Genomic DNA, 72,089 nt, shown 5'->3' on the forward strand with positions numbered 1-72,089 from the left:
ACTCACTGCCTTGAAGGGTGGTTAAGACAGAAACTTTCATTACATTTAAATAAACACTTGGATATGCTCTTAATAGCCACAGCACTGGAACAGGCCCTTCGGCCCACAGTGTCTGTGACGAACTTGATGCCAATACCAATTCCTATTTGCCTGCACATATCCTTCATTCCCTGCATATTCATGTGCCTAAACAAAAGTGTCTTAAATGTCACTATCACATCAGTCTCTACCACCACCCCCATGCAGCGCATTCCAGACACACATAATCCTACGTGTAAAAAAATTGCTTTAATCTTTAAGCTGTGCCTTCTGGTATTTGATATTTCCACCTTGGAAAAAGGGTTCTGTCACCTTATCTATGCCTCTCGTAATTTTATTTGCTTTATCAGGTCTCTCCACAACCTATGCCATTACGGAGAAAACAATCCAAGTCTGTCCAATCTCTCTCTATAGGTAATACCCCTTAATCCAGACATAATTCTGGTAAATCATTTCTGTACCCTTTCCAAAGCCTCTGGCATCATTCCTGTAATAGGGCGACTAGAACTGCATGTAATACTCCAAATGCAGCCTAACCAAAGCCCTATAAAGCTGATCATCACTTCTTGACTCTCATACACAATGCCCGGACCAATGAAGGCAAGCATACCATATGCCTTCTTTACAACTCTATCTACTTGTGTTGCCACTTTCAGGGAGTTATGGACTTGGACCCCAAGATACCTCTGTATATCAATGCTGTTAATGGTTTTGCCATTAAATCTATATTTTCCCCTTACATTCAACCTGTCAAAGTGCAACACCTCATACATGCTCAGATTAAACTCCATCTGCCAGTTCTGCTCCCATTTCTGTAGTTTAGTTTTAGTTTAGAGATACAGTGCGGAAACAGGCCCTTCGGCCCATCGAGTCCGCACCAACCAGCGATCCCCGCACATTAACACTATCCTACACACACGAGGGACAATTTACATTTGTACCAAACCAATTTTCCAACATACCTGTACGTCTTTGGAGTGTAGGAGGAAACCGATCTTGGTGAAAACCCATGCTGTCACAGGGAGATCGTACAGACAGCACCCATAGTCGGGATCGAACCCGGGTCTCCGGTGCTGCAAGTGCTGTAAGGCAGCAACTCTACCGCTGCACCACTGTGCTGCCCTACCCATATAGCTGATCCATATCCCACTGCATACTTTGACAGCCTTCCTCACAGACTGCGATCCCAGCAATCTCGGTGGCATCCGCAAATTTACTAACCAGCCCATTTACGTTTACGTTCACATCATTTAAAAATATCACAAACATCTGAGGTCCCAGCACAGATCCCTGCAAAACATCACAGGTCACCGACCACCAGTCAGAATATTATCCCTCCACCACAATCCTCTGACTTCATTCAGTAAGCCAGTTATGAACCCAGATGACCAAATCACTGGAAACCCATGCATCGTAATCTTCTGGATCGGCATACTATTTTCCTCCATGTCCTTCTCCTTGGTGAAAACAGATGCAAAATATTAATTTAGTACCTCACCTACATTCCCTGAATACAAGCAGAAAATTCCTTCCATTATCCTTCAGAGGTCCTACTTTTCCCCTGGTTACCCTCTTGTTTTTAATGCATAAATGTGTAAAAAAAAAGCCTAAGGGTAGAGCCACAGGGGTAGAGGCAGAATGCTTGAAAGTAGGACTAATTTGTGTAGATCTATTTCAACTGGGAAAGAGATGATGGGTTGACCAACCATCTTTGCACTGCTGATTTTCTGTTATTCTCTGATCGATATTAATGGTGCTTGCTCTCCATCCCTCCCCTAACCTAGTCTCTCCATCCCTCCCCATCTAATTCTCTGCCCAGTCTGACTGTCCTCCTGGTTAAATTTTACATTGTATACCTTGTTGTCACCTTCCACAGGCTAACAATGAACCATTCTACATTTTCCTTAACCTTCGTCCCATTTGATCTCTCGTTTTCTCCTTATCCTTCCATATCTCTTGTTTCCCTCTCCCTTGACTCAGTCTGAAGAAGGTTCTTGACCTGAAACATCACCCATTCTTTCTATCTGGGGATGCTGCCTCTCCCGCTGAGTTACTCCAGCATTTTGTGTCTATCTTCTTTGCTGAACATAAGTTGTCTGTCACGTTTCTTATTTTTTCTTTTTCCTCATCTACTTCTGAGATTCTTTGGATGGGGCTTCTACTCTGGTTTTGTGTGTTCTAAAGTAGCTGAGGGGAGCTGTGGACACTTCCATAAACTAGCTCGGGGGTGGCTAGACAGGGCAAGCAGGTGGCTTGCTTATGAAACAGTGTACTCCTGCTGCTTATGGGGAGCTTCTTTGTGCACTCAAGGTATGGTCTCACAATTCTCAGTACTATCCTGAGTGCTCCTCTCCAGTTTGCGTTGTCATGGGTTAGAGAGAGTCAAGGGTCAGTAAGGATGCCTGTTCTAAGAGAGAGGTTTTAAAGACTGGTTTAAAGGAAGAAAGGGAGGTGGTGAGCCAGAAAGGTTGCGGGAGAGAATTCCAAACCCCATACGTCTCCCAGGCACAACGGCCAAAGGAGTAGTGATGAAAATCAGGAATGTGCTAAAAGCACAAGATGAAATGCCACACGGACCTTACAACAGACAATAGACAATAGGTGCAGGAGTAGGCCATTCAGCCCTTCGAGCCAGCACCGCCATTCAATGCGATCATGGCTGATCATTCTCAATCAGTACCCCGTTCCTGCCTTCTCCCCATACCCCCTCACTCCGCTATCCTTAAGAGCTCTATCCAGCTCTCTCTTGAAAGCATCCAACGAACTGGCCACCACTGCCTTCTGAGGCAGAGAATTCCACACCTTCACCACTCTCTGACTGAAAAAGTTCTTCCTCATCTCCGTTCTAAATGGCCTACCCCTTATTCTTAAACTGTGGCCCCTTGTTCTGGACTCCCCCAACATTGGGAACATGTTTCCTGCCTCTAATGTGTCCAATCCCCTAATTATCTTATATGTTTCAATAAGATCCCCCCTCATCCTTCTAAATTCCAGTGTATACAAGCCTAATTGCTCCAGCCTTACAACATACGACAGTCCCGCCATTCCGGGAATTAACCTAGTGAACCTACGCTGCACGCCCTCCATAGCAAGAATATCCTTCCTCAAATTTGGAGACCAAAACTGCACACAGTACTCCAGGTGCGGTCTCACCAGGGCCAGGTACAACTGTAGAAGGACCTCTTTGCTCCTATACTCAACTCCTCTTGTTATGAAGGCCAACATTCCATTGGCTTTCTTCACTGCCTGCTGTACCTGCATGCTTCCTTTCATTGACTGATGCACTAGGACACCCAGATCTCGTTGAACTCCCCCTCCTCCTAACTTGACACCATTCAGATAATAATCTGCCTTTCTATTCTTACTTCCAAAGTGAATAACCTCACACTTATCTACATTAAACTGCATCTGCCATGTATCCGCCCACTCACACAACCTGTCCAAGTCACCCTGCAGCCTTATTGCATCTTCCTCACAATTCACACTACCCCCCAGCTTAGTATCATCTGCAAATTTGCTAATGGTACTTTTAATCCCTTCGTCTAAGTCATTAATGTATATCGTAAATAGCTGGGGTCCCAGCACCGAACCTTGCGGTACCCCACTGGTCACTGCCTCCCATTCCGAAAGGGACCCATTTATCCCCACTCTTTGCTTTCTGTCTGTCAACCAATTTTCTGTCTATGTCAGTACCCTACCCCCAATACCATGTGCCCTAATTTTGCCCACTAATCTCCTATGTGGGACCTTGTCGAAGGCTTTCTGAAAGTCGAGGTACACCACATCCACTGACTCTCCCCTGTCAATTTTCCTAGTTTCATCCTCAAAAAATTCCAGTAGATTTGTCAAGCATGATTTCCCCTTCGTAAATCCATGCTGACTCGGAATGATCCTGTTACTGCTATCCAAATGCTCAGCAATTTCGTCTTTTATAATTGACTCCAGCATCTTCCCCACCACTGATGTCAGACTAACTGGTCTATAATTACCCGTTTTCTCTCTCCCTCCTTTCTTAAAAAATGGGATAACATTTGCTATCCTCCAATCCACAGGAACTGATCCTGAATCTATAGAACATTGAAAAATGATCTCCAATGCTTCCACTATTTCTAGAGCCACCTCCTTAAGTACCCTGGGATGCAGACCATCAGGCCCTGGGGATTTATCAGCCTTCAGTCCCATCAGTCTACCCAAAACCATTTCCTGCCTAATGTGGATTTCCTTCAGTTCCTCCATCACCCTAGGTTCTCCGGCCCCTAGAACATTTGGGAGATTGTGTGTATCTTCTTCAGTGAAGACAGATCCAAAGTAACGGTTTAACTCGTCTGCCATTTCTTTGTTCCCCATAATAAATTCCCCTGCTTCTGTCTTCAAGGGACCCACATTTGCCTTGACTATTTTTTTCCTCTTCACGTACCTAAAAAAACTTTTGCTATCCTCCTTTATATTATTGGCTAGTTTACCCTCGTACCTCATCTTTTCTCCCCGTATTGCCTTTTTAGTTAACTTTTGTTGCTCTTTAAAAGAGTCCCAATCCTCTGTCTTCCCACTCTTTTTTGCTATGTTATACTTCCTCTCCTTAATTTTTATGCTGTCCCTGACTTCCCTTGTCAGCCACAGGTGTCTCTTACTCCCCTTAGAGTCTTTCCACCTCTTTGGAATAAATTGATCCTGCAACCTCTGCATTATTCCCAGGAATACCTGCCATTGCTGTTCTACCGTCTTCCCTGCTAGGGCCTCCTTGCAGTCAATTTTGGCCAGCTCCTGCCTCATGCCTCTGTAATCCCCTTTGCTATACTGTAATACTGACATTTCCAATTTTCCCTTCTGCCTTTCCATTTGCAGAGTAAAACTTATCATGTTGTGATCACTGCCTCCTAATGGCTCTTTTACCTCTAGTCCCCTTATCAGATCAGGATCATTACACAACACTAAATCCAGAATTGCCTTCTCCCTGGTAGGCTCCAGTACAAGCTGTTCTAAGAATCCATCTCAAAGGCACTCTACAAACTCTCTTTCCTGGGGTCCATTTCCAACCTGATTTTCCCAGTCTACCTGCATGTTGAAATCTCCCATAACCACCGTAGCATTACATTTCAGGATCCTTTACGCTTTACAGAAAAAAGTTTGGGGACTGAATCCTGTTTGTAAAGTGTCCTGTGTTTTCAGAAAATGGAGCTAAAACATAAATGGGTCAAAAACATAAAGTGTTACTTGAATTCATAGAATATGAAGAGGAACTACCTTTTTTTTTAGATTTTAGATTTAGATTCTACAGCGCAGAAACAGGCCCTTTCGGCCCACCAAGTCCGCGCCGCCCAGCGATCCCCGCACATTAACACTATCCTACACACACCAGGGACAATTTTTACATTTACCCAGTCAATTTACCTACAAACCCGCACGTCTTTGGAGTGTGGGAGGAAACCGAAGATCTCGGAGAAAACCCACGCAGGTCACGGGGAGAACGTACGAACTCCATACAGATGGCGCCCGTAGTCAGGATCGAACCTGAGTCTCCGGCGCTGCATTCGCTGTAAGGCAGCAACTCTACCGCTGCGCCACCGTGCCGACCTTCTGATTAGTATATTTGAATTGAGCATTATTATGTCTTCAGAAATATGGACCCGTTTGATTAAGCTTTCAGAAGTTAAAATTGTAATAAATGACAGGGCGGTGTTTTTAGTGCACGCTCATCAGTGTGGAAATTGCCAGCACTGTCGAGTACAAGTCCTTAGCACCTTGGTTCTGATTGTCACTCGCACGTTCGGTAAGTTCATGGAGTTTACAGCCGAATGCAAGGAACACCACTCTGCCTTTCCACTGTCCTGATCATGTGTCTTAATTCAAACCTGGCAGCAACCCAAGCTGCACCAATATGATATTTTTATTCCTTGTAGCCAGTCATCTCCGTGGCCTTGCTGACAAGCTGTGACAGCTTCGTACCAATTAGTGCCATATCATGGACAGAATCGTGCGATATGTCAACTGGGCTAAGATGTGCCCAAAATCACATCATATGGGTCCTTGGCAGTCAGAAGAGAATGGAAACTTTCATCACAACACACTCAGAGGGTTTGGAGGATTCTCATTTCAAATCAAAACTGTTCTGAAGTCATTTGAGAAATTCCTACACATTAATTGAGAACTCGGTGCTTTTACTCATGTTTTACGACCTGTCACATCAAATGAGACTGCAGTGCTATTATTCTGTCTTAGGGAAGGGGAAATCAGTCATTTTCTCTGATCCCAGTTGCTATCCCATGTTGCCTACTTAACAAGAATGAGACTGCAAATTCTCATTGCAAATTACTGCAAAAGACTGCAAATTAGTTCACTGGCTATGTTACTTCACAACTGCGAAGGGTGCAGTCTAAATACAAGTCTTCCTTTACAATAAAGGATAAATGTGCGTTGGCCTAATATTGGCATAAACACATAAGTGCAAATACAACAGTCTTTCTCTTACATCTGCTGTGAATGTAACTGGCACTGAACTTTACAATGCACCTTCCAGGTTTTTGACTTCATTAAAGTGATCTCGAGAAGCACATTTTTAAAAAAAATGTTATTATCAAAAATTATACTAAATTATTTTAAAACAATATTTACAATACAATAAGACAAAACATAACCCACCACCAGAATACTATACAAACAGATATACCAACTGAAACTATTATACAATTGTATGACAATCCCCATCCAGGATACATCCAATTCCCCGCGGTGCCCAGCGGTCCTGGAAATCCTCCAGGGTGCCTGTGGACAGCGCGTAGTCCCTCTCCAACACCACCCGGACGCAGATGTAACCCCGGAAAAGGGGTAAGCAGCTGGCTCGGGCAGAGCCCTCTTCCGCCTGGCGCCGTGAGTCGCGGATGGCCTGCTTGGCCAGGCCCTGGAGCAACCCAAACAGGACATCTTCGGCCTTGACCTGCACATGGAACATATCAGATCACCTACGGTTCTCTGTCCAGACTCCACACACCCATTGGCCAAGTACAATGGTGTGTGCCATTTGGTTCATCACGCATATCACGCGGCCAATTAGAAATGGCTACATTTATCTCCCTCCACCAGAGCCCATATGTTCTCCATTCCAAACCACCCATTGCCCCATCCCACCTGCCATCCTCCATTCTGCCCCACTCACCATCTAGAACAAAGCTAGATGCACCCTCTACATAATGCATTCTACATATCTTTAGTCAGACTGTGGTGAATCTGTGTAATTCATTGCCACAGAGGGCTGTGGAGGCCAATGGATATTTCTATGTTGGAGATTGACAGATTGTTGATTAGTAAGGGTTTCAGGGGTTATGGGGCAAAGGCAGGAGAATGCGTTTGAGAGTGAATGATAGATCAGCCATGATTGAATGGCAGAGTAGACTTGATAGGCTGAACGGCCTAATTCTGCTCCTACAACTTGTGAACTTATGCCCCATGTCCCCTGTTGATTGTATGTGTTTGTTTTTAGGTGCCCATTGTCTGGTGCTGATGTTTCAATTGACAATGCTGATGACAATGAGCATTCCTTTCCAAAGCTTGTCCATGGTGTTAAAGACAAGCATTTTCAACCTTGTTCCAGATAACCAATAAACAGTGATCCAAATTGCTCTGCTTTTCATCTGATTGTCTCAGCAACAAACAGAAATAATTTACAGTGTACATTCACTGTACATGTGAATCAGAGTACTGAGATCACCTCTCACATTGTGCTGTCTACTATACATTTGCATTCAGAAATCCCATATTAGTAATCAACTCACAACATTCAGCAGATTGTGCAGAAAACTGTCACCGGACTCATAAAGGCTGAACCTGCTTAAAGACCACAGAAAAAAAGACAATGTGGCCAAAGCCACAACAGCCTCCGAATAAAAGCAGGGTAATTTCCATGGAAAAATGCAGTGGGTGGAGGATAGTTACGTCTAAATAGTGTGTACATCAGTTTGTATCACTGCAGTCACCAGGAGAATTATTTACTTTGTCTAGGAAAAGCATTATGTGCATATGTACTGTATCCTTTTTTCATTAGCCCCATGATGTGAATGGTCAGCCAACTGGTTTACATCACTACACTTGGGTGGTTCGCTATCTGATGTAAACATAATGAGGCCAGCACATATCATATCATATCATATCATATATATACAGCCGGAAACAGGCCTTTTCGGCCCTCCAAGTCCGTGCCGCCCAGCGATCCCCGCACATTATCCTACACCCACTAGGGACAATTTTTACATTTACCCAGCCAATTAACCTACATACCTGTACATCTTTGGAGTGTGGGAGGAAACCGAAGATCTCGGAGAAAACCCACGCAGGTCACGGGGAGAACGTACAAACTCCTTACAGTGCAGCACCCGTAGTCAGGATCGAACCTGAGTCTCCGGCGCTGCATTCGCTGTAAAGCAGCAACTCTACCGCTGCGCTACCGTGCCGCCCTTTCCATCTCTCTCTAAGGTGGTGAAAATAGTCGGAAATTCAGGCTACAACAAAAAGAATCTATTGAATTATCAAAGATCAAGAAAGATCAATCTATTAAATAAAAGCTTATAGCGATATGGGGCATTCTTACTGTGATTTACTTCACGCAGCCAGATGCCTCATGGCAAGGAAGAGACAAAATGCTGGAGTAACTCAGCGGGCAGGCAGCAACCCTGGAGAGAAGGAATGGGTGACGTTTCGGGCCGAGACCCTTCTTCAGACTCATGGCAAGTTCCACTCAAAGAGTTGTTCCAACAATCCAGAAAGCGACTGGTCATATTATACAATCCTTAATGTGGTACAGTTTTAAAATAGTTACAGTGGTTGCCAGCCAATATAACACATGACACATATAACAGTGTGTGTGTGGTGCCCTCAGTGATATAGCAAAACTATCCACTAAACAGGGCTTTGTATACTTTGAATTAAAAGTTGATACTTGTATTAATTAAAAATAATAAAAAGAAATCCTCCAGGTCATAATCTGAAGATCTGTTACAATAAAATTCAATTATATGTTTAGCGATTGCAGACTACCAATGTTATTTTCCACAAAGGGATCAATTAAAGACTTTTCTTACACGAAGCAAGCTAGATTCCAAGTTCTTAGCCTGTTATCACACACCTTCAGACAGGATTGATGCACCTCCTATACTACAGATGTGTTAAGAACAATCCTTTCATTCAAGATATTAAATGTCAATCTACCTTCAGTCTTTAAAAAGCTGTTCCACACTCGTTATCACCTCCACAGTTAATCACACTACCAATGGTGCTGGGACATTATCTATTAATGTACTAACTTAATGGTCCTCAATTTCTTTCCCACGAAGGCTCAGACCTGCAATTTTTGTAACATGTTAAGTGGGATGGACCCACAAATATTACTTGTAAAAGATATTTTCTCGTTATTATCTACCAATAAAGCAAAATTTAAAAATGATATCTCTTCTGTGATATCTCTTATTTCTACTTTTTCCAAATGTCTGCCAAGAACATTTTAAATGATAAATTAAGGAAAAATGTATCAGCCATTAAAATATATTTTAATATTTATTTTACCAAGACCTAATAAATCCTAGTTTATCAAAGGAATAATTTCTTCATCCTTCTCTCTCCATATTTTTTCCATCTGGTCCTCCTTTTCCATCTACTTGCGTCCCCTTTACTCTCTCTCTCTCTCTCTCTCTCTCTCTCTCTCTCTCTCTCTCTCTCTCTCTCTCTCTCTCTCTCTCTCTCTCTCTCTCTCTCTCTCTCTCTCTCTCTCTCTCTCTCTCTCTCTCTCTCTCTCTCTCTCTCTCTCTCTCTCTCTCTCTCTCTCTCTCTCTCTCTCTCTCTCTCTCTCTCTCTCTCTCTCTCTCTCTCTCTCTCTCTCTCTCTCTCTCTCTCTCTCTCTCTCTCTCTCTCTCCCTTGCTCTCTATTGCTCTCTCTTGTTCTCTCTTGCTCTCCCTCGCTCTCTTGCTCTCTCCCCTCTCTCTTTTCTTCTTTCCCCCTTTCTCTCCCTTTCACTCTCTTTCTCACCCCCTCTCATTTTCACTTTCAAGGTCTCTCTTCCCCTCACTTTCACGCTCCCTCCCTCTTTCATTCCTCACACCAATATCTCACTCTATCTTCCTCAATGACTCATCTTTCTCTTCACGGTTGAGAGAATCAGACACATCACTTCTCATCTCTCCCTTTTCTCCCCCTCCCTCCCTGCTCCCTTTGTCCTATTTTTCTTTCACTGTTCTCCCTCGCTCTTTTTTCTCTCCCTTTCACCTTCTCCCTCTCCACCTCTTCCTTTTTTTCATATTCTCTCTTCCTCTCTCTCATTCTCTCTACCCTCTCTCCCCTCTTTTTTTTTGCATCACTTCCTTTCTCTCTTTCTCTCTTCACCTCAATCTCCTACTCATTCTCTCCATCCCTTCATTTTTTCTCCACTTCTGTCTCTCCTTTTCAAAGGATCTTGCTGCCAAGCAGATTACAACCAGAAAGAGCTGAAGCCAAGGGCAGTTGCTTACAATCATTTGACATCATCAGATCTGGATCAGATCACTGTGTCTCCATCCTGCACATTGATGTTACTTCAGGCCTTTAAGACAAGGGCAGCAGGTCATGGTTTGAGAATCCAAGCTCTGGGATTCCTTCCCAAACCTCCCAGTTTTTAAAATTCTCTTTTATCCTTTAAGAAACTCCTTTAATTTTATCTCATCCTTTAATGTACTTCACAGTTAAATTTAATTTGATGAGCTTCTGCGATGTGCCTCGGGACATTTTGCGCTGATAAAGCAGATGCTGTGGCTATTTTCTAAGATGATTCTTACTTTCTCCTTTGGTAATCCAGCCGTAAGCAACCAACTCTTCTGAAAAGTTGAAAAAGTTGAAAAAGTTGGCAGAAGGGGAAGATGGGATTGGCCCACACATTACCCCTGTGCCACAAATGACCACCTACTTTTGGAAGCTCATTTGATTTCCGCGAATGTCTCTTCCTTTGAGGTGAAACTGAACATTGAAGTATTTCAAGCACATCTAGTGAAAATGAGGAAAGTAGACAAATATTCAATTCAATTAAGACAATTAACATATAGATCTCCATTATGGAGCTTGAATTCAGCGCTAAATAGGACCACTTTGTTTTAACCCAATTGTCAATCACATTTCCAAAAGCATTTGAGGTGATGCATCCAGCTCCAAAGCAGCAAACTGGAACAGATTTGCTGCAATATCCCTTTTGCAACTACACTTTAAAATATTTGTTTCAGAGTCAGGGAATCAGCTTCATTTTAATTGTTCCTTTAACTGTTCCAGTTCCCACTTCCAGTTTTGAAAGAACACTCTGGAGAGATCTTACACAGACTGAAGATAGACACAAAAAGCTGGAGTAACTCAACGGGTAAGGCAGCATCTCTGGAGAAAAGGAATACAAACAATGAAAAAAACCAGGATGACAAAGAAACTTGGACAACGACTAGGGTGGGAGTGGGACAGAGAGAGAGGGGATAATAATACAATTAATGGAATCTTCCAAAAAGTGGTCAATATTTGTAGGAAGGAACTGCAGATGCTGGTCTAAACTGGAAATAGATACAAAAAGCTGGAGTAACTCAATGGGAGAGAAGGAATGAGTGACATTTTGCTTCGCTTCTTCAGACTGGAGAAGGGTCTCGACCCAAAATATCACCCATTCCTTCTCTCCAGAGAAGCTGCCTGTCCCGCTGAGTTTTTCCAGCTTTTTGTGTCTATCAAAAAGTCATCAATTTCAGCCTTCCTAATGTAACGAAATTACATTCCTTCTTGCTTCCACTGGCAGAAGACTATACAGCTTCTCACCAAGCCTTCGATGGTGGCACCTCTCAAACACATGACCTCCACCAGCTAGAAAGACATGGGTAGCTGGCATATGGTGACCCAGTGTCTCACCTGCTAACGTTTAGCCCATATCCCTCTAAACCTTTCCTATCTGGACACCTGTCCAAATGTCTTTTAAATATTGTTAGTGTAACTGGTTCATCTACTTCTGGCAGCTCGTTCCGTTTACCCATTACCCACTGTGTAAAATAGTTGCCCTCGAGGTCTTGTTAAATCTTTCCCCATCAAATCTTAAATCTATACCCCATAGTTCTTGATACCCCTACCATTGGAAAAAGACACCCCTCCTGATTTTATACACCTCTGTAAAATTGTCCCTCAGCCTCCTTCACTCCAAGAAATAAAGTCCTCGACACAAAATGCTGGAGTAACTCAGTGGGACAGGCAGCATCTCTTGAGAGAAAGAATGGGTGATGTTTCGGGTCAAGACTCTTCTCCAGACACGAAGTCTCAATGCAAAATATCATCCATTCCTTCTCTCCAGAGATGCTGAGTTACTCCAGCATTTTGTGTCTATCTTCAGTGTAAACCAGCATCTGGAATTCCTTCCTACAAATAAAATCCTCGCCTGGCTGTGAATCAGTGGTGAGAACAAACAAGTTATTCAAAAGGTTGTGAGTTTAACTCCGTCTCTAAAAACTTGAACATAAAATTTTGGGATAGACATTGTAATGCAGTATGACTAGAGTGTTTTGCTGATAGAGGTATTCTCTCAGATGAGCCATTAAATTAAGGTTCCTCCTTTCTTCCAGTGGAGAAACATCCTTGCGGCTTTCTGAGTGATTGGGATTTCTCATGTCACAGGAGAATGAGTACTGTATTGGTGCCAGAGTGAGCAAAAAATATACACTGATGAGCCAAAACATTATGACCACCTGCCTCATATGCTGTTGGTCCTCTGTATGTCGCCAAAACAGCGCCGACCCGCCGAGGCATGGACTCTACAAGTCCCCTGAAGGTGTCCTGTGGTATCTGTCACCAAAACATTAGCAGCAGATCCTTCAAGTCCTGTAAGTTGCGAGGTGGAGCCGCCGTGGATCGGACTTGTGGATCCAGCACATCCCACAGATGCTCAATCGGATTGAGATCTAGAGAATTTGGAGGCCAGGGCCACACTGTGAACACTTCATCATGTTCCTCAAACCATTCCCGAACAATGTGTGCAGTGTGGCAAGGCGCATTATTCTGCTGAAGGAGGCCACTGCCATCAGGGAATACCATTGCCATGAAGGGGTGTACCTGGTCTGCAATGATGTTTAGGTGGGTGACACGTGTCAAATTGACGTCCAAATGAATGGCCGGACCCAGGGTTTCCCAGCAGAACATTGCACAGAGCATCATACTCCCTCCACCGGCTTGTCATCTTCTCACAGTGCATCCTGGTGCCATCACATCCCCATGCAAACGGCACACACATACACGGCCATCCACGTGATCTAAAAGAAAACAGGACTCATTGGACCAGGTGTCCTTCTTCCACTGCTCCAAGGTCTAGTTCCAACGCTGGCGTGCTCAATTTAGGCGCCTTTGGCGGTGGACAGGGGTCATCATGGGCACTCTGACCGGTCTGCGGCTACGCAGCCCCATACGCAGCAGGGTGCGATGCACTGTGTATTGTGACACATTCCTCCCATGGCCACCATTAAAATTTTCTGTGACTTGTGCCACAGTAGACCTTCTGTTGGTTCGGACCAGACGGGATAGCCTTCGTTGCCCTCGCGCATCGATGAGCCTTGGGTGCCCAACACCCTGTCGCCGGTTTGTGGTTTGTCCCTCATCAGACCACTGTCGGTAGGTACTCACCACTGCTGACCGGGAGCACCCCACAAGCTTTGCTATTTTAGAGATGCTCTGACCCAATCATCTGTCCATAACAATTTGACCCTTGTCAAAGTCACTCAGGTCTTTACTGCTGCCCATTTCTCCTGCATCCAGCACATCAACTTCAAGAACTGACTGTTCACTTGCTGCCTAATATATCCCACCCCTTGACAGGTTTCATTGTAACAAGATAATCAATGTTATTCACTTCACCCATCAGTGGTCATAATGTTTTGGCTCATCGGTGTATATATACATAATGATATAAAACAGAGGACCATCAGTTCATCAGTATTGCATCAGCTCTCTAGTCAGACAGTCTAACTAATAATGACCATTGGAAGTTGGAAGAGTGCAGAAAAGATTCACCAAGAGGGATGTTACCTGGAATTACAGGTTTCAATTATAGGAAAAAGATTGATAGGCTGGAGATTATTTCCCTTGGAGCATAGGAGACTAAGGAATGACCTTATCGAGGTGTGCAAGAGCATGAGAGGCCTAGAAATGTGAATGGTCATAGCCTTATTTTAAAACTAAAGGGCAGAGACATAAAGTGAGAGTGGAGAGAATATGGGTGAAGAGTTGGGGTGAGTGGAACAGCAAAAGTTTCCTATTCGATCTGCATATTAAAATCATTCCATGAGGAACTAGTCAGAGGTGAGGAGCCACATTTAAAAAAATATTAAATTGGCATAAAGAACGCAATAAAATAACTTAGTCACAAGTTCATGTTGTGCACAGAATCGCAGGGTTAAATTGTAGCTTAAGACCCTGTTCCACGGCAAGATAATGAGTGCAACACAATTCAATGAAGCCACAGCAAGCTCCCAAAAACGACAATAATGGCATTTGATTTGGTTTTGGTGATAAGGAATAAATATCGAACAGAATACTGGAGTAACTCGGCGGGTCAGGCTGCATCTCTGGAGAAAAGGGATAGGTTATGTTTTGGGTTGAGACCCTTCTTCAGACTGAGAGTCAGGGGAGAGGGAAACTAGAGGTATGAGGAAGTACAAAGGACAAAAGAATAAAAGGTATAAAAAGAACAAATCAAGACCAGCAAGCATGATCAAGGAGAGGTAGAGCCCACAATGGTCCATTGTTGGCCATGGAAGAGGTGATAAAAAGGGAGTGCATTCAATGAAACGGAGCAGGATGGCAGTGAAACTAGTAGAGGAATGAGGGTAGGGGAGGGATGACCAGATAGGGAATGCAAGGGTTACTTAACATTTGAAACATCGATATTCATACCGCTGGGCTATAACCTGCCCAAGTGAGATATGAGATGCTGTTTGTTCAATTTGCATTTGGCCTCACTGACAGTGGAAGAGGCCCAGGACAGAAAGGTCAGAAAGGTCAGGACATAAAATTATTTTGTTCTTTTTCAAAATAATGCCATGGAAGAGATAGAGCAGGCTAATCCCTGAGATAAGTCAGTTGTCCTATCGACGATTAAAAAAATTGGATCTCTGCTCTTTGGTGTTTAGAAGAATGCGAGATGATCTTACTGAAAGATATAATATCCTGAGGCAGCTTGACAGGATAGTTATTGCAAAGCTTCTACTTGGATGAGGAGCCATTGTTACTAAATAAGGTAGTGTTTGCTTAAAACTCCCAGCCCAGTTACAAACAACCAACTCAGTGGAGATCAGAGCGCCCCGTCCAAGCTGACAGCAGGTCACCTGAAGTTTTTTCAACACATCTTTCCTCCTGCTGAGTAAGTTTCCATTGCAACAAAAGTAATGACTGTTCAGGAAGCTTTAGTTAGGATAGCTACACAGAGAGAACCTGTCACCTTGCTTCACAAAGGTGCAACTCACCACACGTGCTCCAGCTTTAGAGGACAAAGCTGAGCACACGATCCTCCAAGCAGAAAATGGTGAAGTGGCTGGTTTAACTAGACATAGATCTCTTGTCAGGATTCAGATTTTAACAATGGCTAGCTAATTTGATGAGAGTACTTATTTTGGTGCGCTGTCAAGGCAAGGTGTGACAGCATAGATCACTTCCCACTTCCCAGATTCATTCCTTTATTCTGTTTGAAATTAAATTCCACGTTCTTTGTCATCTGTCAAAATCATCATTACTGCCTCAGAGCGAGAGCCTAATTTCTGCTAATGCACTTTCATTTCATATTTTTAAACGGGCTTCCAAATTTAATCACAAATAACTGATTCTTCCTGCAAAGATCTGACAAAAGCAATAGAATACTGTTTAAACTGTGGCAATATTAAAGGACTGGAACATTAATTAAATACAAAGGCAATGTCTGTACCAAATGAGAAATGCAAGCTTATTTTACATTTTAATACAATTTTCAGAAAATGAATGATCACAGGGGCCACGATCTGCCAAGAAAAAAATGTCAAAATAGTCAAGAATTAATGTTACATTTTTCATGTTGATTAAACTCTCAAAGTGTTAGCCGTGGTTCAATGGGTAATGTTCCTGACTGACTCAGAAGCCTGTTGGTTGAAGTCACATCCAACAATTTGAGGCCATAATCAAGGTTGACAACCTGGTCTTAGATTGAAAGTGCATTAATTATTATGTTTTAGAAAGGGAGGATATTTACATAGCTAATTTGAAGATAGGCACAACTGCATATGTTTTAATGCTAGAAACCTCCCAGCTAAGGCAGAACTCAGAGTAAGGATTGGCACATGATGGAAATTACACAACTATGGCGAGGGAGACTCCATAGCAAGTTTGCAAAGGGAAACACTAGCAAGTTTGCAGATGACACAAAGGTGGGTGGCAGTGTGAGCTGTGAAGCGGATGTTAGGAGGTTGCAGGGTGACTTGGACAGGTTGAGTGAGTGGGCAGATTCATGGCAGATGCAGCATAATGTAAATAAATGTGAGGTTATCCACTTTGGCGGCTAAACAAAGAGGCAGATTATTATCTCAATGGTGTCAGAATAGGTAAAGGGGAAGTGGCACGAGACCTGGGTGTTCTTGTACACCAGTCACTGAAAGTAAGCATGCAGGTACAGCAGGCAGTGAAGAAAGCTAATGGCATGTTGGCCTTCATAACAAGAGGATTTGAATATAGGAGCAAAGAGGTCCTTCTGCAATTGTATAGGGCCCTGGTGAGACCACATCTGGAGTATTGTGTGCAGTTTTGGTCTCCTAATTTGAGGAAGGATGTCCTTGCTATTGAGGCAGTGCAGCGTAGGTTCACGGGGTTAATCCCTGGGATGGCGGGACTGTCATATGAGGAAAGATTGGAAAGACTAGGCTTGTATTCACTGGAGTTTAGAAGGATGAGAGGGGATCTTATAGTGGCGTATAAAATTATATATGGACTGGACAAGCTAGATGCATGAAAAATGTTCCCAATGTTGGGGGGGGGGGGGGGGGGGCAGAACCAGGGGTCACAGTCTAAGAATAAAGAAGAGGCCATTTAAAACTGAGGTGAGAAGAAACTTTTTCACCCAGAGTTGTGAATTTGTGGAATTCTCTGCCACAGAAGGCAATGGAGGCCAATTCACTGGATGAATGTAAAAGAGAGTTAGATGGAGCTCTGGGGGCTAGTGGAATCAAGGGATATGGGGAGAAGGCAAGGGCAGGTTACTGATTGTGGATGATTAGCCATGATCACAATGAATAACGCTGCTGGCTTGAAGGCCCTAATGACCTCCTCCTGTACCTATTTTCTATGTTTTCTATGTTATCTATGTTTTCTATGTTTTTCTATGAGAGGCCAGTAGGACTGGCAGCTCAATGCTCCTGGATAGCAGTGCTTCCAGTGTGACAGGAAAAGAGGGAGTTACACGATTAATGAGAAAAAAACATCAGGGCAGTAGTTAAACGTGTTGCAATAATAGGGTTGCAATGGCAGAGGACTTTAATTTTTCTAATATTGACTGGGACTATCTTGGTGCTAAGGGATTAGATGGGGCAAAATGTATTATGTGTTCACAGGAATGTTTTCTGAAGCCACGTGTAGATGACCCTACTGGTAATGAGACTGATCTGTCAATGGGGGAGCACTTTGAGACTTGGCACCATAATTCTATTAGTTTCAAGATATTCTTGGAAAAGTTCGGACTGGACCTCAAGTTAAAGACCTGAACTGGGGCAATATCAATTTCAATGGAATCAGAGAGGAATTTTAACTGTTGATTTGAAGAGGCTGTTTCCAGGTAAAGGGACGTCTAGCAGGTGAGAGGCTTTTAAAAGTGAGACACAGAGAGTTCAGGGTCAGCATGTTCCTGTTGGAGTGAAGGGCATCACTAATGATCTTTGGTTGCTCAGCAACATTGAGGCTCTGCTTTGGAAAAATGAGACAAATGTCAGGTATAAACAGCTGGAATCAAGCGAGTCCCTTGAAGAGCATAATGAATGTAAGATTATATGTAAGGAAGAAATTAGGAGGGCATTAAGGAGCCATGGTTACCTATGGTAGATAAAAAAAATGCGTATTCTAAAAGATTCTGTAAATTTATTAAGAGCAAAAGGGTAGCTAGGGAGAAAGTAAGGACCCTTATGGATTATTGTAGTAATCTATGTGTGGAATCATACAAAATGCACAAGATCTTAAATTAATACTTCTCATCTGTATTTACCATGGAGCAGGACATGGAGGCTGATGAATGCAAGGGAGGAAATAGTGATATCCTCAGTAAACCAGCATTACGAAGGAGAAAATGTTGAAGGTCTTGGAACACATAACGGTGGATAAATCTTCGGGAGCCTGACCAGGTGTATCTTAGGATATTGTGGGAAGCAAGGGAGGGGACTGCTGGGGCCCTGCAGAGATTTTTGTAACTTGTTAGCCACAAGTGAGGTACTGAAAGAGAGGTGGATAGCCAACCTTGTGCCTTCTTTCAAGAAATTTAGCAAAGGATAAGTGAGGGACCTACAAGCTGATTTATTCACAAAATGCTGGAGTAACTCAGCAGGTCAGGCAGCAGCATCTCAGGAGAGAAATGAATGGGTGATGTTTCGGGTCGAGACCGTTCTTCAGACTGATGAGCTACAAGCTGATATGCCTTATACAGTGGTGGGAAAGTTATTAGAAGGGATTTTGAGGATTCAAGAATTATTTACATTGGAAAGGCAAATAACTCATTAAGAATATGCAGCATGGCTTTGTGCATGGGAGACCAATTCTCACATAATTGAATGAATGAATGAATGAATGAATGAATGAATGAATGAATAAGTTTATTGGCCAAGTATGCAGATACAAGGAATGTGCCTTGGTGCTCCGCTCACAAATGACAACACAAACATACAGTTAACAATTAAGAATAAAGCATAACCACATCAAAACAATAAGAATACACCATTACGGTCTAAACATGTGGGTGAAAATACACCAGAGCAAAAAAAGAGACTACAGACATTGGTTATTGAGTAGAACTATCACTCGTGGGGAAAAAAGCTGTTTTTATGTCTGGCTGTGGCTGCTTTGACAATCCGGAGTCGCCTTCCAGAGGGAAGTGCTTCAAAGAGTTTGTGGCCAGGGTGAGAGGGGTCAGAGATGATCTTGCCCGCTTGCTTCCTGGCCCTTACAATATACAGTTCGTCAATGGGGGGAAGGTGTAGAGAGAGTAAAGGAGATGGGAGAGTACGCAGCCTTGCGGTGCTCCTATGCTGAGGGTCTGTGGGTCCGAGATGTGCTTTCCCAGCCTCACATGCTGCTTCCTGTCCGTCAGGAAGTTGATGATCCACTGACAGAGGGGTTCAGGCACAGTCAATCATAATTGAATGAGTTTGTTGAAGGGGTTGGTGTTAACTATATGGACCAGCAAGGCCTTTGGTCTCACATGGTAGGTATACTGGTCTGAAGGTTAAAACACATGGGATACAGTGTGGGATAGTTAATTAGGTGTAAAATTGGCTTAGTGGTATGTCAGAGGATGGTAGTGGAGGGACTGTGAAGAGTTCCTAATGAAGAACTGTGATCAGTAGTGATGGATCCCCTGTTTGTTGTCATATATATTAACAATTTGGATGAGAATGTAGATGGCATGATGAGTACATTTGGGTTACCACAGTGATGCTATCAGAACCAGGCTCATTATCTTCATTTACTGCATTGTTCCAGCGACCTTCCGATTTGTCTTATCTGGTGTTCTGTGACAAAGCCAGGGTTTGTTTACTCAGAAATACACAGTCTCATTGTGTATATCTGCACTTTGTAGATACAATCATACCTTAAAAATGATAAAATATCATTGAAAAGTGTTGGTTGATTCACCCCATAGAAAATGTGGTCACTGCTGCAATGCAGAAAAAAACAAGGTCCCAGATGCACAACCTAGTACATACTCCCTCCCCAGGTACCTTCCCCTGCAACCGTAGGAGATGCAACACCTATCCCTATACCTCCTCCCTCAACTCTGTCCAGGGACCCCAACGGTCCTTTCAGGTAAGGCAGAGGTTCACTTGCACCTCCTCATCTACTATATCCATTGTTCCAGATGTGGGCTCTTTTACAGACTGATCTATTCCCGAGGCCGGGTTAAGCACGGCTGCAATTGTCGGACGGGACAAAGCATCCGCCACGAGGTTGCATTTCCCGGTGATGTGTCGGACGTCCGTTGTATACTCCGAAATAGCCGCCAGCTGGCGCTGCTGAAGGGGCGGACGAAGGATCCGAAACCTTCGCGAAAGCAAACGTGAGGGGCTTGTGGTCCCTTGAAGGCTACGAAGGAACGGCCCTCGAGGAAGTACCGGAAGTGCCGCACTGCGAGGTGTAATGCGAACAACTCCCGGCCGAAAGAACTGTAGCGCAACGCTCAGGAGACGGCTAAAGAAGGTGAGAGGCCGCCAACGGCCGTTAACCGACTGTTCCAACACGCCGACAACCGCAGAGTCCGAGGCGTCCACGGTAAGGGCTGTGGCGGCGTCGGCCGACTGATGCATGAGCATAGTCAACCGAGCCAAGGCCTCCTTCGCCCCTTCAAACGCCGCCGTGGCGACAGCGTCTCATTGTATCCCCCATTGCTTGCACGTCAGCAACTGGAAAAGTGGCTGCAAAAGTTTGGCAGCCGCTGGAACGAACCTGTGGTAAAATGTGACCATCCCTAAGAACTCCCGGAGGCCACGGACCACAGCAGGCCGCGGGAACTGGCGGATTGCCGCAACCCTGCCTGGCAGAGGCACCGCGCCGTGCCGTGTCACCCGATGCCCCAGGAAGTTGATGGCCTGAAGACCGAATTGGCACTTGCCAGGGTTAATTACGAGGCCATGGTCACTGAGGCGCTGGAAGAGTAGACGCAGGTGGGCGCAGTGTTCCTCTCGCGAGCGACTTACCACCAGGATGTCATCCAAATAGACAAACAGGAAGTCAAGCCCATGCACCACAATGTCCATCAGGCGCTGAAAGGCCTGCGCGGTGTAATTGAGGCCGAAGGGCATCCGAAGAAACTCGAACAACCCAAATGGGGTGACGTCTTAGAGACATCCTCCGGTCGCACAGGGATCTGGTGATATCCCCGGACTAGGTCGATCTTGAACCTAGCCCAGGCTAGTTGGGCTGAGAAGTCCAGTATGTGGGGGATTGGATAATGGTCGGCGGTCGTGGCCTCATTAAGGCGGCTGTAGTCCCCGCATGGCCTCCAGCCGCCGGACACCTTCGGCACCATGTGCAGCGAGGAGGCCCATGGGCTGTTGGAGCGTCGAGCGATGCCCATGGCCTCCATACTCCGAAACTCCGCCTTTGCTAGGAGGAGCTTGTCAGGAGCGTGCCTGCGGGCGTGGAGCGGCGGGCCTGATGTCAGAATATGGTGCATGACACCGTGCCTCAGGCTGGCCAAGCCGAACTTGGGGGTGACATTGTACGGAAACTCAGCCAGTACCTGTGGCCGAGCCGAACTTGGGGGTGACATTGTACGGAAACTCAGCCAGTACCTGGGCGTAGACATTGTCCACCATCGCTACGGGGTTGCTGACCAGCGCTGTGGGCGCGATAGAGAGCAAGGAGATCTTCTCAAAAGTTGATGCATGGACGAGACGTTGGCCCCTCACGTCCATGAGGAGCGACTGTGCCCGCAAGAAATCTGCTCCCAGATGGTTGGCCAGGTGAAATGGCACGCGCCGAAAATAATCGGAACCGTATGTCCGCCATATGTCTGGATTGAACTGCTGTTCGCAGCAGTTAGTGGGGGGCCCCTTTCACCAGCACGAAGGTCACGTCCAGATGGGGGCAATACGCTGACCTCCGCCCCAGTGTCCACCAAGAACCTGAGCCATGTGCACCGGACCCAGACATACAGTCAATGGATCCTGCCGGCCACCGCAGTGACTAACTGCGGCCGGCGTGCCGTTTTCCGGGAACGAACATGGCTGGCGGCATTGGCGGGCTGCTGAACCCCAGCGCTGGTGGTAAAAACACCACATCCTTTTCCTTGGATCTCCTGGGTCCTGCTCAGCCATCCTCTTCTCCTGTGCCACTTGTCTGGTCTGTGGCTCTCATGGGTGTGGCCCTCTTGTGGGCATGGTCCTGCGTCGCTGGGCCTGCCAGGGCGTGGGATCAATCCGGTCCAGCGATTCCGGGGATTCCAGCGGTTCCAGGTATTCCAGCGCACCCACCTGCTGCTGGTCGGACAGCCACAGCTCATCAGCGCGGGCCGCTAACCGGTTGGGATCCTCGAAGCTCTCCCCCGTGAGCTGCCGGCGGATGTCTCGCGGCAACTGCTGCAGGTAGGTAAATTCAAAAAGCGGGCAGGGTTGGTGGTTGCCCATGAGCGTGAGCATCTCACTCATGAGGGCCGAGGGCATCCGGTCGCTGAGCCCACCCATGTTAAGGACCTGACAGGCGCGTTGCATTTGGCTCAGCGGAGCAGCAGCTTCTTGATCCCTGTGTACTTACTCGCCGGCGGCGGATTATCCAGGTAAGGAGCGATCCGCCCGACCGTCTGCTGGTCGAGGGCACCTACCACATAGTAATAGCGGGTCTCCTCGGTTGTAACGCCGCGGATGTAAAATTGGGATTCGGCCTGTCGAAACCAAACCCCCGGCTGCGAGTTCCAAAATGAAGGTAGCTTCAACGATACTGCGTTGAGTTCGGCCTCGTCAGCCCTGTGGGCGGCAGCGGCAGAATGCATTTTATTTTCAAACTTCCCCTCCAGGATTATCCTTCCTGGACGTCGAGGTCACCAATGTAGCGGGACGAGAAGGAGTCCCGCCAAAATCTAATCGGACACGAGTTGCGTGCACTAGACGTGTTTATTCTCTCCAATACAGCTCCCTATTCCACTCCTGGTCACGGGCGTTGCCCGGCCTTAAATACCAACTCAGGTACCGACCCCGTGGCTAGCGCCTCCCACACCGAGACGCCGCCCTCTAGCGCCATTGGTTCGTTCTGCCCTTGGGATGCCACCAGGTGTCACCACAATACACAAATAAAACCATTGTCTCATCTTCAAAAACACCTGCAATCATTTTGGATTATAGATGATATGATAGAAGTGCAAGCTTTTCCTTTCTTACAGCCATCTTGTCATTCAAGTGACCTGTAGGTCAATTCCACCAGTACCAAACTATCTGACAGGGAAAATAAAATTTCCATCATGATTGTAATAACAGTTGTGGCAGGCCAATTTCTAAGTTATTAAATGTAAAATGCCTTCTCAGAAATATTTCTGCTGAGAATCATTCACCAAGAAATTTGTGCTGAAGTCAGTAGAGATGAACACACTATATGTTGGAGTCTGTCTATTACATTCCATCAATTGAACTGAATCTTGAAAATACAAGGCAATACAAAGTTGTTACTGTCACCTATATAGTACAGCTCATCTATAGATGATTTTTTTCCCTATTGTCTCAAAGGCCTAACGGTTCCTAAATATGTGGTGGCAATTCCCTGATTCTATGATTCTATAAATACAGAAACCTTTGGCATTAATTTTAATTTGGACATGCTTTGTATCACAGATTATTGTAGTATAAATTAGGATTAGGATTCAATGCAGCAATCACCTCCCTTTGTGATAGAATTCACTATTTTATCTACCTTCAGCTCTGTAAGATGGTATAAAAAGCCAGACAAGATTGTTCCACCTGCACATGTCATCCAACCTATTCCAAGGCATAGCTCCTAATTAAGTCACTGCATAAATGAAGTGGAATGAAATGGGCTGCGATCAAAATCTCAGCCAAACCCAAGGAATGGAAATTATTCCAATTGCAGTCCGATTGTTTACCTAGTTGTTTTTAAAAAAGCCCCAAATCATGCAATTCAAACATAAACTAATGTAATAGGCATGAAGAGCAGCTCCTTTTAAATATTGCTGACATTGATTAAAATTCATGCAGACCCCGGGGGCTGTGACGGAAGAGGGATATTTATTTACCTTGAGCCATGCACTTGAATTTACAAAGAGATCGTCAATCAGTTAGATGCTGTGATCGGTGACAACTTGGACATGGATCATCTCACCAAACTTGCCCACATAAAAATCTAAATAACCCTTTTGCAACCAGTACCCACGCGAGCAAAACCTGCACGAGATTGCCCAGCTGTTGGCGGATGTGCAGTAGAAAGCAGAAAAAATGCAGAAAAAGAGAATACGTAGAAGACTAAAGGCATCTTGTCTACTCATAAACATTTATGCAATGGCCTTAATGTGAAATGCATTCCCAAATGATTCATTAACTCCAAACAAATAAAGTAGGAAGAAAGGTAATAAATTAACAAAGGTAGGTTTTGAGTAGAGCAAATAGGCCACAAAGTTCAGGGGAAAAAATGCCATATCATTAACAGCCTGCAGCTGTGAAGAGCGGGGAGTATAGAGTTCTGGATATGAATTAGACAACAGGATAACAACTTTAAAATGGAGTTATTGAAGGAAGTGCACTTAATGTAGTTCAGCAATTAATAATGGTGAAAAGTGAGAGGGATGTGGCGTGATGTGGGGTTCCATTGAATTTAAATTTAAATCAGGTTATCGACTGGAGACTGTCAAGGAGAATCTTGGACAAGTCTGTCCTTGAGCAGAAAGTAACATGTGGCAGAAACTAAACTGTAATAGGAACTAAACAGGAGGGTACAGAAATGAACATGACTAACCTTGTAGACACAAAAGGCAGGAGTAACAGCGGGACAGGCAGCATCTCTGGAGAGAAGGAATGGGTGATGTTTCGGATCGAGACCCTTCTTCAGACTTCAGACTTCACACTAACCTTGTGATGGACATAATAATGGGTTTGAATATCAACTTTAGATGAAATAGGATAATTAGTCTACTTTGATTTTTAACATTATCCAGAGGTAGGATAGAACACCAATGTCAAAGAGGCACAATATAAAGTAAGTAACAGAGGCAGAACTGGGTGATAATCAGCACATCTGTGGGATTGACCTTGTGTCTTTGGATAAAGTCCACAAGAAATATTATGTAAATGGTGTGTTGAGAGAAACAAGGCCAAACCCTTAAAGGACATCTTTGTGAATTTAGTATGAAAAGCAACTACTTTTGGAAATATCTTGGCTTTAACTGAATGGGTAGGATTGCAACCAAATGAAGGTAATTCCATGCAGTGGAACAACTCAGATGGGGGGGGGGGGGGGGGTTAGTGGAAGATGGTGTGTGACTGAGTACCAAAGGTTTTGGATAAGACAAGAAGATTATGGATACTTAGTGCACAATTATACAAGTTGATTCCATGAAATGAAATAGAACTAGACTCAATTTAATAGATCATATTAAATAAGCCAACACATGGACACAATGGGAACAATGGGTAGTAATGATCAATAACATGCAAGTTTCCTCAGTTGCAACTTCCTTAGTAAGTTTGTACAAATAACAGTGGGTGTTGGTGTGGGTGGCAGAGATTTTCCTTCTTTCTTCCATCACAAATGATCACTTCCAGGTTCATGATATAGAACTCGTAGCAGGTCCACAAAAAAAACATTTGTTCCAAGATTTGAGTTTAGAATTTTTTTTAATGCATGGAAAAATAGTGCATAGACAAACAACATCAATGTTGTATATATTTACAGGGAATACATGGATAGGAAAGATTTGGAGGGATATGGGCCAATTATGGGGATCATGGGCAGGGCAGATTAGGACAAATAGCCTGTTTCATGCTGTATGATTCTGTTTGACTTTTTACCATTACAGTAATCTCTGTCAGAAAATCTCTTCCCTTTAAGAAGACAAGGCATAGGTATGTTCTCTCACATATTATGTGCAAGAAGATATATCACACACTAGTTTTGCCCATTGTCTGCAGTTTATCTGAACTATCCACCAACATAACATCTGAGGTGTGTGTACAAGTCAAGATCACTTGGTAGTGGAGACTTTATTTTGCTGGAAGACCAGTAGATTTAGGGCAGACATCAAGTTGATGGTCTTCCAGCTGCAACTGCTATCATATTTTAACATGCTTCTCCTGCTGTAACCCCAAGAGCTGCTGAGTAGAATGAGGAAGAATTGCACCCCCTTACCCATCAACTAGTAGATGTGACATGGGGCAATGGGTGTTGCGCAATAGTTTAATGCACCATGAATTACTCGGAGCTATTTAAAACTTGTTTTTTATCAAACATTAAGAGTGAAAAAAACTCAAAATATCAGTCTGAGCAAATTAATATTGCCCAGGGTAAAAGCTATAATCAGATTTAGATTTTCATTGCTTTTAATCTCATTTTGGGCCAATAAATGAAATGAGAAAAAAAAAGAAGTTCCACCTGGGCTCAAAGGAAGAGTCACAGGGATTGATTTCCCACATACATCATGTGCTAAAAATATTGGCCAAACTGGGTCATGAGCTAAAAAGCCAAGTTATCCTGGCATATTGATAACTAAATTGAAATGTGTATTGAAATTTTTGCCCAAGGAATCATTAAGTGGCTAGTGGCTAGTGGCTAGTTTCATTTGTCTGCTGGGCCTTGTTTACATGGCAATATAGCATCTACTGATTAGAAATGTCAATTCAACTAAGAATAACCAACAGGATTGGAAGTGATCTGGTTACCCTTGAGAATTTTAAGTGTTAATTGAAAATATGCAATCACAGCTGGGTTTTTTTGTTTTTATCCTTCCAGGTTCTGGACGTCTTTTTCACTAGAGATCCCACAATCACCTTCCTCCAAATAAACCACTCCACTGTGCCTGTCCACCGGGAGAAGATCTTTGGCTTTGGGAAGAAGAAGAAGAAGAAGAAGAAGAAGGAGGAGGAGGAGGAGGAGGAGGAGGAGGGGGAGGAGGAGGAGGAGGAAGGAGGAGGAGGAAGGAGGAAGGAGGAAGGAGGAAGGAGAAGGGAGAAGAAGAAGGGAGAAGAAGAAGAAGAAGAAGAAGAAGAAGAAGAAGAAGAAGAAGAAGAAGAAGAAGAAGAAGAAGAAGAAGAAGAAGAAGAAGAAGAAGAAGAAGAAGAAGAAGAAGAAGAAGAAGAAGAAGAAGAAGAAGAAGAAGAAGAAGAAGAAGAAGAAGAAGAAGAAGAAGAAGAAGAAGAAGAAGAAGAAGAAGAAGAAGAAGAAGAAGAAGAAGAAGAAGAAGAAGAAGAAGAAGAAGAAGAAGAAGAAGAAGAAGAAGAAGAAGAAGAAGAAGAAGAAGAAGAAGAAGAAGAAGAAGAAGAAGAAGAAGAAGAAGAAGAAGAAGAAGAAGAAGAAGAAGAAGAAGAAAAATGATAAGAAAAAAGGTGCAAAGTAAGCTACTCTAGGCAGTTCATTCTATTAAAGTGCATTCAAAGAACACCTTCCATTCTTACTTACTGTTGGAGGTTTAAGAGAGTGATGCTTTAAAAATATTAGAATGCTTTCATGGATATTTCACCAAGACTTCAACAAGATCAACAGGAAATCTGAAATGTGGTGAGGCATCATCCAAAAACAGTGATCGCAGTGTTCTGCCACTCTTGTGACTCCTTGTAGAAATAACCAGAGAGATTAAGCATTAATCATGAGCATCTTACTCTAGGTTCCCCTTGCACTTGAGGGGATAAAGTATAGCAGAGCAGCCACTACTGCTTCCCAGGACAGGCAGAAAGCCAAGGTAGGCTGTTTTCCTGGTGTGAGATGGGGCACCGTTGTCCACAGGACTTTCTCACCAGAAGCATCAATTTTGTAGCCAATAAGGCATCCTAAATTGTGCCGACTGTATGCTGGTTGTAACACTTAAAGAATGATAAAATGTGATAAGCTGCTCTCAATGTGCTTGCAATATTCTTTAGTTTGGAGCATGCCTGAAGGTTTGCCTACCTCTGTGGAGAACGCCACAGTAAACAGAATGTTGTCTTAACACTGTAAACGTTTATTTGATTACAGTCCCTTGTCGTGAGATTGAATCACCGTGTTTTCCAGTACCTTACAGTGAGGTGTCAGAGGTACCAATTGATCAAGGCCTGAACTTCAGACGCACTGCCTGAATTGGAATACTGACTGCTAGCTGTGATCCCTCCTTCTGGAGATGACATGTAGACCTGTGCCAAGAGACAGTAGATCTGTGTAAAGCAAATGAGGCTATAAATGATGGAACACATAAAAAAAAGCCATTCAAGCCATTGTATTTGCTGCCAAGTCACCTGTCCAAAGAATGGAGACAGTGGAAAGAACAGTTCACTGTCTATGTCTATAACAGGTCATGGCACTAAATTGAAGCAAAGTGTGGAACCTGTTGGAGAGTGTGTTCATTGCTGTGGATAAAAGGAACAGTGAGTAGGAACACTGTGAGCTTTTCTTTGATGTGATCAAGTGCCCTTGTTAGTTTGAATTAGTTACCACTTTTCAATGTCAAAGCATGAGAGGGTAATGAGGGACATTTCACACCTTGAACGTTAATGGAAGAAAGGAGCCCAGTTACACTGCTCCATAATGATTGCATTTATATTGTTATAAGTGCAGACCCTGCAGTGTGCTTGGTTAAACACATGCAGCCCAATTCAACCTTTAGTAATTAGAACCAATAAAAAAACAGCTTTTTATGTCTTATTAGTACTGCTTCCATTTTCACTGTTACACCAAAATAATTCCAATGGGGTTTCACATGAATTTATTAATACGGCTGATTTCTTCAAAATGTTCATATCTTTTTTGAATCTTGAGACATTTCAAGCATTTTTTAAGCCAGTGAGACAGAAACACAAAATTTTAGTCATAGAAAGTTAAAGATACCTTGATTTTCTTGCTATTGAGGGAGTGCAGCATAGGTTCACCAGGTTAATTCCCAGGATGGTGGGACTGACATATGTTGACAGAAAGCATCGACTGGGCTTATATTCACAGGAATTTAGGAGGATGAGAGGGGATCTTATAGACACATATAAAATTCTTATGGGTTTGGACAAGTTAGATGCAGGGGAAAATGTTCCTGATGTTGGGGGAGTCCAGAACCAGGGGTCACAGTTTAAGAATGAGGGGTAGACCATTTAGGACTGGGATGAGGAAAACCTTTTTTACCCCGAGAGTTGTGAATCTGTGAAAATCTCTGCCACAGAAGGCAGTGGAGGCCAATTCACTGGATGTTTCCAAGAGAGAGTTAGATATAGTTCTGAGGGCTAATGGAATCAAGGGATATGGAAAGAAAGCAGGAATGGGCTACTAATTTTGGATGATCAGCCTGCGGCACAGTAGCGCAGCGGTAGAGTTGCTGCTTTACAGCGAATGCAGCGCCGGAGACTCAGGTTCGATCCTGACTACGGGTGCTGCACTGTAAGGAGTTTGTACGTTCTCCCCGTGACCTGCGTGGGTTTTCTCCGAGATCTTCGGTTTCCTCCCACACTCCAAAGACGTACAGGTATGTAGGTTAATTGGCTGGGTAAATGTAAAAATTGTCCCTAGTGGGTGTAGGATAGTGTTAATGTACGGGGATCACTGGGCGGCACGGACTTGGAGGGCCGAAAAGGTCTGTTTCCGGCTGTATGTATATGATATGATATGATATGATCATATTGAATGGCGGTGTTGGCCTGAAGGAACGATTGGCCTACTCCTGCACCTATTTTCTATGTTTCTATGTTTCTATGTTTCTATGATTTTCATTCCTGTGTTCACTTCATTCTCCACAGAAGTCTATCAGGTGCAGGATCAATCAGAACGACATCAATAATATCTTAACTTATCGGGGCTAAGTAACATGAATTTTATTGGAACATGATTGATTATCATGAAGTATGTACAGTGCCCTCCATATGTACCAAACAGTATGAACACTGAATTCACCAATTTTATGTAACGTCTAACTAAACTCCTCCTCTTTTACCCACAACCCTCCCCCCCTCCTCTTCTACTGCCCCCCCCCCCCCCCCCCCCCCGTGCCCCACCTGAAGTTCCACCTATTTCTCCCTTCCCCCCTCTTGTGCTACTTTCCTCCCTCTGGCTTCACATTTCGCAACTCTTCAATCCTTATAACACCTTCTGCTTTTATCTCTGACCTTTGTTCCAACCATCTACTTATCAACCCCTCCCCCCTCCCCCCTCCCCCTCACCTGTGTTCACTTATTACCTTCCACATTTTGTTATGTCACTGCTCTCTTCCAGCTTCTTCCCCCCACAATCAGCCTGAAGAATCAGTCGACCCGAAACGTCACCTATCCATGTTGTACAGTGATGCTGCTTGACTCTAGCAATTTGTGTCCTTTTGTGCAAATATATGCACATATGGAATGAACTCAGAAGATCAAAAGTGACAAAAGGAAATGTTTGCATTATAAAGCGATTTACATGATTGATGTTTCAATATTGGCCAAGGCACCCAGAATATTCTTTCTGTTCTTCTTTAAAATACTGCCATAAGTTTTATTACATCCATTTGAGAGAGCAGAGTGGGGGTTCGGTATTATTTTTCAAAGAAGGCATCTCGAACAATGTCTCACAGCCCAAAAACAATATTGTAGATATTATACTCAGAAGAAGCAAAAGGAATACATTCTTCAATTGTCTTTATTGGTTTCAGCTCTTTGTCCAAATAAATGATTATGCTGAACATTCTACCATATTTCATGTTGCATTGGTGGACCTTAGGCTCATTAAAACATTTGACTGCACCTCCATTAAATCTGTTTCCTGTGTCAGAAAAATGGTACTCCAGGTCATTATAATCTTATTAGAAATGCCTTGGTTTATTCACAAAGATCCCTAATACAGAATATTGTAGATATTCAGCTTCCAATCATCGTAAATAATTTCTCTGGCAAGTTCACCAAGCAAACTATAAAGGCAGTGCAGCTTATTTGCATTACTTTCAGAACCGAGCTTATTGAAATTTAATTAACACATCTATAATAAGGCAGGTTTCTGCATATTTGGCAGAAACACAAAGCAGAGTCAGCGATGCAAAAATTGCAGAGTAACTGCAGGCAAAAAATATATCACAATTAATGCATAGGCATTGTGTGTATTCATAGGCATTAATATGTATTCTTAAGCATTAATTGTGAGGGTGCTTTTTACTCCACACCAGCTTTATTGTGGCTGCATTTTAACTCCCAGCCGGCAGGAATCCACATTTTAAAATTTACTATTTCCATGATTGAAATCCTTCTAAAAAAAACAATGTTGCCTGGTCACAACTCTATCTCATTTCACAATAAAACCTAATGGGCAGAGCTGAGCGTACTGCAGCATCTGAACTGATTTCATTACAAATCGTAGTTGTAACAGTTAGCGCAAAGAAATTCTCACAAACCTAAATCCACTTGAGGCTTTTGTTTCCCCCAGAATACTTTAAACACATGTAAGTGTACGGAATGCAGCAAATTAGATTCCATTAATTCAATGTAAATGAACACACACTGTGCTAGTGTACAAAGTCAACTACATCCCTATTTTTTTCAATATATCTCAACAGACATTTTGACCTCATGTTTATCAACCTGTAGCTTCAAGTATAATGACAGAACGTGGTGATCTTAGTATATTGCTGTTGTGTTGAGGAAAACATAAATGAGTCTGGTTTGCACTCACAAGCTCTCTGCGAGGAATATTTCCCAAACACTAGTCAGTGCTAGATGTCTGAAACAGAGTGCCGACCTGAAACGTTTCCTATCCATGTACTCCAGAGATGCTGCCAGACCGTCTGAGTTACCCCAACACTTTGTATCTTCTTTTTTAACAAGTCACTGCTGTGGCATATATTCATTGTGCTAGCCACAACAGGGTCTTACAGAGGACATTACAACTGCCAAGCCTCTAAGAATGCATGAGAGTACATGTATTCACAAAGAGGAATTCAACTGGTCTTTATTCATTCCTAACTCAGGAACCTAGCTGATATCTAGAGTTACATCTGTTAGTATAACATTAACTGTGTCTTTACCCATAAGGAAACCAACTAGCTGTTACTACAAATATTTTAAAAAGCTGGAAACATTCAGCAGGTTAGGCAGCATCTATAGGAATAACAGCAGAATTCTTCAGATAAATGTTTGGATTGGAACCACTCTGCCATTAAACAGGAATAACATTGCATCTATCAACTTGGCACCCATGCCAGGTGACTTTTTGTGTGCTGGTCACAGAAGTGGATCTGCAATCAAGTGTTACAATCACTCCACTCTTTTAAATCTCTACTCCAACAGATCTGTTGTTGGAGTTGGCTGTGGCTGGCTTAATTATAATCATGTATTGTCTTTTCACTGACTGGCTGGCATGCACCAAGGCTTTTCATTGTACCTCAGTACATGTGATAACAAACTAAACTAAACTGAACTTAATTCAGAGCTGCGGAGATGATAAATGTTCTAATAGTTCTATGGGCCAGCTTACCTTTCTGTAGCGCTGTTAATCATCCCGAGATACTAATTTATATAGGCTTTATTTCTGATGAATTGTTAATGAAGTGTAGTGAGCTTTCATAAACATTCTGCTGTCCTTGTGGATGGCAAAATATCCAAAAGGTTCATAAGATTAAAAGCTGTATAGATGATGCCCAGCACACTTGGATAGCTGTCAATTATACTGCTGATTCATGTACATGCACTTTAATGGGTGGATGCAACTTTTTAACAATCCATCTGATGGACGGTATCCAAAACTGTGCTGCATTCTCTCAGTATTCCACCAGTGCTCCACGTATAGAGCCATCAATTCTTTTACATCCATTTGTGAGACCAGAGTAGAAGTTCAGCAATTTTTCCCAAAGACGGCATTTCAAACAACGTCACACATCTTAAGTACCACATTGCTGATATTATGCCTCAGAAACAGCAAAAGGAACACATTTTGCCTCCTCCATGTATTTGTCTGGATGTTGCTGGCAACGCTGAGATTTACTGTCCATCCGTAATTGCACGGCCACCCTCTACCATTGCCCAGACATTTCAGAGGCTGGATAACCACCAACTCCATTGGCGAGTCTTGGTCTGGAGAGTGCACACAGACAAGACCCTTTAAAGAAGAAAGAACATTCAGGGTGGCGTGGAAAATTCAAGGTCATAAATTGGGAACATGCAGATCCTCCACATAAGCAAATGAAGGAGTGCACCATCTCACAAGCTATCCATCTGCCCACCCTTCAGGCATTTCCTGCCCCATCTATGGTAGAGAGTGGTTTCTGTACTGGCCTCATTAGTGCCCACAGCAACAACAAAACTGGAATGGAAGCTAGTCATCCTGCATCCCAATGGAAGACCTAAGAAGAAGAGCAATACCCATGGTCATCATTACTGACATTACTTAAATTTAAATTCCCCAGCTGTTTTGGTCTTATATTTCTGGACCAATATGCTCGGCCTCTGAAAACTACTCCAGAAATCTACCCACCCCATAGTTGTAGCCTTGTTATGCAATTCCTTGAAATAACTTGAAATAGGTAGGAAGGAAAACGTATTTCTTTTACCATTTTTTATGACTGTAAAAAGTCCGACAGCACTTTGCAGATGATGAAGTTTTTTTTTAGTGTACCCACTTAATGCAATGTAGGAAATACTGTGCCAATTTGTACACAGTGAGCTCCTTCAGACAAAAATGACAAGATAATATGTCTTAGTGATGATGTCTATTGTGCATAAATAATAGCGGCCCTCTGCTTCTTTGAAATGAATCTTTCAAATTCACCTGAGGGAACAGATACTACTTTGATTTAAAGTCTCAGCAGAATGCTTTGACAATGGCTCATTACCTCAGCACTGTACTGAAGGGAACAACGCTTGGGCTGAACCTTATCTGCCATAGAGGCCTTTCTCCAACAATAGAGCAGGAAGAAAGAAACACTATTGAGAAGCAAAAATTGGATTGTTTTTTAAAGGATGATGTGGCATTGTGGTACGGCTGATAGCACTGCTGGCTCACAGTACCAGAGGCCTGGTTCGATCCTGACCTTGGCTGTTGTCTGTGTGGAGTTTGCACGTGCACCTTGTGACCTCATGTGTTTCTCAGGGTTTCCTCCACATCCCTAAGACATGGGGGGGTTGTTGGTTAATTGGCCTCTGTAAATTGTCCTTTGTGTGCAGGAAGCAGATGCAAAGGTGGGATAATATAGAACTGGTGTGAGCAGGTGATCTTCTTGCGTTTGAGGCAGCAGAAATTATGTAACGCCCTCCAGGCACTGTAGCCAGTGCAATGTGCTGTTGTCAAGGGCCGTGAGGTCTACCCCTCCACCAGGGGGACGGAGGACAGTGCAGTCGAAAATCTATGCAGGTGATCTATGATCTGTATAGACTTGGTAGGCCAAAGGCCCTGATTCCATGTCTATTCTTTTCAATCAATCAATCAATCAATCAATCAATCAATCAATCAATCAATCAATCAGATTGTGCTTTTCTTTGCGTTAAGACATTCAATTTTGCTCTTTTTAACATCATAATGAAATTAACGTAACTCATGAAATCCTAATGGATTTGTCTGCAAAGCAGATCGTCCACATCTGGTTCTTCAATTAATTGATATATTCTAATGCAAAATTGTATTTAAGTACTGCGGAGCATCTGAGGTCATGAAAGGGTCTGAAGGAATGCAAGGATGCTTTTCACAATGAGTTGTCCGAGATCCACTGATGTAGAACTGGTCTGCTATCTGCATATGTTTGTCACCTTTCCAAGGCAGATATTGGCTCAGTATTATAATATGATGAAAGCTGTTTACTGTATTGACTGGAAAAAAATAATTAGAACAATCAAGACTGAACTAGCTGAGTACCAGATTGTTGGGAGCATCAAGAAATGGGATTGTCAAAATGGTCAGTGTTGAATACTACCTATATAATATTTATGAGTTTAGTCATTAATGTCAGGAAATGTAATCAGAACACGGCTGTAAATTATCTGAACAGAGAAGATGAAGTGGAGAATTGAATGAGGAGTTTCAGATTGTGCAGGATTTGGATAGAATAAATAAACACAACTGGTTACAATGGCTGATGAGTTGACAAATACAGAGAACAGGGCTAAGGTGGCTGGCAAGGGGAATAGAGGCCATGTGAGGAAAAAATGTTTTTTGATTTGGGATGAGGTAGATGATGGATGCAGATTGGATCGTAAGATTCAGAGGAGAATTGAACAGACACAGGAGAAGAATGTTGCATGGGGAACAGGGAAAGAAGAGTAATGGGGCTTTTGAGGCTTCCCTTCAGAAGCTAATATAGACTGTGGTCTGAATGGCCTTCTGTCATATTCTAAGACTGAATTAGTGTCAAGAAATGCTGTCTGCACAGACAAGTGAGCTATGCACCTGAGATAGGCTGCTAGGCAGAAGCAGCAAGGAAATTCCCAGTTAAAGCCTAAGAGGTAAAAATAATACAGTCTGCGGGAGGAACTCGGCAGGTCAAGCGGTATTTATGCGGGAAAGTAATCGTCAACAATTAATCGTCAATAATCATCAAGCATAACCTCCCTAATTTTGTTTTGAATTCAGGTTGGGAGGCACTTGTTTCTATTTAATAGCTTTGAATACAGTGTATAAGCAGAATATGCTGTTATACTTGTGAAGATGCCTGGATTAAGGGGTATTAGCTATAAGGAGAGAACAGACTTGGATTGTTTTCTCTGGAATGTTAGAGCTTGCATGGAGACCTGATTGAAGTATATAAAATTATGAGAGGCATAAATAGTGTAGAAAATCAGAATCTTTTCCCCGGGATGGAAGAAACAAATACAAGAGTGCACAGCTTTATGTGAGAGGGGCAAAGTTTAAAGAAGATGAGCGAGGCAAATGTTTTTACACAGTGGGTGGTGAGTGCCTGGAACGCACTGTTGGGTGGGGTTGTTGAGGCAGATAGTCAAGAGTCTAGAGAGTCAAGAGTGTTTTATTGTTGTACAAGTGGACCCGTTGGGCCCACAACTCGTTCGGTTGCCATTGCGACGTGGGAAAATCATGCGTTTTCTTTAAAATAAACGTCTTTTACATTAAAAAAAAAATCTCAATGTGAATCGTGATTTTTCTTTAAAATGGCATTATTTTTCTGTATTTGTCTAGCACCCTCCCATCCCCCACTCCATCCCTTTTAACCCCCCTCCTCTCCCACCCACACCCCCCTACCCTCCCACTCCCCCCCCCACTCACCCACTCCATCCCCCATTATCCCCCCCCTCCATTCTTAGGGGCTCTCCGGTGGCGCTGCCATTCCAGCCCGTCGGGTTTCCATTGTGATGTCGAACATGGAGGTATTACTGCGCATGCGTGTCTGGCGGGCACAGAAAATGGAAAATGGATTTATTAAAGATTAAAATGTGAATAACTCAAAATATAACATCAATTTGAACGTTAAAGATGAGATTTATTTCAGTAATTTGTCACTTTCGGTTCAGTTCTTTCTTGTTGTGTTCCTTGTTTCCCTGTTTTGCGTTCTTTCTCGTTGATTCTCGACACGTTCAGTTATTTCTTGTCGCCTCTCTTGTTCCCTTCTGCTCTCGGTGTCTCTTTGAGGCGTATTTTCCTTAACCATGCTGCGACTCGTTTGCTCCCTCCTGTTGTCAAAATGTAAAAAAGAGATAGATATTCATCAGGATGTATATATTTATAAACTTCAAAATAAAATACTATTTATTAATCAATACGGAATGCCATTTTTCTGTTTGAAATAAAATAAATCTCAATCATAATGCTTCTTTATTAACCTGTGTTCTTTCTCATCGATCCCCGACGTTCAGTTATTTCTCGTCACTTCTCTTGTTCCCTTCTGCTCCTCACCGCCTCCCGAGGTCTCTTTGCTGTTGATGAAAAAAAAGACATACAATTTTAATATAGAGATATTATTGATCGGTCAAACTTTAGCTTGAAGAAAATGTGAGCATTTACCTCAGGAGTCATAGCTCAACAAAGCGCACTTCTAATTACAACATTCTTGGTCGATCTCCCATCCTTCAGGAATACTTTGACATTTTCCTTAATCTTTCATCCGCTAAGAGCCACATACAGTTGTTCATGCTGAAATACCGGTTTCTCGAGGTATATCAACATATTCTCCATGGTTTGTCCTCGCGCTTTATGGATTGTCATAGCAAAACTTGAATCAGGAATTGTCTCCACTCAAGGGGAATGTCTTTGCCTTCTGTCAAAGTGAGTGTTATCCTAGGAATCATAACAATGGCATCTTTGAAGGATCCAATGTTGATTTTTGCAACGATCAGATTATCGTGTAGCTGTTCCACAATCATCCTCGTTCCATTGCATAGCCTTGGGAGTTCCAAGTTGCTCATTAAAATCATTGGAGATCCTTTTTTCAACTCCAATTTGTGTGGTGGTAATCCAGAGATCTCGACTGAATCGAGGAATTCTGTCTGGAAGTGAGTAGCATTAGTTCCCTCAGTCACAGCATTGAAAGAAAATTACTCCTTCATGATTCCAGCGAAGCGTCTGATACATCTAGAATTGATGCTCCTCATCATATCGTTGAGCGGAACCAAGATACATTATCGGAGAATAATTTGGCAGGATTGTCGAAGGCGGGATATATAAAATTAATGCAATCCTCCGATGACATTGCTGATAAAACCATGTCTTATGGGATTTCAATTTCATCGTCATCATTTTTTGAAATCCTGTGTTATCCGAATTTCAGCAAAAATTGAGAATAGTTGTCTTTTCCTTCTCTCAATCGCATATTCCTCTTCAATTGAAACTTGGTGAAAGTTCTCCACAAGTAGGATTTCTTGATGGAGGAATTTTCAACATCAGCATCATTTCCCCTTTTCACAACAGGAAGGAGTTGTCGAAAATCGCCACAACAAATGGTAAGAATGCCGCCAAAAGGTGCATCGTTCTTTTTGCATAGATCTCAGAGTTCTGTCCACCGCTTCAAACATCTCCCTCCTAATCATCGGGCACTCATCCCAAACAATCGACCTCACTCTCCTGATCAAATGTGCCGTGTTGGAGTTCTTCTCAATGTTGCACATTGTATTATCGGTCACTTGAATGGTATGTTGGCATTCATAGCGAGGGGATTTGAGTATAAGAGCAGGGAGGTTCTGCTGTAGTTGTACAGGGCATGGTACAATACCACACCTGGAGTATTGCGTACAGTTTTGGTCTCCTAATCTGAGGAAATACGTTCTTGCCATAGAGGGAGTACAGAGAAGGTTCACCAGATTGATTCCTGGGATGGCAGGACTTTCATATGAAGAAAGATTGGATAGACTCGGCTTGTACTCGCTGGAATTTAGAAGATTGAGGGGGGATCTTATAGAAACTTACAAAATTCTTAAGGGGTTGGACAGGCTAGATGCAGGAAGATTGTTCCCGATGTTGGGGAAGCCCAGAACAAGGGGTCACAGTTTAAGGATAAGGGGGTAGTCTTTTAGGACCGAGATGAGAAAGTTTTTTTTCACACAGAGAGTGGTGAATCTGTGGAATTCTCTGCCACAGAAGGTAGTTGAGGCCAGTTCATTGGCTATATTTAAGAGGGAGTTGATGTGGCCCTTGTGGCTAAAGGGATTAGGGGGTATGGAGAGAAGGCAGGTACAGGATACTGAGTTGGATGATCAGCCATGATCATATTGAATGGCGGTGCAGGCTCGAAGGGCCGAATGGCCTACTCCTGCACCTATTTTCTATGTTTCTATGTTTCTATGAATCTGCCCTTGAATGATGACTGAAGGACTCCATCCAGGCCTTGGTGGCACCACTTCCTTGGCACTGAATGACATCATTTGAAAGAGGCAGTTGTATTGTCTAATATTCTTTCGGAACTCGTTTGCTTGTGGTGTGTCAATTGTGTACAATCTCATCAGTTCATCAGGTAGTGCCTGGAGAGGAACAATGTTGATCTTACCCTTCATGCAGCAAAAGTTGGCAGTTTCTCCGGAGAAACAGTACGCTCCACACTGAGGGCAAACCTTGGTCATTTCACCAACATCGGCAGAAAGATTTCTCCTTGTGAGTTGTGCATTTCATCTCGTTGTATCTCTGGCCCGCTGTGCAGGCAGTCTTCTAGTTCTTTCAACTCCCGTCTCTTCATCCCTTCCGCTTTGCCTTCTTTCTTGTTCATGCTCAAGACGTTCAGTTCTTTCTTGTTGCAATGCTTCATTCCTACTGTCTTGCGTTCTTCCTTGTCGATCCTCGAGATGTTCAGTTCTTTCTGGTTACGTCTCTTCTTCCCTTCTCCTTTGCGTTCTTTCTCGTTGATCCTCGAGATGTTGAGTTTTTTCCTGTCATGTCTCTCGTTCCCTTCTGTTTTGCAATCTTTCTCGTTGATCCTCAAGAAGTCGAATTCTTTCCTGTTGCGTCTCTCCTTCCCCTCTACTTGGCATGATGTTAAAAAGAGATAGACATTGATCAGGTGAGGAGGGGGGAGGAGAGGGGAGGGGAGGGGAGGGGAGGAGGGGGGGATAAGGGGGGTTGTGGGGGGATGGAGTGGGTGAGTGGGGAGGGGGAGAGCGGGAGTTGAGGGGGGATGAGGAGAGATGGAGTGGATGAGGGGAGGAGGGGAGGGGAGATAAGGGGGTGGAGGGGGTGGAGTGGGTGAGGGGGAGGAGGGGGGTAAAGGGGGTGGAGGGGGGATGGGGTGGGTGAGGGGGAGGCGAGGAGGGGTGGAGGGGGGATGGAGTGAGTGAGGGAGGGAGTAGAGGAGGATAAAGGGGGTGGAGGGGGATGGAGTGGGTGAGGGGGAGGTGAGGAGGGGTGGAGGGGGGATGGAGTGAGTGAGTGAGGGGGGAGGAGAGGAGGGGGATAAGGGGGTGGAGATGGGATGGAGTGGGTGAAGGGGAGAGGGGAGGAGGGGGGTTAATGGGGGTGGAGGGGGGATGGAGTGGGTGAGTGGGGAGGGGAGATAAAGGGGTGGAGCGGGGTGGAGTGGGTGAGGGGGAGGAGGGGGGTAAAGGGGGTGGAGGGGGGATGGGTTGGGTGAGGGGGAGGCGAGGAGGGGTGGAGGGGGGATGGAGTGAGTGAGGGAGGGAGTAGAGGAGGATAAAGGGGGTGGAGGGGGATGGAGTGGGTGAGGGGGAGGCGAGGAGGGGTGGAGGGGGGATGGAGTGAGTGAGTGAGGGGGGAGGAGAGGAGGGGGATAAGGGGGTGGAGATGGGATGGAGTGGGTGAGTGGGGAGGGGAGATAAAGGGGTGGAGCGGGATGGAGTGGGTGAGTGGGAGGAAGGGGGTAAAGGGGGTGGAGGGGGGATGGGGTGGGTGAGGGGCAGGCGAGGAGGGGTGGAGGGGGGATGGAGTGAGTGAGGGAGGGAGTAGAGGAGGATAAAGGGGGTGGAGGGGGATGGAGTGGGTGAGGGGGAGGCGAGGAGGGGTGGAGGGGGGATGGAGTGAGTGAGTGAGGGGGGAGGAGAGGAGGGGGATAAGGGGGTGGAGATGGGATGGAGTGGGTGAAGGGGAGAGGGGAGGAGGGGGGATAAGGGGGGTGGAGGGGGGATGGAGTGGGTGAGTGGGGAGGGGAGATAAAGGGGTGGAGGGAGATGGTGGGTGAAGGAGGGAGGGGAGGAGGGGGTGGAGGGGGGGATGGGGTGGGTGAGTGGGGGGGAGGGGAGGAGAGGTATAAAGGGGGTGGAGGGGGAATGGAGTGGGTGAGGGGGGTAGAGGAGGAGGGGGGATAAAGGGGTGGAGGGGAAATGGAGTGAGTGGGGGGAGGAAGGATGTGGGATTAAGGGGGTGAAGGGGGGACGGAGTGCGTGAGTGGGGTTCTTTAAAACAACAATGCAATTTCAGTTATTACAGGAGAGGTTTGGGTGAGGTTTTTAAGGGGGGTTATCTTTAACGGCTCAGCCGCAAATAATATATCTTGACTTTAACCGCTCGGCAACAGCGGCAGCGAGATGGGCAGCGGGAGCTCCAGGGCTCAGCAGCGATGGCAGCGAAGGAGACGCCCGTGGCTTAGAGTGGGAGGAAGAAGCTAGCGGCGGCAGCGTGATGGCTCAGCGGGAGCTCGAGAGCTCAGCGGCGATGGCAGCGAAGGAGACGTCCGTAGCTTAGAGTGGAAGGAAGAAGGCAGTGGCAGCGGCGGCCGTGGTGGCGGCGCTCCCCCCATGTGGGACGCGGATCAATCGGGCGTCTAGCGGGAAGTCTGATTTGAATGCAAAATGGCAACCCTCCCAAACTGCGCACGCGCGGATCTGGCGGCCATCTTACGTAAGTATAGGTGCGGATCCGGCAGCCATCTTACATAAGTATCGGATCAACTGGCCCCGACTGCGCCTGCGCGATTTTTTAAACTTTAACATGTGAATGACTTTTAAAATATAACACCGATTTCAATTAAACTTCTGCCATTGGACCACGGGATGTGTGTTAATTCATGCACAATAGATAAGGTGAAAGCACAGAGTCTTTTAGACAGATCACAAATGTCTGAAGAAGGGTCTCGACCCGAAACATCACCTATTTCTTCTCTCCAGAGATGCTGCCTGTCCCGCTGAGTTACTCCAGCTTTTTGTGTCTATCCACAAATAAATGGATAAGTAGATAAGATAGCAGCATTTAAGAGACTTTGGGTTGTCATTTAGAGGGTTATGGGTTATGTGCAGCCAAATAAGAGTTGATCTAGACATTATGTTCAGCACAGACATTATGGGCCGATGGGCCTGCTGGTTGCTGTAGTTGTATGTTCTATGCTCTATGTTCTATGAAAACTGCTTTTGTGTTCTTGAAGTCAATTTTTATTTATTGGCATTGCACTATTATGCCACAGGTCTACAAAATGAAAAAGAAAATGACAGTTTGACATATTTTCTTTTGATCCTTGTCAGTTTATAAACCATAGACATCCTTTATGACCAATATTTTTCTTGTTTTTTTTATTCCTTACAATACTGTTTTGGCCACCCTGCTAAAGGAATAGTATCATTAAGCTAGAACGAGTGCAAGGAAGATTTACGAGGATATTGCCAGGACTTGAGGGCTTGAGCTACAGGGAGAGGTTGGGCAAGCTACAACTTTATTCCTTGATGTGCAGGAGGCCGAGGGGTGATCTTATAGATGTGTGTAAAATCATGCAAAATAGATAAGGCGAATGTTCAGCCTTTTATACAGACCACAAATAAGCAGGCAGATTATGAGTTTAACACTTCACAACGACTGCCATGAATAAAACAGTGAAATGGGAGTATTTGCCCCACAGGTTCCTATTCCCCAAAGAAATTGACTGTGTCAACAGGCATTAATCCCCCACTTCCCACTTCCAAAGCCACATCGATAATTTACTTATCCCCTTCCACAATCCCCCCCATCTCACACACACACACACGCACGCACGCACGCACGCACGCACGCACGCACGCACGCACACACGCACGCACACACGCACGCACACACGCACGCACACACACACACACCCCCCCCCTGAAGTACTGGGCATCATGCGATAGGCAGGCTAAGACTATTTCTTGGAGCACAGGAGGTTTAGGGGTGACCTTCCAGAGGCGCATAAAACCATGAGGGGAATAGATGGGGTTAATAAGAGAATCTTTTACCCGGAGTAGGAAAATCAAGAACCAGAGGACATGGGTATAAGGTGAAGGGGGGGGAATTTAATAGGAATCTGATGGGCAACTTTTCACACAGAGGGTGGTGGGTGTATGGAACAAGTTGCCAGAGAAAGTAGTTGAGGCAGGTACCATAACAACATTAAAAAGACATCAGTTCAGGTACGTGGATAGGAAAGGGTTAGAGGGATATGAACCAAACACAGGCAGATGGGATTAGCGCAGATGGAACATCTTGATCGACATGGGCAAGTTGGGCCGAAGGGCCTGGCTCCCTGCTGTATGACTCCATAATGTTATTATAGCAGGCTCTTTTTGGTTTATGCTGCAATACAATACAATACAATATATCTTTATTGTCATTGTACAGGGGTACAACGAGATTGGGAATGCACCTTCCATACGATGCAATAAATTAATTAGCTAATCAGTATAAATTTAGACAACCCAGTGAAACAAAATTAGAAACAATTTAAAAACAGAATAAAGTTCAAGTCGATCTGTGCCGGTTCGCTGTGCGATGTGACCATCCGGCTCAGCAGGACCGGTTCATGGCAGCTATGGCCCTGGGGATGAAGCTGTTCCTGAGTCTGGTGGTGCGGGCGTAGAAGGCCTTGTATCGTCTGCCCGATGGTAGAACTTAGAACAGACTATTGCAGGGGTGTGAGGAGTCTTTGTGAATGCTGGTGGGTTTTCTGAGGCATCATGTGTTGTAGATGCCCTCCAAGGCTGGTAGCTGTGTTCCGTTAGTCTTCTGAGCTCTATGGACTACCCGCTGAAGAGCTCTCCTCTCTGCCTCCGTGCAGCTGAGGTACCACACAGGGATGCTATGTGTTAGGATGCTCTCTATGGTGCAGTGGTAGAAGGTCGTCAGCAGCTGTTGGAGCAGACCAGACTTTTTCAGTGTTCTCAGGTGGAACAGTCGTTGCTGTGCCTTCTTGACCGGCGCAGCAGTGTTAGTGGACCATGTGAGATCCTCCGAAATGTGAGTGCCCAGAAACTTGAAGTTGGAGGGGCATTTATTATTGTAAGAATGCTGATCAAATTTCCTGGTATTTTATAGCCTTAAGAAATGAATATGTTGATAAATATTAAATCTGTAATTACTAGTTGGTCATTCAAACCATGATAGGCCAAACTAATGAGAGTCCAATTGGACCGACATCACCTAGAGTGCATAATATGCTCAAGGGGTGTCCAATCCTTCATTTCTCTGGCCATTTGTTCAGCTATTCCTGATTTTTTTTTAGAGGCATTAGGTTCGTTGTACATCTTGTACAACGAGGGGCTTGTTCGTTTTAAGCCCCTTTGGTATGTAGGATTTTGATAGCAGAACAGAAGTCAGGCCCAATCCATTCATTGATTTTACCGCTAGCCCCTATTAGCCACAGCCCTCAGTTCCAGAGGCCCAGTAACAGCCAGGCAGGTATCCCCAACATTCACCTTTTCAAAATGATGGAGAATCTCTTAGAGGCACAGTAGATATAAAATGAAGCCTTGGACCAAGTTTTGGGCCTTGTGGATGGGATATGGAATCTGTGTGACCTACTCACTCAAGAAATAGACATGAAGAACTGTGCTCCAATAGACCAGGTTAATATTTTGTGTGTCAAACTGTCGTGAGTGTTGGGTATTTGATGAATATAACATATTTTATTGGACCTTTCCCCATTCTTCAGGATTGCCTTTCAAGCTAGACATTAAACAAAGGCGACAGTGTCTCAATGGTTCAATGGTACTTTATTGTGGCATATACCTGAGTAGAGTGAAATTAATTTTTGCATACAATTCAGTGAGAATCCTACAATACATTAGGCACGATCATACTAAGTATAAGTGTAATATATTAGACCACGCTAAGTCAGTACACAAGAGTCACCACAATTTAGGCGCTATCTTTTTCCTTTCAAGTCCAATATTTTTTAATGTTCGAGTCTTAACTCGGACATAAAGGCCCAGGGATCTGGGTCAGAGTTGCAGAGGTTGGCCTGACTCTCTGGAGTGTATGTAAAATGATTCATGGCACTTTATGCAATGTTGCTACTGGAAAGTGATTATGACGTCTCCTAATCTTCCACAAGCACAAGAAACTATAGATGCTGCAATCTTGAGCAAAACGACAAAGTGCTGGAAAAACTCAGTCGGTCAGAAACCATCTGCAGAAGGAACGGATAGTGGTCGATTTGGGTCAGGACCTCTCATCAGACTAATTGGAGTAGGTCTGAAGAAGGGTCTCGACCCGAAACGTCACCCATTCCTTCTCTCCAGAGATGTTGCCTGTCCCGCTGAGTTACTCTAGCTTTTTGTGTCTAATTGGAGTAGGGGAGAGAAAGCAGGACAAAACCTGACAAGTGATAGATGGATACAGGTGAGGGGGTGATCGATTGGCAGATAGGTGTAGTACAGTACGCGACAAAGGTGAGAGGTAAATAGGAGACAAGACTTTTGAAGTGGGCAAATGTGACACCTTTCCTCAGGAAGGTGTGATTGGATAACCTCGTCACTGAAGGCCAGTCAATGGTAATTAAGTCAAGTCAAGTCAATTTTATTTGTATAGCACATTTAAAAACAACCCACGTTGACCAAAGTGCTGTACATCTGATTAGGTACTAAGGAAAAAAATGAAACATACAGTAGCACGCAAACAGTTCACAGCGCCTCCTCAATGAGCCTCAAACGCTAGGGAGTAGAAATAGGTTTTGAGCCTGGACTTAAAGGAGTCGATGGAGGGGGCAGTTCTGATGGGGAGAGGGATGCTGTTCCACAGTCTAGGAGCTGCAACCGCAAAAGCGCGGTCACCCCTGAGCTTAAGCCTAGACCGCGGGATAGTGAGTAGCCCCAAGTCGGCCGACCTGAGGGACCTGGAGTTAGAGAGGGGGGTTAGAAGATTTTTGATGTAGGGGGGGGAATGTCCATTTAGGGCTTTATACGTGAATAGGAGGAGCTTGAAGTTGATTCTGTACCGTACAGGGAGCCAGTGGAGAGAGGCCAGAATCGGGGTGATGTGGTCCCTTTTACGGGTACCCGTCAGGAGTCTCGCTGCGGCGTTTTGGACCAGTTGCAGGCGGGACAGGGAAGATTGGCTGATCCCAGTGTATAGGGAGTTGCAGTAGTCTAGGCGGGAGGAAATGAAAGTGTGAATGATTTTTTCTGTGTCGTCGAATTGGAGGAAAGGTTTGATTTTAGCTATGGTTCGAAGTTGGAAGAAGCTGGCGTTGACTTGCTTATCAAATTTTAATGCAGAGTCAAATATCATGCCGAGGTTTTTGACATGCGGTTTGACTAGGCAGGATAGACTTCCAAGACTGCCTGTTATCGATTTGATGGAGTCGGGGGGGCCGAATAGGGTGACCTCAGACTTGCTCTCATTTAATTGGAGGAAGTTCTGTGCCATCCAACATTTTATGTCCTCAAGGCAGTGTAAGAGGCTGTTTAAATTTGACTGGTTGTTGGGTTTCAGGGGGAGGTAAAGCTGAGTGTCATCGGCATAGCAGTGGAAAGAAATGCCGTGCCTTTGAATGATTTGGCCAAGGGGGAGCATGTATAGAGAGAAGAGAATGGGGCCTAGGATGGAGCCTTGTGGAACTCCGCAGGAGAGGCTAGCTGGAGCAGAGGAATAACTGCCTATGTTGATGGCGAAACTCCTATCTTTGAGGTACGAAGCGAACCAGCTCAGGGCAGTGCCATCAATGCCAACCGCGTACCGGAGACGGTCAATAAGGATGGTGTGGTCCACTGTATCGAATGCTGCGCTGAGGTCGAGAAGGAGCAGGATTGCACAGTCGCCAGTGTCGATGGCGAGAAGCAGGTCGTTGTGTACCTTCAACAAGGCAGACTCTGTGCTGTGGTGGGCTCTGAAACCTGACTGGAAACTTTCCAGGATGGTGTATTGGTGCAGGTAGGGCACTAATTGGTTTAGAATTGCTTTTTCAAGGACGTTTGACAGGAATGGCAGTTTGGAAATGGGTCTGTAGTTGCTAGGCAAGGTGGGGTCTAGGTTAGGTTTTTTCAGGAGGGGCTGGACCACCGCGTGCTTGAAACTGGTTGGAACAGTGCCAGTGGCCAGAGAACTGTTGATAATAGAGAGGATGTTGGGACCGGCTATTGCAATTACATCCTTCAGAAGGGCAGTGGGGACAGGATCAAGGGGGCAGGTTGCAGGTTTCATAGCGGAGACAAGCTTTGCAAGGGAGGATAGAGTGATGGGTTGGAAGCAGTCCAATTTAGATGAACAGACTAGTGAGACAGCTAGGTCACGGGTGGGAGGGGAAATATTCATTCTAATGTTCTCAACTTTGTTGGTGAAAAATTTAGCGAATTCTTCGCACTTAGCAGGGGACCCAACTAAGCTGGTACTGGGGGCGGGACATATGACAGAGGTAATTGTTCTAAATAGGACCTTGGAGTTATATTAAGGGATCTACAGGAGTTATATTATATTAAGGGATCTACAGGAGTCTCTGCCTCATAAAGGCAGATGATATCATCATAGATCCACACCACCCTGGCCACATTTCACTCCTGCTGTCGAGAGGAAGGTATAGGGACCTGTCAGGATAGTGCTTCAGGAAGCTCACCACAACCATCTCAAGGACAATTAAAAACAGTCAATAAATATTTACCTTGCCTTGCCTGTGAACCCTCATTGGATGAAACACATTTTAAATGGTGCTTCAGTTAAATTTGCTAAAACTGATGCTCTTGTCATTACTGCCTGATTGTTTGTGGGAGTTTGAAGCTAAGTCTTTTACATTTCAATGGTGACTACACTTCAAGCAAATTATTATATCGGTTGGAGACCTCTTTGGAGCATCCGAAGATTATGAAGCGTGCTATACAATGCAAGGACTTATTTAAATCCAAGTCTTTTTAAAATTTCTCTCCTACCTTCTACTGTTCTATATCAAAACCCTTTTTGCATGTCAGAGGAACTATTACAATTTGAAAGGTAAAATGCAATTTGCAAGATTAATGGGCTACTGAATAAATCAGCAGTAAAAAAAAACGAATGATATGAATTTGGTTAATGCTGTTTCAGTTTAAATTTAAAAAACCATCTGTCTCCCTGTTGGTTTAACCATGGCCTCAGGATGTAGAGACCAGAATTTGGGTTTGCCTGTGAGGTAATGCATGTACATTCTGTTATCTGTCCAGGCTGAATGTATCTCCCAGCGTATTCCAATGTAAACAAGAATATTACAACTGAAGCAAGTAATTCAGATCAAGGTCACCTTACACTCAGTATGTTCTCAATGTAGCCATGCATGAAATGATGAGCAATTAATCTAAATTAGCATTAATTGACCCTTAATGTAGATGATGTTCCTGCAGCTTTTAATACATGCTGATCTTTCCAAGGATTTTTTTAAAAATCCAGTGTAAACCTGAATGATCTGAATTCAAGTCAAGTCTACTTTATTTGTCACATACACATACAAGATGTGTGGTGAAATGAAAGTGGCAATGCCTGCAGATTGTGCTAAAACTACAAAACAGAATAGCATTTTTTTTTTAAAGAACACAACACAAAAAATAAATTAATAAGTAAATTAGTCCCTGGTGATATGAGTTAACAGTCCTGATGGCCTGTGGGAAGAAACTCCGTCTCATCCTCTCTGTTTTCACAGCGTGACAGCGGAGGCAATTGCCTGACCGTAGCAGCTGGAACAGTCCGTTGCTGGGGTGGTAGGGGTCCCCCATACTGTTGCTGACTCTGGATCTGCACCTCCTGATGTATAGGTCCCGCAGGGGGGCGAGTGTAGTTCCCATAGTGCGTTCAGCCGAATGCACTACTCTCCGCAGAGCCTTCCTGTCCTGGGCAGAGCTGCTCCCAAACCAGATTGAGATGTTGCCGGACAAGATGCTTTCTACAGCCCCAGAGTAGAAGCACTGAAGGATCCTCAGAGAGACTCTGAATTTCCTCAACTGTCTGAGGTGGTAGAGGCGCTGCCTTGCCTTACTCACCAGTGCGGCAATGTGTGTTGTCCATGTCAGATCCTCTGTGATGTGAACTCCCAGGTTTTTAAAGCTGCTCACCCTATCCACAGTAATCCCATTTATCTCCAGTGGCCTGTACGTCCTCGGATGTTGAGCCCATCTAAAGTCCACAATCAGCTCCTTCGTTTTTGTGACATTCAAGAGGAGGCTGCTGTCCTAACACCAGAGTGCCAGTTCAGCCACGTCCTCCCGGTAGGCCTTCTCATCGTTATTGGAGATCAGGCCCACCACCACAGTGTCATCAGCAAACTTGATGATGGAGTTGGAGCTGAACCTGGCCACACAGTCATGTGTGTACAGGGAGTACAGTAGGGGGCTAAGGACGCAACCCTGGGGGGATCCTGTGTTCAGGGTGAGGGGGTTAGATGTATGTCTCCCCATCTTGACCACTTGGGGCCTGGCGGTGAGAAAGTTCAGGACCCAGGCACACAGGGGAGTGTTAAGCCCCAGTTTCAGCAGCTTCTCAGCCAGTCTGGTGTGGACTATTGTATTGAAAGCTGAACTAAAATCAATGAACAGCATCCTCACATAGCCCCCCCCCCTTCTGGCTGTCAAGATGAGAGAGAGAGCGGTGTGCAGAACCTGGAAGCACTTCCTCAAGAAGACAGCTGATATCAAAGACACACCACCCTGATCACGCCCTCATTTTGCTGCTACCAGGAAAGATGTTGTCAAGCTGGAAAAGGTACAGAGAAGATTTACGAGGATATTGCCAATACCAGAGGGTCTGAGCTATAGGAAGAGGTTGAGTAGGCTGGGGCTCTATTCCCTGGACCGCAGGAGGATGAGGGGTGATCTTATAGAGGTGTATAAAATCATGAGAGGAATAAATCAGGTAGATGCACCGAGTCTCTTGCCCAGAGTAGGTGAATCAAGGACAAGAGGACATAGGTTTAAGGTGAAGGAGTAAAGATTTAATAGGAATCTGAGGAGTATTTTTTCACATAAAGGGTGGTGGGGGTATGGAACAAGCTGCCAGAGGAGGTCGTTGAGGAATTTAAGAAACAGTTAAACAAGTACATGGATAGGACAGATTAGGAGGGATATGGGCCAAACATGGGCAGTTGAGACTAGTGTAGCTGGGACATGTTAGCAGGTGTGGGCAAGTTGGGCCAAAGGGCCTGTCACTCTATGATTATGACTCTGTGACTCATTGGGATGAAGATACAGGAGACTGAGAACCATTACTTCGAAGTTCAAGATAACTCCTTCCCATCAACTATCAGGCTCTTGAACCACACTGAACAACGCTAAGTACAATCCTACCTCAGCAGCAAACTATAATTTGTATAATGTTGCACCACATACTTCAACTTTTGATCCGGTTACTGAATATTATTGAAAATGTATTTTCTTATTGTTTATTCTATGCTTATTTGTTGTGTTGTTGTGTTAATGTGGCTGTACAGGCTGTAGCCAGTAAAAATGTCATTGTTCTGGTCCAAGTCCCCGTTGACCAGTGATCCCCACACACTAACACTATCCTACACACACTAGGGAACATTTACTATTATACCCATTAACCTACAAACCTGTACGTCTTTGGAGTGAGGGAGGAAACCGGAGATCCGGGGGAAATCCCACCCAGGTCACAGGGAGGATGTACAGACTCCGTACAGACAAGCACCCATAGTCAGGATTGGTCCCTGATGCTTTGTGTCCTTTCTAAGTCAATTTGAATCATTGCAACTGAATTCCAATTGGAAAGTGTTGCTGAGTAGCTACTATTTCACAAAAGCAATCAGAGGTGAATTTCTACCCAGAAGTTCCCATTTGTTTGGGAAACCCAATTCAGAATCTGCCAATGTAAAATGAATTTAATAATGAATTATGAAAATATAGCCTTTTACTCGAAGGATGCATAGAATGTGGAATTACTACTGCAGAAGGCAATGGGGCAAACACTGCAGATGCATTTAAGAGAATCATAGAATCGTTAGGTCACAGAAGGAGATTACTTGGCCCATTTAATCCATGTCAGTTCATGAAGTAACACAAGGAGTAACGTGAATTAAACAAATGAGGAGGAAAGGAAATTAGCTGATGGGGTGAGTTGTGGAGGGTGGGGAGAGGGGGGGGGGGGGAGTTGGGTGGGTTTATAGCAGGGAGCTATTACATTGAATGGCTTGTTGTGCTGCAAGCCCAATGAAATATTCAGTGGCATATCATCCAGAATTTCATCATTTTTCTTCACAACAGGTACCTGACAGCTACAAACTCTTCCTGACAAAGTTTCAAGTATGTTTAGGAAATGACTGAAAGTGAAAACCCTGTCAAAATTGGAAAACCAATCATGTTCACACAAAGGAAGATGCACCAACTTGTCGAAAATTCATTCTCTGAATAACCAAGCAAATATTACACACTTTTCTCTTCATTGTAAGCAGGAAACAGTATGAAACCACTAGGCATTTTTTAAACTGTATATTACCTCTGTGGCTCAGTATGTAAAAGTCTCAATTCTCAATCGGTATGCTTTTCCATTCAAAATTACTTAAAAAACTTAAGCACAAAGGAAAGAAGTCCTACATAGTCAGAGGTGCTTATTATTGGTTTACTATTGGTATATAATTATCACATGTACCTAAATACAGTGAAAAAAATTGTTTTGAGTGTTATCCATGCAAATCATACCACAGACCTTGTTTATTTTTTCCTCTACAAATCATACAGTTCTACAGTTCCTTCTATAAATCATACCAGACGTGAGTACGTCAGGTCATTCAAACGAGAAAATGAACAGAATGCAAAATATAGTTTTACAGCTGCAGAGAAAGAGCAGATAAAAGAAATGGAAAGTATTTATTCACAAAATGCTGGAGTAACTCAGCAGGTCAGGCAGCATCTCGGGAGAGAAGGAATGGGTGACGTTTCGGGTCGAGACCCTTCTTCAGAGCCTTCTCGACCCGAAACATCACCCATTCCTTCACTCCCGAGATGCTGCCTGACCTGCTGAGTTACTCCAGCATTTTGTGAATAAATACCTTCCATTTGTTCCAGCATCTGCAGTTATTTTCTGATAGATAAAAGAAATGCATCGGCCGCAACAAGGCCTGAATCTTGAATTTGATGGTACCTGCTTTCAAGCTTTTGTATCTTCTGCCTGACAGGAGAAGGGAGAAGAGAGAATACTGATGTGAGGTGTGAGTGGTCCTCGATTATGTTCGCTGCTTTCCCGAGGAAGCGTAATGTATAGATTGAATCGATTTGGGGTGGGAGGGGACTGATATATATTATGGACTGTGCTGTGTTCTTGCAATCTTGAGTAGACCAATTGCCATCCCAAGCTTATGTCTCCACTGCTGAATTTATCATGGGCGGAAAGTCACCATTGAATCCATTGCAGATTGCAGATGACATAGTCTCAAGGAAGCCCAGTATTAATGCTAATCATAAGATCGTGTTCATAGGTTATAGGCCATTCAGCCCATCGTCTACTCCACCATAATGACGCAGTACAGAAACTGGCCCTTTGGCCCACAAAGTCCACTCTGACTGTCAGGGGCCAGGGCCCCCCCAGGGGATTGCGGAGGAGCCGGGCGGTGAGGCCTGTCTAGGTCGAAGGAGCCTCAGCGGCGGCGGCAGCGCGAGCATCGACGACAGTGGGAGCCTCGTCGACAGGCAGCGGTAGAGCCTCAGGCAGCAGCAACGGAACCCTCGGTGGCAACGGGAGCTTCTGCAACAGCGGGAGCTTCGGCAGCGGTGGAGCCTCGGCGGCGGTGGGGCCTAGTAATTGACCCACGATCAGCGGTCAATGAGCTTGAGGGGGAAAGGGGAAGACAATGGGGACCCGGCGTGGGGGAACACTGTAAAGAAAAATAGAGACCCGGCGTGGGGAGACCGCTGTGAGTAACGGTGGGAGAACAAAGGGGAACCCTGTGTGGGGGAGGGGGAGGGCACTCTAGTTTAGAATCCTCTGCCCAGGGGATAAGTCTGTGTTCGTTTGTTTGTTTGTTCATTTGTGCCGGTGAAGGCGCTGTGCACACGGCAGCCAGCCAACAGTCGCTTGTCTTTTTTTTTCACTTTTAATTTAATTTTCATTTCAAGTTCTCGTTCACCTTGTTGTGTGTTACGACTATTGGCCGACCAATTTTCTTCCAGGGATGAATAAAGTTTTATCGTATCGTATCGTATCGTATCGTATTATACAACATTGGAATCCATTCACATCTCCTTTGATAATGAATAATCCCGGGGATATTGGCAGCAAAGTTGAAAAGATTTTAGACATAGGTTTACAAATGGCAAGTTACATTTGTGCCAGGCAATGATTCACCCAACAAGAAAATGTCCAATTACATCATTCAATGACAGTCTGATCATCACCAACCTAAAGGTCAACATCAGCCAGAATCTTAATTGAACCAGTCACATTAATACTGTGCTTAAAAGAATGGGTCGGAGCCTGGTTATCCAGCCAGGAGTGATTTGCTATCTATAAATTAGATCAGTGTTTTAATTGAATACTCCATTTTCCTAGATGAAGTTTGTTCCAACAATACTTATGAAGTTTGTCGCCATACAGGACAAACTGGGTTAACTGGTACCCTATTTCCCAACCTAAATGATCACTTCTAATATCCATGGCACAATGTCTACTATCTTCAATTTGCAATGAGAACCTACCAAAGTTTCTTCCACATCTTCTCCCAAACCTTTCATTTCTCTCACCAAGGACAAAGTCAGTAGGTGCACAGGGATGCCAGCACCGCAGATTCCTCCAAGTTACAAATCATTTGAATTTGGAAATAAATTGCTGTTCACTCATTGTCACTGAATCTAAATCCTGGAACCTTCGCCAGAAGGTTGGCAGCAGTTCAAGAAGGACTTCACCAATACCTTCTCACTACCATCAATCAGGGAGAGGAAATAAATAAAGACCTTGTCAGTGATGTTCACATCCTCTCAATAAATAAAATTAGATTGAGCTAGAAATCTGTCTTTGGATGCCTCATTGGAGTAAATGTGTGGCATTTGGTATCTCCGAATGTCCGGAGAGCAATGGAACATCCTATATTACAACATTAGGCAGGAAATGGTTTTGGGTAGACTGATGGGACTAAAGGCTGATAAATCCCCAGGGCCTGATGGTCTGCATCCCAGGGTACTTAAGGAGGTGGCTCTAGAAATAGTGGAAGCATTGGAGATCATTTTTCAATGTTCTATAGATTCAGGATCAGTTCCTGTGGATTGGAGGATAGCAAATGTTATCCCACTTTTTAAGAAAGGAGGGAGAGAGAAAATGGGTAATTATAGACCAGTTAGTCTGACATCAGTGGTGGGGAAGATGCTGGAGTCAATTATAAAAGACGAAATTGCTGAGCATTTGGATAGCAGTAACAGGATCATTCCGAGTCAGCATGGATTTACGAAGGGGAAATCATGCTTGACAAATCTACTGGAATTTTTTGAGGATGTAACTAGGAAAATTGACAGGGGAGAGTCAGTGGATGTGGTGTACCTCGACTTTCAGAAAGCCTTCGACAAGGTCCCACATAGGAGATTAGTGGGCAAAATTAGAGCACATGGTATTGGGGGTAGGGTACTGACATGGATAGAAAATTGGTTGACAGACAGAAAGCAAAGAGTGGGGATAAATGGGTCCCTTTCGGAATGGCAGGCAGTGACCAGTGGGGTACCGCATGGTTTGGTGCTGGGACCCCAGCTATTTACGATATACATTAATGACTTAGATGAAGGGATTAAAAGTACCATTAGCAAATTTGCAGATGATACTAAGCTGGGGGGTAGTGTGAATTGTGAGGAAGATGCAATAAGGCTGCAGGGTGACTTGGACAGGTTGAGTGAATGGGCGGATACATGGCAGATGCAGTTTAATGTAGATAAGTGTGAGGTTATTCACTTTGGAAGTAAGAATAGAAAGGCAGATTATTATCTGAATGGTGTCAAGTTAGGAAGAGGGGATGTTCAACGAGATCTGGGTGTCCTAGTGCATCAGTCACTGAAAGGGAAGCATGCAGGTACAGGTGGCAAAGAAAGCCAATGGAATGTTGGCCTTCATAACAAGAGGAGTTCTTTTGGGTGGGCGGTTGGAGCGGTTGGAGTAGCGGCCGGGCGGTAGGTTTAGTAACCGAGCGCGGGGCTTTGTTTGGAGAGTATGACTGCCAGGGCAGTTTTTTGTTCTGGGTGTCAGATGTGGGGAATCTGGGAGTCTGATAGTCTTCCAGACATCCACATCTGCGCCAGGTGTGACGAGATGGGGCTCCTAAGGGACCGTATTAGGAACCTGGAGCGGCAGATTGATGACCTCCGTCTGATCAGGGAGAGTGAGGAGGTTATAGATAGGAGTTACAGGGAGGTGGTCACTCCAAGACCACGGGAGGTAGACAAGTGGGTCACTGTTAGGGGGGGCAAGGAACAGAGGCAGGGACTAGGGAGTACCCCGGTGGCTGTACCCCTTGGAAATAAGTACTCCTGTTTAAGTACTGTTGGGGGGGACAGCCTACCTGGGGGCAACGACGGTGCCCGGGCCTCTGGCAAGGAGTCCGGCCCTGTTGCTCAGAAGGGTAGGGAAAGGAAGAGGAGAGCAGTAGTAATAGGGGACTCTATAGTGAGGGGGTCAGATAGGCGTTTCTGTGGACGCAGTCGGGAGACCCGGATGGTGGTTTGCCTCCCTGGTGCCGGTGTCCGGGATGTGTCTGAGCGTGTCCAGGATATCCTGAAAGGGGAGGGAGAGGAGCCAGAGGTCGTGGTACATATAGGTACCAACAATATAGGTAGGATAAGGGAAGAGGTCCTGAAAGGAGAATTCAGGGGGCTAGGAAGAGAGTTAAAAAAAAGGACTTCCAAAGTAATAATCTCAGGCTTACTGCCTGTGCCACGCGATAGTGAGAATAGGAATGGAGTGAGGTGGAGGATAAATACGTGGCTGAGGAACTGGTGCAGGGAGCAGGGTTTCAAGTTTCTGGATCATTGGGACCTCTTCTGGGGGAAGTATGACCTGTACAAAAAGGACGGGTTGCATCTGAACCCGAGGGGAACCAATATCCTGGCGGGGAGATTTGCTAAAATAACTGCGGAGACTTTAAACTAGTACGGTTGGGGGGAGGGACTCAAACACAGATAGCTAATAGGCAGTGTGTGAGGCAGGAGGCAGAAAAGGGAAACACTCAGACCCAATATGTAGGAGAGAAAGAAGGGAAAAGAAATAAATTGAGAATAAGAAATGATGGGTCCCTTAAATGTGTATATTTTAATGCTAGGAGCATTGTAAGAAAGGTGGATGAGCTTAGAGCCTGGATTGACATCTGGAAGTATGATGTTGTGGCGATCAGTGAAACATGGTTGCAGGAGGGTTGCGATTGGCAATTAAATATTCCAGGATTTCATTGTTTCAGATGTGATAGAATCGGAGGGGCAAGAGGTGGGGGTGTTGCATTGCTTGTCAGGGAGGATATCACAGCAGTGCTTTGGCAGGACAGACTAGAAGGCTCGATTAAGGAGGCTGTTTGGGTGGAACTCAGAAATGAGAAAGGTTTAGCAACACTTATAGGGGTGTATTATAGACCGCCAAATAGGGAACGAGAATTGGAAGAGCAAATATGTAAGGAGATAGCAGATATTAGTAGTAAGCACAGAGTGGTGATTGTGGGTGATTTCAATTTTCCGTATATAGACTGGGAATCACATTCTGTTAAAGGGCTGGATGGTTTGGAGTTTGTAAAATGTGTGCAGGATAGTTTTTTGCAGCAATACGTAGAGGTGCCTACCAGAGAAGGGGCAGTGTTGGACCTCCTGTTAGGAAATGAGATGGGTCAGGTGACGGAGGTATGTGTTGAGGAGCACTTTGGGTCTAGTGATCATAATGCCATTAGTTTCAATATCATTATGGAGAAGGTCAAATCTGGACCAAGGGTTGAGATTTTGGATTGGAGAAAGGCTAATTTTGAGGAGATTAGAAAGGATTTAAAAGGAGTGAAATGGAAATTGTTGTTTTATGAAAAGGATATAATAGAGAAATGGAGGATATTTAAAGGTGAAATTTTGAGAGTACAGAGTCTTTATGTCCCTGTTCGGTGGAAAGGAAAGAATAATAATTTGAAAGAGCCATGGTTTTCCAGGGAAATTGGACACTTGGTTCGGAAAAAGAGGGAGATATACAATAAATATAAGCGGCAGGGAGTAAATGAGGTTCTTGAGGAATATAAAGAATGTAAAAGGAATCTTAAAAAGGAAATTAGAAAAGCGAAAAAAAGATATGAGGCTGCTTTGGCAAGTAATGTAAAAGTAAACCCCAAGGGGTTCTACAGATATGTCAATAGCAAAAGGATAGTGAGGGATAAAATTGGTCCATTAGAGAGTCAGAGTGGACAGCTATGTGCTGAGCCGGAAGAAATGGGGGAGATATTAAACAATTTCTTTTCTTCGGTATTTACCGAGGAGAAGGATATTGAATTATGTGAGGTAAGCGAAACAAGTAGAGTAGTGATGGAAATTAGGAGGATTAAAGAAGAGGAGGTACGGACACTTTTGAAGAATATAAAAGTGGATAAGTCTCCAGGTCCAGATAGGATATTCCCTAGGACATTGAGGGAAGTTAGTGCAGAAATAGCAAGGGCTATGACGGAAATATTTCAAACGTCATTAGAAACAGGGATGGTGCCGGAAGATTGGCGCATTGCGCATGTTGTGCCTTTGTTTAAAAAAGGTTCTAAAAGTAAACCTAGCAATTATAGACCTATTAGTTTGACGTCTGTGGTGGGAAAATTAATGGAAAAGATACTTAGGGACAATATATATAATTATTTGGATAATCAAGGCCTGATTAGAAACAGTCAACATGGATTTGTGCCTGGAAGGTCATGTTTGACTAATCTTCTTGAATTTTTTGAAGAGGTTACCAGGGAAATTGATAAGGGCAAGGCTGTGGATGTTGTCTATATGGACTTCAGTAAGGCATTTGACAAGGTTCCACATGGAAGGTTGATTAAGAAGGTTAAATCGTTGGGTATTAATAGTGAGGTTGCAAGATGGATTCAACAATGGCTGAATGGGAGATACCAGAGGGTAACGGTTGACAATTGTACGTCAGGTTGGAGGCCAGTGTCTAGTGGAGTGCCCCAAGGATCTGTGTTGGGTCCACTGTTGTTTGTCATTTACATTAATGATCTGGATGATGGTGTGGCAAATTGGATTAGTAAATATGCAGATGATACTAAGATAGGTGGAGTAGTTGATAGTGAGGTAGATTTTCAAAGTCTACAGAGAGACTTGGGCCTTTTGGAAGGGTGGGCTGAAAGATGGCAGATGGAGTTTAATGCTGATAAGTGTGAGGTGCTGCATTTTGGTAGGACAAATCAAAATAGGACGTACAGGGTAAATGGTAGGGAATTGAGGAATGCAGTGGAACAGAGGGATCTGGGAATAACTGTGCATTGTTCCCTGAAGGTGGAATCTCATGTGGATAGGGTGGTGAAGAAGGCGTTTGGTATGCTTGCCTTTATAAATCAGAGCATCGAGTATAGAAGTTGGGATGTAATGTTGAAATTGTACAGGGCATTGGTGAGGCCAAATCTGGAGTATGGTGTGCAGTTCTGGTCGCCAAATTATAGGAAGGATATCGACAAAATGGAGAGGGTACAGAGGAGATTTACTAGAATGTTGCCTGGGTTTCAGCACTTAGGCTACAGAGAGAGGTTGAACAGGTTGGGTCTTTATTCTTTGGAGCGTAGAAGGTTGAGGGGGGACTTGATAGAGGTTTTTAAAATTTTGAGAGGGACGGACAGAGTTGACGTGGGTAGGCTTTTCCCTTTGAGAGTGGGGAAGATTCCAACAAGGGGACATAGCTTCAGAATTGAGGGACAAAGGTTTAGGGGTAACATGAGGGGGAACTTCTTTACTCAGAGGGTTGTGGCTGTATGGAATGGGCTTCCGGTGGAAGTGGTGGAGGCTGGCTCGATTTTATTATTTAAGAGTAAATTGGATAGGTATATGGATAGGAGGGGATTGGAGGGTTATGGTCTGAGTGCAGGTAGATGAGACTAGGTCAGGGAGAATGGTCGGCGTGGACTGGTAGGGCCGGACAGGCCTGTTTCCATGCTGTAGTTGTTATATGTTTGTTATATGTTATATGTTATAGGAGCAAAGAGGTCCTTCTACAGTTGTACCGGGCCCTGGTGAGACCGCACCTGGAGTACTGTGTGCAGTTTTGGTCTCCAAATTTGAGGAAGGATATTCTTGCTATTGAGGGCGTGCAGCGTAGGTTCACTAGGTTAATTCCCGGAATGGCGGGACTGTCGTATGTTGAAAGGCTGGAGCAATTAGGGTTGTATACACTGGAATTTAGAAGGATGAGGGGGGGTCTTATTGAAACATATAAGATAATTAGGGGATTGGACACATTAGAGGCAGGAAACATGTTCCCAATATTGGGGGAGTCCAGAACAAGGGGCCACAGTTTAAGAATAAGGGGTAGGCCATTTAGAACGGAGATGAGGAAGAACTTTTTCAGTCAGAGAGTGGTGAAGGTGTGGAATTCTCTGCCTCAGAAGGCAGTGGAGGCCAGTTCGTTGGATGCTTTCAAGAGAGAGCTGGATAGAGCTCTTAAGGATAGCGGAGTGAGGGTGTATGGGGGGAAGGCAGGAACGGGGTACTGATTGAAAGTGATCAGCCATGATCGCATTGAATGGCGGTGCTGGCTCGAAGGGCTGAATGGCCTACTCCTGCACCTATTGTCTATTGTCTATTACAACATCCCTCTATACAAGCACCCACAAATGGACTGTGCAGGAAGAAACTGCAGATGCTAGTTTAAACCAAAGGTAGACACAAAATATTGGAGTAACTCAACGGGACAGGCAGCATCTCTGGAGAGAAGGAATGGGTGACATTTCGGGTTGAGACCCTTCTTCAGACTGTCACCCATTCCTTCTCTCGGGTGATGAAACGTCACCCATTCCTTCTCTCCAGAGATGCTGCCTGTCCCGCTGAGTTACCCCAGCATTTTGTGTCTTCCCACAAATGGACTTATGTTCCATTCTCTCGGTATTAACATATCACTGGTGTGGGAGCTTGCAATGCATAAAATTGCCTATTTGTCTACTGCACTTCAAAAATAATACATTCTTTGCTGTAAAGTTCTTCAGTACGTTCTGAGTTTGTGAAAAGTGCTGTAGAAATACAATTTTCTTTCGAAGATAATGAGATATAAGTCAACCATGCAACTGCATACGATTGGACATATTCCCAAGATTTGATGCTAAATATAATGTTAAATTAAGCACAAGCAAACAAACACCAAACCAGGCTAAATGAATAAAAATATAGACAATAGACAATAGACAATAGGTGCAGGAGTAGGCCATTCAGCCCTTCGAGCCAGCACCGCCATTCAATGCGATCATGGCTGATCACTCTCAATCAGTACCCCGTTCCTGCCTTCTCCCCATACCCCCTCACTCCGCTATCCTTAAGAGCTCTATCCAGCTCTCTCTTGAAAGCATCCAACGAACTGGCCTCCACTGCCTTCTGAGGCAGAGAATTCCACACCTTCACCACTCTCTGACTGAAAAAGTTCTTCCTCATCTCCGTTCTAAATGGCCTACCCCTTATTCTTAAACTCAAATGAAACAAAATTCTGTATCTCTAATGAATTGTATGGCTATATATTTCATCAATAAGAGGGGGTGAACTAAAATTGTCAAAATTAGATAGGTTTGTTCAAAAATTGTACCTTTGTTCGAATTAGTAATTTACTTTCAGTCTTCCTCTGAATCTAATTAATATAACTAATGAAATCCTGATGGATTGGCCTGCAAAGCAGTTAGTTAAAATCCAGTTCCTTTACAAAATTGACGTATTCTAATGCAAAGTTGGCTCTTACTCAGTCCCATTATTGTGAATTGAATGCACAATGACAGATCTGGTTTGCAACAGCCCTTATCATAAGTGTGTTTTCATGAGCATAAACCATGTCTGCATCACACCATGGTGCTCTGTAAACAACAGAGATTCTTTTATAAACCCCCTGCCGACCTCCATCCTCACCCACCTCAGCTCTCCCTCCACATCTCCCCCCCCCCCCCCCCCCCCCAACTATCCTCCCCTCTACAATTCCCCACCAACTGCTGTGATTGAACATTTGGCCAAACATTCTCTGTGGTGCAAAGGTAAATATTAATTCAGCTCAAAAGAAACAACAGCAAGTGAGCTGGCTCTCAACAACTTCTAACACACCCTGCTGGGCTGGGTGTGAAAATTACTCTGCCAGAAATCACACTAAGTGAAGCAAAACACATAGCCCAACCCACGGGGGTCTGAAGTAACTGATTTGATCAGATAGCACAGCGCAGGGGCTGAAGGGTGGTTAAAATGCTCCAGAATTCCTAATGATATGTAGATTGGCTGCAGCAATATGTTCAGATATGTCCGAGTAAAGAAAATAAAACAAGTTTTTGGTTATGTGAGTTTGCTGAATTCCTTTGATGTCTCATTACAGGGAATTGGGTATTGAGATAAAAGGCCTCTGCAGCTTTATGATGAGATGAAGGCAGCTGTTGGAAGAACAAATGACAGCTATTACAAGGTGTTCACAATTCTGATTTTCTCCTGAAATTAGAAGAGCACCCAGTGCTCTGAATGTCAATGTTGAGGAATGGCTGCTTTCTATTTCACCCACATGCAAGGGCGATTCATCACGTCTTTAAAAACTTGTTGTCAGACAGCTTTAATAAAGGTGAGATATTGTTCACACAAGGAAAAACAGCATCCACTCCATGCTCACTGTCAGCATTTGTTCTTGTGTATCAGGAGTTGTTGAATCAGGGACTGAATCCAGTAGAGCTGCTGCCTTACAACAACAGAGATCCGGCGTCAATCCTGACCTTATTAAGGATGAGGATTAGAAGCACATGATGAAATAGGCCGAAGTTAGCATGGTTTTGTGAAGAAGAGATCATGCCTGACAAATTTGTTGGAATTCTTTGAGGAAGTAAATAGAAGGATAGGCCAAGGAAGGTCAGTGGATGTTGCTTACTTGGATTTTCAGAAGGCGTTCAATCAGGTGCTGCACTTGTGGCTGCTAAGCAAGATGAGAGCCCATGGTATTACAGGCAAAGTACTATTATGGGTAGAATATTGGCTGACTGCCAGAAGGCAAAGGGTAGGAATGAAGGGGGTCTTTTCTGGGTGGCTGCCGGTGACTAGTGGTCTATAGACAATAGACAATAGACAATAGGTGTAGGAGTAAGCCATTCGGCCCTTTGAGCCAGCACCGCCATTCAATGTGATCATGGCTGATCATTCACAATCGTTCCCCGTTCCTGCCTTCTCCCCATACCCCCTGACTCTGCTATCTTTAAGAGCTCTATCTAGCTCTCTCTTAAAAGCATCCAGAGAATTGGTCTCCACTGCCTTCTGAGGCAGAGAATTCCACAGATTTACAACTCTCTGACTGAAAAGGTTTTTCCTCATCTCTGTTCTAAATGGCCTTCCCCTTATTCTTAAACTGTGGCCCCTGGTTCTGGACTCCCCCAACATTGGGAACGTGTTTCCTGCCTTTAACGTGTCCAATCCCTTAATAGTCTTATATGTTTCAATAAGTGTTCTGCAGGGGTCGGAGTTGGGTCCGCTGCATTTCACATTATTTGGTAATGTTCTGGATGATGAAATTGATGACTTGGTGGCCTCGTTTGTAGATTAAATGAAAATAGGTGGAAGGTCAAGTAGTGTTGAAGCAGCAGGAAATCTGCAGAAGGACTTGGACAGGTTGGGAGAGTGGGCAAAGAACTGGCAAATGGAATATAGTGGAGCAGTGGAGGATTCAGAAATCAGAGGTGCAAAGGGACTTGGGAATGCTGGTGCAACATTGTCAAAAGGTTACTTTGCAGGTTCAGTTAATAGTAAGGAAGGCAAGTGCAATGTTAGCATTCATTTCAAGAGGACTAGAATATAAAAGGAAAGTTGTAATGCTGAGGTTTTATAAGAAGCTGGTCAGAGCAATACTGCTCAAATTATTGTGGGTAGTTTTGGGATCTCTATGTGAAGAAGGGTCTCGACCCGAAACGTCACCCATTCCTTCTCTCCAGAGATGTTGCCAATCCCGCTGAGTTACTCCAGTATTTTGTTTCTATCTGAGGAAGGATAGGTTGGTGTTGAAGAGGGTCCAGAGGAGTTTATGAGAATGATCCTGGGGAAGATGGGTTAAAGTATGATGAACGTTTGAAGGGTGTGGGCTTTACTCGCTGGTTTAAAAGGATGAGTGAGAATCGTATTGAGACCTACTGAATAAAATCCCAGACAGAGTGGACGTGAAGAGGATTTTTCCACTAGTGGGAGAGTCTTATTTAAATAAAAGGACGTACTTTTAGAACAGAGGTGGGGAGGTATTTCTTTAGTCACAGGGTGGTGAATCTGTGGAATTCATTGCCACAAAGACTGTGGAGGCCAAGTCAATGGACATATTTAAAGTGGAGATTGATAGGTTCTTGATTAGTAAGGGCGTCAAAAGGTACTGGGAGAAGGCAGGAGAATGGGGTTGAGAGTGATAAAATGATCAGTCATGACTGAATGGCAGAGCAGACTCAATGGACTGAATGACCTAATTCTGCTACTATGCCTTATGAACTTATGAACATTGTGCTAGTGGCTTCTATCGCAGCAACCAGAGCTGGTCATCACAGTTGAATGAAATCAAGGTACAGACCAATGAGACAAGTGGCAGCACAGTGGTACAGCTTGTAGACCTACTGCCTCGCTGCGCCAGAGACCCAGAATTAGTCCTCATCTCGGGTACAGACCAAATTATTTCATCTGGTTTCTCCGGTTTCCTACCACATCCCAAAGACATGCGGATTCAAAGGTTAATTGGCATCTGAAAATTACTCCTAATGTGCAGGGGTAATGTTCATTATAGATGATGAAGTGAGATAACATTGAACTAGTGTGAACGGGTGATCGATGGTTGACATGGGGTCAGTGGGCGGAAGGGCCTGTTTCAATTGTACCTTTAAACTCTACACCAAGGTCCTGGGTTTAGAAAGGTGGATATCGGAACACAAAGCAATTTTGAACAAATTACTGGACTCAAACAAATTACTGGACTCCTCAGAGAATCTCAAAGGTTCAAAGGTTCAAAGGTTTGTTTATTGTCACATGTACCAATTAAGGTACAGTGAAACTGTGAAATTCTCTGCCACAGAAGGGAGTGGAGGCCAATTCACTGGATGTATTCAAGAGAGAGTTAGATAAAGCTCTTCAGGCTAACAAAATCAAGGGATATGGGGAGAAAGCAGGAACGGGGTACTGATTCTGGATGATCAGCCATGATCATATTGAATGGCAGTGCTAGCTCGAAGGGCCAAATGGCCTACTCTTGCACCTATATTCTATGTTTCTATGTTTCTATTTTTCAAATCACAATAAAGGAGTGTCAAGAAGGCAGAAATTAAGGAGAACAAAACCATTCAGCATTCAATTGCCAAGCAGCCATCCTTTGGGTGACAATTGCTCAAATGGCACTGCATTATCACTATAATTAGCTTCAGACTTTTTGTACTGGTTAAATATAACTGGTTCACAAATGTAGAAGAAGTTCGGTACAGCTAGGAAGTGCCCTGTATGTGTTGCAGCAAATCTCTGGTCTGCACATTCTCCTTTGCCAAATCACCACTTTAATTACAAATTACATTCTCTAACGTTAGTATAAGATCATTCATTTTCTTGACACCTTAATGGCTTTAGGCCAAAGCATTACTTTGAAATGATTACTGACAAAGCCGCTACTTGCAGTTTTATCCCTTTGAAATCATTATTCACTCCATCTAATTACCTCTAACATCTCCATTTGTTTGTGATTGGTAATAAAAATACATACACAATAAAAATATAATTCATAGACTCTAATTTAGTACAAAGCATTTACTACATATATTGGAAGGAACGGACAATGCAGCGGTTTATTATTAACACTCCTACCTAGTTTATTTGTGTTGAGCTCCAAACCACAGGGAAAGGGTCACCACTCAAGAGCAAGCCAGATCCCAACCAGGAATCTCCTATTTCTATCCTTCTTTGACCTGGAGATGAATATTTGTAATTGGGGACAAAGATATTGGGTGGCACGGTGCTGCAGCGGTAAAGTTGCTGCCTTGCAGTGTTTGCAGCGCTGGAGACCCGGGTTCGATCCCATCAACGGGTGCGTGACCGCGTGGGATTTCTCCAAGATCTCCGATTTCCTCCCATACTCCAAAGACATACAGGTTTGTAGATTCATTGAAACATAGAAACATAAAAAATAGGTGCAGGAGTAGGCTATTCGACCCTTTGAGCCAGCACCACCATTCAATATGATCATGGCTTATCATCCAAAATCAGTACCCCATTCCTGCTTTTTCCCCATATCCATTGATTCCGTTAGCCCAAAGAGCTATATCTAACTCTATCTTGAAAGCATCCAGTGAACTGGCCTCGACTGCCCTCTGTGGCGGAGAATTCCACAGATTCACAACTCTCTGGGTGAAAAAGTTTTTCCTCATCCGAGTCCTAAATGGCCTCCCCCTTATTCTTAAACTGTGACCCCTGGGTCTGGACTCCCCCAACATCGGGAACATTTTCCCTGCATCTAGCCTGTCCAATCCCTTAATAATTTTATATGTTTCTATAAGATCTCCTCTTCTTCTAAATTCCAGTGAAAATAAGTCCAGTTGATCCGTTCTTTCATCATATGTCAGTCCTGTCATCTCGGGAATTAACCTGGTGAACCTACGCTGCATTCCCTCAATAGCAAGAATGTCTTTCCTCAAATTAGGAGACCAAAACTGCACACAAGACTCCAGGTGTGGTCTCACCAAGCCCCTATACAACTGCAGTGGGACTTCCTTGCTGCTTTACTCAAATCCTCTGCCTGTTGTACCTACATGCTTACTTTCAGTGACTGATGTACAAGAACACCCACTCCCCATCTCCTAATCTGACACCATTCAGATAATAGACACAAAATGCTGGAGTAACTCAGCCGGTCAGGCAGCATCACGGGAGAGAAGGAATGTGTGACGTTTCGGGTCGAGACCCTTCTTCAGACTGAAGAAGGGCCTCGACCTGAAACATCACCCATTTTACATTTTGTGTCTACCTTCAATTTAAACTAGCATCTGCAGTTTTTTTCCTACCATTCAGATAATAATCTGCCTTATTGTTCTTGCCGCCCCAAAGTGGATAACCTCACATTTATCAACATTATACTGCATCTGCCATGCATCTGCCCACTCACCCAACCTATCCAAGTCACCCTGCGGCTTCATAACATCTTCCTCGCTGCTCACACTGCCACCCAGCTTTGTGTCATTCACAAAATTGGCTTGGCATAAATGTAAATTGTCCCTAATGTGTGCAGGATAGTGTTAATATGTGGGGACCGCTGGTCAACATGGACGCGGTGGGCCGAAGGGCCTGTTTCCTTAGTGTATCTCTAAACTAAATTGTGAATGATCAGCCATGATCACATTGATCACTCTCTCAATAGCAAGAATGTCCTTCCTCAAATTAGGAGACCAAAAGTGCACACAAGCTCTTAGGGCTAAAGGAGTCAAGGGGAAAATGTGGGGGAAAAGCAGGGACGGGCTACTGATGTTGGATGATCAGCCATGATCATATTGAACGGCGGTGCTGGCTCGAAGGGCTCCATGGCCTACTCCTGCACCTATTTTTCTATGTTTCTAAATATTCAGGCAGCAAAGGCTCTGAGAAAAACCATTCATAATTCCCCTAGGAGTTTTGTTCACAGCTGAAACACAGTGTTAGGAGCACAAATTTATAAAATTTCCCATAAATAGTGCACTGAAAGATAATTCAGTACTCTTGGTCCATCTGATCAGGACTGATTTTGTTACAGCCTCTTTCGATGTGTTCCACTCTATCCATAATGCAAAGATAAAGTTATTTCCATTATTTATAGCTAACAGTCACACATTCTCACCACTTTGCACCTGTTTATTTTTAAACATATGGGAACAATCACTGCAAGCGGGTATCAGAGTCATGTAACTCATCCTCAAAATCCAAACTAACCAGATGATAATAACCGTTCACCATTCACTTGAAAGATTATTGACTATATGCCTGCTTGCCTGCAGTCCGTCTGTCTTTTGTGTTTTTTGTTGTTTTTGTCTGAATTGTAGTTTTAATATGATGTAGTTTATGTTATGTTTTGGGGGGGGGGGGGGGAGGGAGGGAGGGAACGGGAACTGTAAAATTCTCTCTCCAGAACGGAGACGCGACCTTGTTCTGTGTCGTGTCTCCGTTCCCGTTGCGGCCTACCATCGGCCATGCACCTGGGACCACCTGGGGCTCTGGTTCGCAGAGCCCACGGCCCGGACTCACCACCTGCGGCGCTGGCTGCCTGCGGATGCTGCGGGAGCGGCTGCGACTCGTCTCCGGAGGCTCCGGCGCGGGCCGCGTGGACGTCGGAAGCCTGCAGGCCCCTGGGTGGGGGCCGACATCTGGAGCTCCGGCAGAGGCAGCGTGTTCGCCCGCCCCGAATCGCGGGGCTTGGGTCGGCCCGCCGCGGACCTTTCACCCTCCAGCGCGGCCTGAAATAGGCCGTGGACCTTTCACCGCCCAGCGGGGGCTTCAATATCGGGAACCCCGACCGCCCCGACGTGGCAACCCTAACAGCCTGACCGCGGGACAAGACGGCAGGGAAGAGAAAAGACATTCTGGCCTTCCATCACAGTGAGGAGGGACTGGAGGAGACTCACTGTGATGGATGTTTCTTTTTGTTTGGTGTTAGTTGTGATTGTATGTGTTATTGCATTTTTATTGATTAATCTTATTGGTCTTATTGTTCAACTGCGGGTAATGTTTCATTTTACTACACATTTATGTATATGTGACAAATAAACGACTATTGACTATTGATTGATATTGATGTTAACCAGCCATCCTCTCAAATGATAATTAATTATTCCCAAATGATGATGATTTTGCTGCATTGTAATTGACTCTTCCCCAGAATAATAACAAGCTATCCCTATAATCATCACTAACAATTCCCCTGAAAAATGACAACCAACTCACCAATTTCATTGTGCCTCTTAAATTGAACACTTTCAGTGGATCACTTCAAGCTCGGTGTTATTCTGCAATGGATAATGTCTCACATTATAACATTCTTTGGGATGCAAATAAAGATTGATGTTTTAATAAAAGAGTTATTGAAGTCAATATTGTTTATTTTGAACCATTTATTTTCTACAATTAACCCAATGAATGGTCAAAGATTGTGCTTCGAATAAATAATTAAGATAGAATACTGCATTTAATGATAGAATATAGTACTTAATATAAACATGAAGTAGCACTTGGCTGCAGACAAGATATATTTAGGCTTGGAGAGGAATGGGTGACGTATCAGGTCGAGACCCTTCTTCAGAAGGACCCTGAAAAAGGGTCTCGACCCGAAACATCACCCATTCCTTCTCTCCGGAGGTGCTGCCTGACCTGCTGAGTTACTCCAGCATTTTGTGTCTACCTTTGATTTAAACCAGCATCTGCAGTTTTTTTTCCTACATATATTTATGCTTTCTATGATGAATCAGCTTAAACCATTGGGCAAAATTCTGAAAGCATAGATGCTGACTCTCAGCATAAGCAGTCCTCCATTTAAGGATGAGATGAGAAATGTATTTATCCAGAGGGTTGTAAACATCTAGAATTCTCTCAGAGGTCTGCAGATGCACAGTGGTTGCTATCTCTCACAGCCAAGATGGATAGAATTTGGATACTAAGTGAATTAAAGAGTATAAAGGAGATAAAAAGGAATTGAAAATGCTGGTTTCAATTATCTCCAAGGATGCTGCCTGACCCGCTGGGTTACTTTGTGTCTTTTTTTTTAATGAAAGACTATGATAGTCAAGCAGGAAAGTGGACTTGGGATATAGGATAAACCTTGATCTTATACGTAAAGACAGTCTCAAGATGTTACATGGTGTGCCTCTGCTTCTATTTCTCGTGTTCTTAGGCTCACACATCTCTTAAAGTCACAGGACTGTGGGGAGAGAACAGAATCTAATCGGATGGCTTTTGCTGAAGAACCAGTACATAATTAATGAAATTAATGGTTTTATTCCAGTTGTACAATTTTATAATGGGTAAAACCAAGTAGAACTAAGGGAATAGTGCTTGTTTACCATGTTTTGTAAGGAGCTCCACGCTCTTCCAACACTAGTGCCAATGAAAGGTGACAGCTACTAAATGACCGTCAGAGTGCAGGTGCACAATAGAGAAGGCATGAGGCTGTCCTTCAGCTGTGGGACGTTGACCAAATCTATATACTAAAACTCTCATTTGTTTGTTTGTTTGTTTGTTTCTGAACTACAGCCAAAACGGTACACGATAGCGTGACAATTTTAGGCCCACCTTACTCACCGTCGTCCCTTTGGTGCTAATGGAACAAGTTTCATTGAAATCGGTGTTATATTTTTTAAGTTATTCACATTTTAAAGTTTAAATCTATCTCCTATGGAGGGGGAGGGGAGGGAGGATAAGGGGGGTTGAGGGGGATGGAGTGGGGGGGGAGGAGAAGGGGAGGGGGAGGGGAGGGGGAGGGCAGAGGGAGAGAGGGACGGGGGGAGAGGGGAGGGGGGAGGGGGGAGGGGAGGGGAGGAGAGGGGAGGAGAAGGGGGGGGGAGAGTGGGTGCTGCACCAATGCAGGAGAGGTTTGGGCCCAAAGGGTCCACTTGATCTAGTATCTTATTAAAAGAAGTGGTGAGTAAGTTTGTTGATGCATTGGTTTTAATTTTCCAAATTCCCTCGATTTGGGGATAGTTCGATTAGATTAGAAAGTAGTAATGACACCTTTATCCAAAGGCAGAGGGGAACAGAATGCTGAAAACTACAGGCTGGTTAACTAAACATCTATTATACAGAAAGTGTTCAAAGCTATTATTAAAGACACTATGGCTGAGATGTTAGAAAAATTCAAGATAATCAATGGAAACATGTTATAGTTGAAAGAAAATCATTTGTAACCAGTATATTGAAGTTCATTGAAAAAATAGCATGTGCTGTGGCCAAAGGGAACTGCTGGATGCACCATACTTAGATTTCCAAAAGTAAATGGTCATGGTGGAGGAGGTAGCATGTTATGTAGTTAAATATTATGGAAGCATCTTATCTAAATGGTGAGAGATTGAGGCACAGAGCAATATGAGTGCCTAAGGGTATGATTCACAAAAAGCCGGCATGAAGGTACAAGTTATTAAGAAACCTTGTTTATCCTTTGCAGAATGGTTAGCTAATAATTCAGATGTATGGGCATTGGTAAAACAATTTCTGGATATCTGTGTAAGGTATTGGTCTCTTTTGCTTTAGTTTTTGGATTTAATGAGAACTAGACTCATCCTGGGTAGGTTGTGTTAAGCGGATAGATAGAAACGGAAGTTTTAAAGGGTGATAGGAGACTTCATTGAAATATAAGATTCTGTGGGTCTTCTCAGGGTCCATACTCAGAAGGTGTTTGCCCCTGTGGGAAAATCCAGAATGGATGAGGTAAAATTGGTGAGTCTGGGAAAATATTCCCCTAAGGGCAATTGAAACAATGTCTTTGAATATTTTTTGCAGAGCTTTTAGGTGGAAGCAGAGAGGTACGAAACACAAATGTGGACGGGGTTGTGAAGTAGAAGTTTAGTTTAGTTTAGTTTAGTTTAGTTTAGTTTAGTTTAGTTTAGTTTAGTTTAATTTAATTTAATTTAATATGCAGCTTGGAAACGGGCCCTTCGGCCCCTCTAGGTCTGCACCGACCAGCGATCACTGCACACTAACACTATCCTACACACACTAGCGACAATTTACAATTTTTACCAAGCCAATTAACTTACATGCCTCTTGAATTCATGGGGAGAATGTGCAAGCTCTGTACAGCACCCATAGTCAGGATCAAACTTGGGTCTCTGGCGCTGTAAGGCAGCAACTCTACTGCTGCATCACCATGCCACCCTGAAGTTATAATCAGATCTGCCATGAGTTTTTTAAATGGTGGAGCAGACGTTAGGGGTTGAGTAGCCTGCACCTGCTCCATGTATTAGAATGGGGGATTCTTTTTTTTCTCTTATTCTAATTAATTTTCACACCCATGGCCTGCTGAAATGGATGGTGATGCAAAAGTTAGAAGTCTAGCAATTAAACAAAACTAATGGCCTGGATTTTACTGCTGTTATGATGGCAAAAGCATTGAGACTCTTGCCATTACTTCATGAAAATGACAACTTTAGGATTTCTGCGCATGCTTGGTTTAATACAACAGTTGAACACAGCTCTCTAACTGCACTGGTAATATGTCCAATGTTTCAATTCACATGGTGCTCAACGATGCTGCAGAACCTATGCTCACTGCCTGCTGCTCATGAAGGCAATTCACCTGAAGATTTTGACTGGGTTTGCATTGCTGGGTGCAGTTTGAATGATGAATGCTTTTAATGTGAGAGAATAGGTATGATATCTCGGCTGGAAGTTTTAAATGGCTTGCACATCTTTAAAATAACTTTCCAAATTTCTCCAACGACTTGTAATCTTAGATTCAATTTTTAACTTTCTTAAAGTTTTTCTAGGTTTTTCAGTTTCAATAAGCTTCCAAGAGGTTTTTAAATTTTCGGTAATAACTACCCCTCTCAGCAATTCAGGCTGAGTTGGGTAGCGTGTCAGTTTTATTCTGATCTTATAGGCGGGACAAATCTTGAGCACTTGCTAATGATGCTATTTTTACAACTGTAAGGAGCAGCCTGGAGTAACAAAAGCACATGTTTTTGTTGTTTCAGCACTACAGATAACAGAACCCAGACCAGCTTGTGCGTGCCGGCAATCCAAACATTGCAATTGAAGTCCTGCAAAGAACTTCCAAAAGATGGCAGAAAGCTTGGAAGAGCCCACCATCTCCTTATGCATGGAAGCCACTGATGCTTGCCACCAATTATGGAACATGCATTAGCCAGTTGATCAATTGTTGCAGTTCTTAAAGGCTTTGTGGCTTTGTGCCATGGACACGATCCTGCTTCTCCCAAGGACCATGAGTATTACGTTCTGGAAAATCTGTGTTCATTGGCAGGAGGATCAGTTGCAAGAACTGATTATTGTGATTGCAAAAAGAATCAGAAGCATCTTGCAAGATTTGTTTTCAAGTGGCGAATTATAATGATCCATCTGAAAAATCAGTGGGTGGAGAATCAGTGGGAATTTTCAGCTGGAAAGGGGATATACACTTGAATGAACAATATGTATAAGAATGTAGGGAAAGAATCAGGACAGTTGGATAAATTACGTAGCCTCACTAAAGGGGACAGGTCAAATGCTTTCATTCCAAGATGGATCACTTCTCAAATTCAGCACAAAATTTCCTCCACCAACCATGGATTCATATATTTAATCCCGGTGAGAACTGAATTCAGACTCCTTCTGATATGCCCCACGGCATCTTGGAATAAGCCAGAGGCAAAGAAATTCAAGGCTGCAATGACTTTAACTGTATTAGGCATTTGACTGCAACTCTGAAGGCAGAGTTCATGTAGACCCTTGTAATCATGAAGACCTTTGAAAGACGTGCTGGCCAATCAGCAAAAGATCACAAACCCCCTGCTGGACCCCCTGCATCTTGCATATCGGACCAATAGATCAGTGGTGAT

This window comes from Rhinoraja longicauda, chromosome 2, assembly GCF_053455715.1.
Source record: "Rhinoraja longicauda isolate Sanriku21f chromosome 2, sRhiLon1.1, whole genome shotgun sequence".
Classification (NCBI taxonomy): Eukaryota; Metazoa; Chordata; class Chondrichthyes; order Rajiformes; family Arhynchobatidae; genus Rhinoraja; species Rhinoraja longicauda.